General features: G+C 55.0%; 13 protein-coding genes across 13 annotated transcripts; 7 read left to right on the forward strand and 6 right to left on the reverse strand.

Annotated features, from left to right (window-relative positions):
• Positions 1–538: 538 nt before the first annotated feature.
• Positions 539–4,693, forward strand: EsH8_V_000715 (uncharacterized protein; the record flags this gene model as incomplete). The annotated part of the gene is made up of 2 exons (XM_083273231.1): positions 539–3,614; positions 3,666–4,693. The coding sequence occupies 2 exons, from the start codon at positions 539–541 to the stop codon at positions 4,691–4,693; spliced, it is 4,104 nt and encodes a 1,367-aa protein (XP_083125946.1).
• A 1,274-nt stretch (positions 4,694–5,967) lies between these two features.
• On the forward strand, positions 5,968–6,915 carry EsH8_V_000716 (deubiquitinase OTU2; the record flags this gene model as incomplete). The annotated part of the gene is made up of 1 exon (XM_083273232.1): positions 5,968–6,915. One exon carries the CDS (start codon positions 5,968–5,970, stop codon positions 6,913–6,915), a length of 948 nt encoding a protein of 315 aa, XP_083125947.1.
• A 144-nt stretch (positions 6,916–7,059) lies between these two features.
• On the reverse strand, positions 7,060–8,034 carry EsH8_V_000717 (S-adenosyl-L-methionine-dependent methyltransferase; the record flags this gene model as incomplete). Its single annotated transcript, XM_083273233.1, has 2 exons — positions 7,060–7,419; positions 7,507–8,034. 2 exons carry the CDS (start codon positions 8,032–8,034, stop codon positions 7,060–7,062), a joined length of 888 nt encoding a protein of 295 aa, XP_083125948.1.
• A 2,218-nt stretch (positions 8,035–10,252) lies between these two features.
• Positions 10,253–11,415, reverse strand: EsH8_V_000718 (uncharacterized protein; the record flags this gene model as incomplete). Its single annotated transcript, XM_083273234.1, has 2 exons — positions 10,253–10,658; positions 10,718–11,415. 2 exons carry the CDS (start codon positions 11,413–11,415, stop codon positions 10,253–10,255), a joined length of 1,104 nt encoding a protein of 367 aa, XP_083125949.1.
• Positions 11,416–11,879: 464 nt separating this feature from the next.
• EsH8_V_000719 (ankyrin repeat domain-containing protein) lies at positions 11,880–15,055 on the forward strand (the record flags this gene model as incomplete). Its single annotated transcript, XM_083273235.1, has 3 exons — positions 11,880–11,917; positions 11,980–13,616; positions 13,671–15,055. The coding sequence occupies 3 exons, from the start codon at positions 11,880–11,882 to the stop codon at positions 15,053–15,055; spliced, it is 3,060 nt and encodes a 1,019-aa protein (XP_083125950.1).
• Positions 15,056–16,180: 1,125 nt separating this feature from the next.
• On the reverse strand, positions 16,181–17,380 carry EsH8_V_000720 (uncharacterized protein; the record flags this gene model as incomplete). Its single annotated transcript, XM_083273236.1, has 2 exons — positions 16,181–16,805; positions 16,956–17,380. 2 exons carry the CDS (start codon positions 17,378–17,380, stop codon positions 16,181–16,183), a joined length of 1,050 nt encoding a protein of 349 aa, XP_083125951.1.
• A 1,961-nt stretch (positions 17,381–19,341) lies between these two features.
• EsH8_V_000721 (uncharacterized protein) lies at positions 19,342–20,304 on the forward strand (the record flags this gene model as incomplete). The annotated part of the gene is made up of 1 exon (XM_083273237.1): positions 19,342–20,304. One exon carries the CDS (start codon positions 19,342–19,344, stop codon positions 20,302–20,304), a length of 963 nt encoding a protein of 320 aa, XP_083125952.1.
• Positions 20,305–21,198: 894 nt separating this feature from the next.
• EsH8_V_000722 (uncharacterized protein) lies at positions 21,199–22,798 on the reverse strand (the record flags this gene model as incomplete). Its single annotated transcript, XM_083273238.1, has 4 exons — positions 21,199–21,216; positions 21,397–22,021; positions 22,084–22,459; positions 22,588–22,798. 4 exons carry the CDS (start codon positions 22,796–22,798, stop codon positions 21,199–21,201), a joined length of 1,230 nt encoding a protein of 409 aa, XP_083125953.1.
• A 2,912-nt stretch (positions 22,799–25,710) lies between these two features.
• On the forward strand, positions 25,711–26,985 carry EsH8_V_000723 (tryptophan synthase beta subunit-like PLP-dependent enzyme; the record flags this gene model as incomplete). The annotated part of the gene is made up of 2 exons (XM_083273239.1): positions 25,711–26,050; positions 26,144–26,985. The coding sequence occupies 2 exons, from the start codon at positions 25,711–25,713 to the stop codon at positions 26,983–26,985; spliced, it is 1,182 nt and encodes a 393-aa protein (XP_083125954.1).
• A 1,027-nt stretch (positions 26,986–28,012) lies between these two features.
• On the forward strand, positions 28,013–29,140 carry EsH8_V_000724 (2-nitropropane dioxygenase; the record flags this gene model as incomplete). The annotated part of the gene is made up of 2 exons (XM_083273240.1): positions 28,013–28,136; positions 28,203–29,140. The coding sequence occupies 2 exons, from the start codon at positions 28,013–28,015 to the stop codon at positions 29,138–29,140; spliced, it is 1,062 nt and encodes a 353-aa protein (XP_083125955.1).
• Positions 29,141–29,512: 372 nt separating this feature from the next.
• On the reverse strand, positions 29,513–31,006 carry EsH8_V_000725 (tRNA (uracil) methyltransferase; the record flags this gene model as incomplete). The annotated part of the gene is made up of 1 exon (XM_083273241.1): positions 29,513–31,006. One exon carries the CDS (start codon positions 31,004–31,006, stop codon positions 29,513–29,515), a length of 1,494 nt encoding a protein of 497 aa, XP_083125956.1.
• A 507-nt stretch (positions 31,007–31,513) lies between these two features.
• On the forward strand, positions 31,514–34,063 carry EsH8_V_000726 (ADIP-domain containing protein; the record flags this gene model as incomplete). The annotated part of the gene is made up of 2 exons (XM_083273242.1): positions 31,514–31,696; positions 31,778–34,063. The coding sequence occupies 2 exons, from the start codon at positions 31,514–31,516 to the stop codon at positions 34,061–34,063; spliced, it is 2,469 nt and encodes an 822-aa protein (XP_083125957.1).
• A 776-nt stretch (positions 34,064–34,839) lies between these two features.
• EsH8_V_000727 (uncharacterized protein) lies at positions 34,840–37,397 on the reverse strand (the record flags this gene model as incomplete). Its single annotated transcript, XM_083273243.1, has 5 exons — positions 34,840–35,727; positions 35,813–36,386; positions 36,472–36,587; positions 36,645–36,767; positions 36,882–37,397. 5 exons carry the CDS (start codon positions 37,395–37,397, stop codon positions 34,840–34,842), a joined length of 2,217 nt encoding a protein of 738 aa, XP_083125958.1.
• Positions 37,398–52,308: the final 14,911 nt, after the last annotated feature.

Raw genomic sequence — 52,308 nt, forward strand, 5'->3', positions numbered from 1 at the left:
ACGGCCGCTTGAATAAGCCTCTTCTTTCCCCCCCACTCACCTTGTTTTATTCGGGCCATTGCCCATCATTTCTCACCTCTCACCTCTCACCCATTTCGCAGTTGCTGCTGCGCCCGCGACGCAGCATCGGCACCATCATCACGTCGTAAGTTTCACATTCGCTAAACTTCGTTCATGCATGTTCCTTGACATATATTCATGATTCGATCTACTTCTCCCGCTGCGCCGCCGAGCACTAATCAAGTCCAGTGGGGGTTGAACAACGTCAATGCGCTCGTGATTGCGCGGTCAGACTGTGCCCCTGACGCCTGTCATTTCCACGACAGCAAGGATCCCTAGAACTCTGCAGTGTGCTTTGATCCCTACATACAGTTGGTTTGCCCGAAACGGGTGGTGATCCAAGCACCTTTACGCGCGCTGTAAGCCGATCGACCAGAACCTGGATGATTTGGTCTCTCGCCTGAGGGGTTCAATTGAGGACCACCGCGCCCTTCGACCCTCATTGTGAGCCTTCCAGTGCCTCTTTCATTCAGTCGAGATGGCTGTCTGGGAGACCGAAGAAGGGCCACGCGGCCACGCCGTCGCGACTGCGTTACCCGCCCCCAAGGATACACCATACAGGACACCATCACGAAGCTCGAGAAAATCCCGACGCTCAATCACCCCTCCGAACGGCAAGAGCCCTTCGCCCCCTCCCGTTCTGCCCAACGAAAAGAGCTCCAAACGCTCTTCTAGAAACATGACCAACGACGACGGCATCAGCGTCCTCGACCCCCGTCGTTTCACACCGACCTTGCACGCCAACCTTGTCGCCGAGATCCTCAACCTGAGGCGGGACCAGGAAGACAAGACAAAGCTCATTGAGAACCTGGAAGCATCTTTGCACGCCGCCCGCGAGGAGCAAGAGTCGCTTCGAGAGTCTGCGGCCACCACGACCAAGGAAAGTCGTTCCTTGCAACGCCAATTGGCCTTGCTCGAGGGCGGTTCGTCCTCGGCACTGGGTGAATTAGCCCGCGAGAGAGACGAGGCCGTCGAATCCATCTCGGAAACCAAAAAGAGACTCGAAATCGCCCAAAGAAGGATTCGAAGCCAGGAGGAGGATTCGCAAAGGGTTCATACTCTCTGGGACCAAGACAAGGACTCCTGGGAGGAAGAGAAGCGCAAGTATGAGCGTAAACTTCATGTTGCCGAGAGCCGGTTGAGGGTGGTCTTGGACGAAGTCGCCGCCTACCAGGCCGCTCAGGTCAACGACAACGGGATCGACAGCGATTTGGAGGAGCACAAAGACAACGACGCCGCGAGTGTCCGTACCATGAGCATGACCAACAGCGTCCGATTCTCCATGCAGCAAAGCCCCGGTAGGGTTGTTAATGGCAACTCCCTCGCCGATGAGCTCAACCTCGACGGCGACGACGACTGGCAGACCGATGACGGCGGACGCGAGAGCGCCATGTCCATCCATCGCCATACCCGTAACTTCAGCCGTGAGAGCGTCTTGTCGAGGATCCATCGACGAAATCAAAGCCTCGAAAGCCCACAGCGTCCTGGAAGCGTCACTCGGGGCAGGCTCTGGTTGAATCAGCCAGTCTTGGAGGCCCTGGAAGATGGGATTCAAGAAGATGACGAAGATTTGATGTCACCTCCACCCCCGCCAGCTCCGAAGGTCAGCTACACAGACACAGGCATCCAGTTCTCCCCTCCTCCATCGCCGAAGCTGGAGCCTACCAAGCCGCCAACACCTGAACCTCCCGCCAAGGTCGAAAAGCCAACCGAGCCCGAGGCCTCTGTTAGAGGTGAATGGGAAATCGAAGCAAACCAGCGGCGAAAGCGAGTCTATCTTGGCCGACCGCTGTCCATCGAACCGCGTCCTTTCAACCCTATGGTATCGGCTGGCTCACAGACCGCCGAGGAGCCTTTGAGCCCCCCCAAGACACCCAAGTCGCCGTTCAGATCTTCAACACCGCCTCCCGAAACCCCAGCCTTTGTCATGGTGTCGTCCTCGACGCAGACTGACGAGCTCGAGGAGAAGCCCCAGCTGCTCCCAGAAGCGCAACCCGTGCACCAGTTGACCATTCCGAGTATCAGCATTATCCCGCCGACAAGCCGCCCCTCGACACCGCGGGAGCCCCGACTTCCGCAGTACTCCAAGGACTTTGGCTGCCAGGTGTCCATTGTCGCTTCAGCGCCAATGAAGTCCACCGCGGTTCAGACCGAAGAAATCCTCTCGGACAAGCGGTTGGCCAATCTCCCCGTACACTTGCGCCCTTCGGAGATTACGTCCAGGCCCTCGTCGCCCAATATTGCTGCCGCCATTACAACCGACGATCCCCGTCATTTCACGCCAGTGCCTGGAAACCTGCCGCCAAGGAACCCGAGAAGACTCACTAGCAAGCGGAGCCTCTCGGACTTGCCCTCCTCCCCGCCGGTCTCGCCTGTCTTCGGAGACCAAACCCGCGATGCGTACCCTGGCAACAATGACGACGGGCCTCTGTCGGGCCAATCGGCACCTATGCGGCGGCCGCATCGCTTCAGCAGCCTCTTTGCCGGCTTTCAAGATGCCCAGAGTTCCGATGAACAGGATGAGTTTGATGCCGATGTGAGCGACTCCGAGTACCGAACCGCCCTTTCTGCACCTGGGATGAGGATGACGGACTCCAGGGCGTCCAACCGGACGTCTGTAAGCACTTTTGCGGCATCACCGGAACAAACGAAGAAGGCCGCACTTGCCAAAAGTCCTATGCGCCCTGTCGTAGTCGAAGACTACAACCATGGGTTGGAGAGCAGGGATACTGCCGCCAGGAAGCAGCCGGCGAAGCCTACGGCACGGGGATACGAAAAGTCGACGGGCGGTTCTTCAAACAGACCCAGCGTTATGCGAAAGGCAGCCATGATCCAGAGCGGAATCGCCAGCCACCAAGGCCGTCCCAGGAGCCCCAGTCTCGTGGAACCTCGCGATCCTCCCTTTCCCATACCGACGCGGGCCAGCTCTCGGCGACCGCCGTTCAGTGCCAGCGCCCCGAGCGATGGCCAGCGGAGCCCCACAAAGATGGATGCACCATGGCACCGCCGGGGCTTTGGTCGCAGCCATTACCGCGCCGGCAGTATCCACCGCACCAACAGCATCCGCAAGGTCCGGTCGGCGGCCGCCCTTCCTCGGAACCAGAAATCCCGGAGACACGGTAGCAGGTCGCCGCCGCCCTTTTCCGAAACAACCGAGGGGCCGGAGAGCCCGAGCCTGCCTCCTCTTCCGTACAACGACATTACCAGCCCCAAATACGAGACGAGTTCCAACTACAGGTCGCACAAGTCCAGGCTGTCGACCACAACGGCCCAGACCGCGACCACGGACCTCAACTCTGTCAGCGGCGCCTCGAATGGCGCCTCTCAGGCCACGGGGGTCGTCGACGCCATTGCGCAAACCATGGTTGGCGAATGGATGTTCAAGTACGTGAGGAGGCGCAAATCCTTCGGAGTGCCCGATAACGGCAAGGACGACTCCAGCAACGACCGTCACAAGCGATGGGTCTGGCTGGCCCCCTACGAGAGGGCTATCCTCTGGAGTAGCAAGCAGCCCTCGTCCGGCAGTGCATTGATGGGCAAGACGGGTCGGAAACGTAAGTGATGCCCCCCCAAATCGGCTCAAGCAGCCAACTAACGTGATGCAGTAACCATCCAGTCCGTGCTCGATGTCAAGGATGACAACCCCGCTCCCCGGGGCCAGGGTGCCGTATTCAACCGCTCGATCCTCATCTTGACACCGCAAAGAGCATTGAAGTTCACCGCTACTTCTTCCGAGCGACACTACGTATGGCTGACTGCGCTCTCGTTCCTCGCGCACTCGACGCAGGCCATCCCAGAGATCATCGCTGCTCCTCAGCCAATAAAGGAAACAACGGTACCGGACTTTGAGGCTCCTCGGCAAACCAGGCGACCTGGCATTCGCGATTCCATTCGACTGACAAAGAGCAAGACCCCTTCGGCTAGGAATGCGGCACCGCCGGGTGTTCCAAGTATTCCCGGCATCCCCAGCGTGCCCTCGTCGCGGACGGGTGACGTCGCCGGCTACAGACAGACGGACCCATTCCCACCCATGCCTAGCAACAACCACCAGCGCGAGCGATCCGGGGACGCAGCGGAACCGCCACTCATCCCCCGGTTCACTGAGCGCTCAGCCCAAGGAACGGTCCACGGGCGAAAACGAAGCAACACCGGCGGCCACGTGCCGCCACCACTATCCTTCCGCGGCTTCTCCGGACCGGGCAGCGTCGGACAGCACAGCTACACCAACAGCAACGCCGGCAACAGCGTCGGCACAGCAGGGTCATCCGATATCTATCAGTCCCAGGCATCGAGCGGACAAAGCTGGGTCATGAGCACGGCCGGCTCGCAGCGCACGTCGGAGGCGTCTTCACGACCCGGCGGCAACTTCTTCGACGCCATCGGCACTGTGCGAATGGAGGCCTTCATCAGCCCCCTGTCGTACTCGGGCTTCGACAGAGACCCCGACGAGCACGAGGAATACAGGTACCGTGCTCGGAGACGGAGTAAGGAGCTCCGACGACGGCAGAGCCGCAGCCGGCACCGCGACAGCCAAAGCTCTCGTGGCACGCGCGGAACAGACGGCAACTACGGGAGTAGCCGGATAACCGGAGAGGAAGACTACTTCAGGGACGACCCGTTCAAGGGCTTCTAGTTGCAAAAGCGTTCAGTTAGTTGCATTTTTCCCCACTGCGAAAGGTATGATGGACCGGAACGCGTGGGACCGCATTCATTCGATACCCATTGTGTATAATTTCTTTCTCTTTTCTTGTGTAAGGTACGGGAGGGGGAATGGTTAAAAGGGAAAAGGCCTCAGGGCTACCTTTGTACTTGGAGTTGCGGAGGCGGAGGGGATAAGGGAAGGCGGATGGGATGGCTACCGACATGTGTCGGGAACCCACTTTCTACGTCGGGCCGGGCCACTGAGCCGCAGGCCTCGATGGGGCATCATGGGAGGGATGCCGAGGTTTGGATTTGTAAGATGTGGTCGGTCCAGACGGACCGACGTTGCCTTCGTTACCGTATATAGGTCCTCAGGGACAAATATTTTTATCAATCAAATACAGTTAAAGCTTAACATATTATTCTTCGTTGCCAGTTGTGATGGTTTGACAGGGCCTTGGCAGCATGCTGGGATGGTGTTGCGGGGGAGGGCACAAGCAACGATCCTCGCATGGTCCAGGATTCCTACTCGAAGTTGGGAGAAGCCAAGCCGGAGGGAGTCCCTTTTGCTCCTGTTAGCTGTAGGGGGGAGACCAGAGACAGCGGGGCAGTCAGTCGCGGTTCTGAATGTTTGATACCTCAAAGGGGACGAAGACAAACTAGGAGAACGACCGATCCAGCGTCACCGCGCGCGGCGGCGGCGCTCGGGCGAAGTCAAAGTGTGGGGCCGCCCGCCGGTGCACCCCGCACCGAACCACCCACACCCACACACCACCAGCACCACCACCCCCACCAAGAAATTTGACCCCTCCACGCTCGCTCGCTGTGTGTCCCCTTCTCCCCAAAGCAAGCTTCCCCGACCTCGCCTACCTTGCCACCGCACAACACGACCCGTCCCGACGCCCAAAGACCTCGCAGCTCAACATCCCCCAAGGTTGAAAGCACCAGAGCCCTAGTCCCAAGATTCTCCCGGTCGGCCGACGTATTTTCCCTGTACGCTGCGAAACAGTACGCTGAGAAACCGTCCATCGTAGAGCTCAATCGGCGACATTTTATTTTTGGGAGCACCGACCTCATTCCTCACGGCCGACGTTCTTGACGACGGTCCTCTCTCCTTGACCCTCCCACCGACCCCGACGAAAATCGAACTTCCTCCTTCCCCACTTCCCTCTTCAATACTCGAGGAAGGGATCCCCATCCGCCCTCCTCCCCCTGTCGAAAAACCCCGTCTCGAAGCTACAGGGGAAAAGCAAAAGCCCGCGCAGCATGGAGAACGAGACGCTGGAGCAGATGCAGGCGCGGCACCGCAAGGAGCAGCGCGACCTGGTGGGGCGGGTCACGAGCAAGAAGAAGAACGCGACCAAGAAGACGCGCAAGGGCGTCAACGAGGAGTGCGCCGAGATGGAGCGCAGGCTGAAGGAGACGCAGGAGGGGGAGATTGCCGCCCTGGTCGGCGGCGGCGGCGCCGACGCTGAGGTCGAGGAGGAGGAGGACGACGACGACGACGCCGCGGCTGAGGTCGCGGAGAAGCTCCAGGAGGCCACCATCTCGGAGCCCGCGCAGCCGGCGGCGGCGCCGGTGCAGGAGCAGGCGCAAGGCGACGGGCAGGGCAAGAAGCGGAACAGGCAAAAGGAGCGGATGGCGCGGCGGGCGGCCGAGGTCGAGGCGGCGGCCGTCAAGGCGGAGGAGGACGCTAAGAACATGACGGACCACCGCGGGCTCGAGAGGACGTACATGCTCAAGGAGTTCAAGACGCACTCGCTCGCGGAGAAGGAGATCGCGCCCGACGGGCACTGCCTGTTCTCGGCGGTGGCGGACCAGCTCCAGCAGAAGGGCATCCCGCTGGCGCCCGGCGCCGAGGCCGGCGCCGCGCCGTACAAGGTCGTGCGGAGGGCGGCGGCGGAGTGGATGACGGCGCACCCGGACGACTTCGCGCCGTTCCTGGAGGAGGACCTGGAGGGGTACGTGGGCAAGATCCGGGACACGGCGGAGTGGGGCGGGCAGCTCGAGCTCGCGGCGCTGGCCAACGTCTACGGGGTCGACATCAGGGTCGTGCAGGACGGGAGGACGGAGAAGATCGGGCCGACGAGCGAGGACGTTGCCGGCGCCGCCAGCGAGGGGGAGGGCAAGGGGGAGAAGGAGATTTGGCTGGCGTACTACCGGCACGGGTACGGGCTGGGCGAGCACTACAACTCGCTGAGGAAGACGGCATGAGGAGCGGAGCATAGACGACCGAATATGAACTGGGGACAAAACTACGGAGATGACGACTTTTTATGTACAGCATATATGCAGAGGAGCGTTACATGGCGTATTAGACAGCATCGGAGGGCAGCAAAAGCACTCGAAATACGAGCATCAGTGACTCCAGACGTGGATCCAGTCGCGGACGGTGCCGTCCTCGTTCGTGCCCGCCCGGTGCGTCCTGGCGGGCTTGATGAGCTCCAGGCGCCTCAGGCCGTCTTCGCGGAAGGGGGGAACGACGACGACGTCGGTCTCGTCGCCTGCTTCCGTCGAGCGGGAGAACTCGAGCGGCTCGCCGGGCCGCGCGAGGAGGGCGAGGTAGACTTCCGGGAGCAGGCCCCACGGCGGTCCCGGGGAGGACAGCGGCTTGCCGGAGGGGAACTCGAGGCAGACTAGGCGGCCTTGGGGGCCGAGGAGGGAGGTCGTGCGGGTCGCCCAGAGGGGTCGGGCGGTCGGGGGGAGGGCGCAGAGGAACTGCCGAATGTCATGTTAGATGGTTGCTATCCCGGCATCCGAAACCCTGCGCAGGCCCTTTGGTTCGAGGGTCATGGGTAGACTTACGGTGTAGTCAAAGATGAGGTCGAACGTCGCCCCGCGGCCCCAGTCTTGGAGCCACGAGTCGGAGAAGAAATCGCCCGAGAGCCACGTCACGGACCCTGGCTCGGCGCCGTTGGGGTGCCTGACAGCGTGGGTGCCGAGGTCTTCCCCGTCCGCCGCTCCAGCAGCTCCGGCCTTGGCGACAACGGCTTTCTGGTTCTCGATTGCCTCTGCAATGGCCGTCGGGGAGAAGTCGAGGGCGAGGACGTCGTAGCCCAGGCTTGCCAGGAGAAGGGCATCATGGCCTTTCCCGCAGCCCGGGACGAGGGCCGTCGGCTTTCTGCCGTTGGGTAGTGCCTGCCCCGCCGCCGGAGAAGGCGGAGGTGGCACAAGGTCTGGGCGGGTGGTGAGGACGTCGAATAGGGCGAGGGAAGGGCCGCCGCGGTCCCAGGGTGTGTACTTTTCCTCCCAAAAGGCGGACCATTTGGAGCCGTGATTTGAGAGCGGGGTGTCGGCGAAGGCCGTGGAGAGCTTGTCGGGTTCTTCTATCATTGTCTCTCACGGTCGTTGTGTGGGGTTTGCCGGATCACGGGTAGATGGTAGCTTAGATGGCGGAATTGGCCGTGGTGGGGGGTCGATAGGTTGCTTGATGAATGGTAGAGTATGTAAAAGTCAAAGACGGCTTCGGTCGAAAGTGGAAGAGAAAAAGAAAACTCGATCCGAAGTTTCCACTCAAACGAGTGGGTTGGGAAACTGAATCGAGAGGAAAGTCACGATCTAAACAAGCACCCGGGGGCCCCCCATCGTCATCATCTTAGTCCCCAGACGTGGGGCAATTCTCACCGCGGGGTCCGAGAGGGACGGCGATAAACAACCCCTGTCAGTGTCACGTACTACCGGTGCCTTCCAGCTTCGGCTAGAGCGATTACCCCGGACTGCAAGGCGACGTTCAAATGCTGTGCTCCCGCCGGGCTGGGCGCGCTCGCCTTACCGTCACCCCCATGTTCTTGTTTTGCGTAAATGGCGTTTGGGTGCAGGCTGCAAGGTACCGCCGCCTCAACGGCAGCTGCGGCAGCTCCCGACCAATTTTCCTCGGTGCTGAAGGCGTTTTCTGCGGTGCCCCTCTCAAAGTGCGTCATCATTCGGGTGCTTATCGACGTTGAGAGTGGGTTTTTTGATTGGCCGGGATGCAAGATTCGGCTATTGCCAGTTGGGTTGCTGCAATATTGCGACGGCCAACACTTGGAGCTGGCTGCCTCAAAGGATACTGTGGAGAAGAATTCATTGGTGAAGTGTTGGGTACAGGTTCTAACCCATCATATGAGTTATGACTTTGACTGGAAAGCCCACTGAACTATAGAGTTTGGCTCTTTCGTTCTGTGCAGTACGTGCCTATTTTTCGGCCTGGGAAGACCGGAAAAGCCCGGGAGGCTCCACTTCGTGGTGCAAAGATACCTACCTTGCCCACGTGCTTGCCTGTGATAGGACTGCAAGCGACTAATATAAGCATGCCGTAGTTAACGGGAAGCTCAATACCAAACAGAAAAATACAGGATATATTATGCAGAGGCTACATGCTAGAATTTGATTCTACGGCATTGGGAATCGTGAGCAGGGCATCAGCCCTTTTATACACCCCCGACAGCGCGGCATTGGGCTCTTCAAAACTTCTGATTTTGGAAACCATAATGAAAAGGGGACGATGTCCGAGTCAGCGAGAAATGGCGGTGACTTGGTAAACGCGGAGTAAAAGTTGGGGGCGAGTTCCAAGAGTGTATACCCGAAGACGAAACAGTAGGTGGGCGTTTAGTTGAAATTGCCAGTGGAGGATTCTCTTTTTACATTGGAGCATATCATTGATTACTCAATCAAGGCATATGTTGCTAGTTAACTTGGTACTTTTATTTGTTTCTTTGTTTGTTTTTATTTTATTTCCGCATTTCGCTGAGGAGAGCAAAACTGTATGTTCCTAAAGTGTCTACCCATCTGAGGATGTTGGTATATGTTGGTATCACAGGATACCGTACGGGTGGTAATTCAAGCGTAAGCAACGAAAGGTCAAAACTGGTACTGTATTCTGTTGTGTGTATATAAGAAAGTAGGTAGGTTGGCAACAGCAGCAGTAGTGAAGAAGATATCGCTGTTGGCTGCCCGGAGGTTGAATCTCCGGGTTCCGCGGCCGGCTGCTGCTGCTGGCCGGCTCCCTGTATTCTGGCTGAATAATTCAACAGCACCATAGAATGCCCGTACGGGTGATAAATCAAAAGGTAAACTGGTTGTATTCCGCTGTGGAGAAGGAAGAAAGTAGATAGGTTAGGCAGCAGAAGCAGTAGTGAATATATACTGTTGGCAGCCTGGAGGTTGGATCTCCGGGTTGCGCTGCCGCTGCCGCTGCCGCGGCTGCCCGTATTCTGGCCAGGTAATCCGACAGAGGACGCAACTCCCCCTTGCAAGCTAACACTGAAGGAAGCGCCTGCCTTGAGTACTGCCGGCTTCAAATTTTATGACGCTTATTTGGGGTGTAAAAACACTTAACTGTCCAGAAGAGGTCTTGATACAATGCCTGGCAAGAATACAACCCTTTGGCTCTCCTCCATAGCCATTTAGGTGGAACTTGGTGTAGCTCTAACGCCTTTGTTCATAGCGAAAGTGGGGCTTCCGTATATAATATGGGTATGATGCTAGGTATTGGTCGATTGGTTTGAAGAATATAATGCTTTGTAAGCCCATTCGCCATCAAAAAGGGAAAATAGAGAGGATGCATTAGTCCTTAGTTCGGATGCTTCCATGCCACCCATGCTAGTATCAACTGAAGCAAGCCTACGACGAATGAAAGAAACCCGAACAGAGCCGCTAAGAACAGTCCAAGTATGGCCGCAGTCAAAGCGTTACGCTCCGAAGTGTGTCTCTCGAACCAAGAAACTATCGGATTCGTTGGTGGCGGACGTTTTACGGTATCGTAGAGTTTCGTCAGACGATCGCCCCAGTACTCGAAAACCATGTCCGACGGCACGGGCCGGACGAAGCTGATTATCTCGGTTTCTGGGTCAAAGTTGTATTTCTTGATCATCCTTTTTAACGACGAATGAGACTTTTTATCCCCAACAGTTTTTATTGGGAAGAGGACGTGGAAAGTAAGTAGTGTTTCAAGCAGTAACTTCGGTGGCAGTGTCCCGCTATGTGGCTCGTCAACACCAATCTGAAGGTTCGCGGAAATTGCTTTGGAATCACTTACAGTTTCAAGCTGTCCTCGAAACCAAGATCCAGGGGGCTGTCTTTGGTGAGTTCCAGCTGTGTTCTCAAGAAGAAGTGTTGATGGAAAACCTTGAGAATCCTGGTGCTCGGATCATAGGACAGATGCTCCAGCAAGTTATCGGTCGGTCTGATCGTGATGCCGTATCTTCTCTTGAGCTTCCAGGCTTTTAGATGCTTTTTATTTCTGATAGTATCTGCGTTCTTGTATTTCTGCTCTTCTGTGGTAACAAGCTGTCTCGTGAAGGCTTCTTTTGTAAAGTCCGTGAAACGGACGTTCTTCTCCCACTTCACCCAGCCGAGATCGTGGCCCTTGAGCCCGACTGAATGATAGTCTTTCAGATAGCATTTGAACATGAATTTGATATCGACGGTAAGGTCTGCGATGTATTCTTTTTCTTTGCTGTTGACTTGTTCAGAGCCCGTTGCTTTTACGACGAATTCATCGAAAGAAAGAAACGGGTCCTGGCGGAGAACATCGACACATCTGGTGACATCTGTATGGCCCCTGAGTGCCGGAATCTCGATATTAATAACGGCGTCTCCAGGAGTCTCCGGACAGAGTATAGAAAAATAATGATCAAAGTACGCTTTGGTCGCAATGTCATCCCAGCGATTATCATCGCCAAAGATCGCACGCGCTATTTGTTTGCGTTCGCTATTGTTCGGGCGGGGAAACATCGAATTTTGTTTAGTAGCTCAGCAGCTGTTGTCTATCTAGGCATTTCTTGCGGATGGAAGTGGTAGAGCCATTTAAGACGGCCATGACCAGACTGGTTCACGAAGCCTGTCAGACCAGACCTGAGTAAAGCAGGCTGAGCAATAACGTGGCATGCTCACTTGCAGCGTTTTGCATAGTTACGGCACTGCCATTGGCTGCGATTTCTCACTGCCACCGCAATCCACCATAAAGACCTGCATTACAGTCTGCCTCGGCGCCAAAAGAGAGCTGATGATTCGCCTACCACCCATGGTGAGCCTCCATTTCCTGCAAGCTTAAGGCATCCACTTGAAAAACCTGACATAGCCATCAACTCTGCCCCGTTTCAGTTCCCCTTCCACTTTATCCAGACGCTGGAGATAACGAACGACCTTCCATAGCATTAAAACCTGCCAGACGTCGCGTCAACTATAGTCGCTGAAATATGGACAGCCCGTTCGCTGGTAGAGGAGTAGGAGAGAGGTACGTATGCAGTTTCCATGAAAAATTTAAGGATTATGAAGGATTGACCATCGTAACTGTAGCGCACATCAATTCTACCGTCAGATGCAAAGCGAAACGACCACAGTCGCACCCAGCGCTTTGCGACAGAAGTTCCGGACCGAGTCCTTTTCTGGCGGGTGTGATGGGATACTGACGGCAATTCCAACAACCCCGCCAGCTAAACACCGGATGCCAAACCATGATGTTCTTCACCATGAAATATCTTTGGAGGTTGAAGGCGCGACACTTTGCGGAGCCGCGTCTGTCAATTCTGGTACTGCTGGGTCGTCCTCTAGTGTGAAGCTAGAGACCTTCTCATCGGAACCTCAACACGGAGATAACGCATCAGCCGCGGCTGAGAGTAATAACAATCCTTATCGTGATCCTAAGGAGATTCCTAAGCGTCAGCCACCAACTTTTGTCTACCCCCACAGCGGTGACATCATCCCACTTGCATTCCACGATAGATTTTGTGAAGTGGTCGACATCTTCAAGCACAACACCGAAGTCCATGCTCAGTTGAGAGAGTATGTGCACTTTATTGACTACACGCTCAAGTTGTGCGGTCGGTCACCAATGGACTCGCGCCCATCTATTGTCATTTTCTGTCGACAAAGTGAATTCAAGCACCTTAAGCCCCTGCTTGAAAGCAAGCCGCTCCGGCATCAATACTCCCATAGGCGGTCTAATCAGCAATATCCTTGGAGTAAATGGTTGAACTCACAGAAAGCAGTCGTCGAAGAAAGCCATAGGCCACTGTTTGACCTCTACTTTTGGCGCACTCGGCGGCCACGAGAACTTCTCTGGGGAATACAATCAAGAGCATCCATCGATCGATTCCCAGCATCTACAATTACAAACAATTTGACGATGTGTGGCTCCGTTCTAAGACCCTTGGTATATGATTACCGATGCTCTACTTTGGGCTACGTGGTACAGGTGGGCTTGGATTTCTATGGTGTAACAGCATCGCATACGTTTAGAGATGTCCGAAACGAAGAAGGTAACTTAGAGCCTTCAGAGACATCTCAGAGCTACGATACGTTAATGAGACCAAAAAAAGACACTCCACTTATCTCAATATCCGAGTCATCAAAAGGCATTGATATTCTGAGCGAGAAGCGTATGGACGACCTGAATACTGGAATATTTGAAGATGATGTGGAGAATTTCACAGACGACGGTGAGTATTTCACTGACGACGGGGAATACTTCACCGACGACGGGGAGTACCTCACAGATGACGGAGAGTTCGAGAGCTTCAGCAACGATAATTGTATCGCTGACGATTCTATTGATTACAATAACAACCAAGTTATTGCAAAAGGTAAAGAAGTCTCTTCATCGAACGTCGACAAGGGCCAAGAAGCCACGATACTGTTCCCAAAACTTTCAGAACATGACCTGCTCAATGAACTCGACCTAGACTGGGCCTTAGTAAAGTTGGAAAATCCAAGTCATTGGAGGCCAAACGTATGCATCGACCATAACCAAACTAAGGTTATTTTCATGACAAAAAACATTGTGGGATTTCCAGGAGTAGAAACTCCGGTTCTTGTCATTACCGCTCTCGGCTTGTCAATCAGTGGAATACTCCACGCGACGCCGACATTATTGGGTGGCATAAACGGAAAAGCTCCATCCTTAGTTCGGAGCATATCTCTTTCCGAAAGCAAGAGTAAGTATGTCCAACTCGAACCAAGCAATGCACAAGACCTAAAAAATTATCTAGGTCTCAGAAGAGGCGACTCTGGTTCGATGGTTGTCAATGCTTTGACTTACGACATATACGGCCATGTGGTTGCTTCGAATCCTCTGGGAGAAGTCTACGTCAGTCTTTTCAAGGGGCTCCTGAGCCAAGTGCAGGCTCGTTTCCCCCACACCAGCATAAGTCTACCGCGACCACAGGCAACTCTGCAGAATCTGATTTCATTTCACTCTCGGCACGGCCATGTCGATATCGTATCCAGCCTGACGGAACACCTGGAGCTTCAAAGTCTCACAGAAGAGTATCCGCAACCAGCTGATATGGCCGGCAGTATTGATGACTTCAATACACTACCGGTCCTTAGCCTGGATAAACAAGGAGAGACGCTAGTGATACCTACTACCGTGAAACCCCTTCCTACTATTTCCACATCCGAGATGGGTGCTGATGTTGACTCAAAGGATGAGTTAGACTGCAGGCCGCTGTTATTTGCTGCTGAGAAAGGCCGTAAGGCTGTTGTACGATTGCTGCTTGAAAATGGTGCTGATATTGAGTCAAAAGATGGATTAGGCCGAACGCCGCTACTGGTTGCTGCTGAGGGAGGGCATAGGGCTGTTATACAACTGCTGCTTGAGAAGGGTGCTGATATTGAGTCAAAGGACGAATTACGCTGGAAGCCGCTATTAGTTGCTGCTATAGGAGGGCATGAGACTGTTGTACGATTGCTGCTTGAAAAGGGTGCTGATATTGAGTCAAAAGATGGATTAGGCCGAACGCCGCTATTGGTTGCTGCTGAGGGAGGGCATAGGGCTATTATACAACTGCTGCTTGAGAAGGGTGCTGATGCTAAGTTAAAGGATAAATGGGGCCGGACACCGCTACTAGTTTCTGCTAAGGAAGGGCATGAGGATGTCGTGCGACTGCTGCTTGAAAAAGGTGCTGAAATTGAGTCAGATGAATTAGGCCAGACGCCACTATTAGTTGCTGCTAAGGGAGGGCATGGGACTGTTATGCAACTGCTGCTTGAGAAGGATGACAATGTTGAACCAAAGGATAGATGGGGCCGGACGCCGCTATTAGTTGCTGCTGAGGGAGGGTATATGGCCGTTATACAACTGCTGCTTGAGAGGGGTGCTAATATTAAGTTAGAAGATGAATTAGGCCGGACGCCTCTGTTAGTTGCTGCTGAGGAAGGGCATGGGGCCGTTATACAATTGCTGCTTGAGAAGGGTGCGGAGGGAGGGCAAGAGGCAGTTATGAAACAGCTGCTTAAGGTTGATGATGATGTTAAGTCAAAGTATAGATGGGGCCAGATACTGCTTTCACTTGCTGCTGAGGTAGGACGTGTTAGAGACCCAGGACTAAAACACCAGGATCAGCTGGATAGTAGCGTACATGCAGACACCTAGACAAGGGATATGGGGTTCAAGACATAGCAAGACGGGTATAAGAAGATCGGGATACTCCGACTTAACAAGGAGAGGCAGATTACAGCAATAGTCCTATACGATACCTACTTCTGAGAACGAGGCTACTGCGCCCTTCATCCAGCTTATATCCGCCTCTGAAAGGAAGTAACACTGTTGTTGGACTAGTGGAATTATTTTTAACTTGATTCTTTTAGTTATACTCTCCTACACATAACCTTTCAGGCAACATATCATTACCTGTCACAAAAATTACGCCGTTGATTGCTGCCCGCAATTAACGTCTTATATCCCTCATGACATTTGTAACAGTGGCTGACAGTGACCAGCTGTGGCAATATATCAAAAGATCCGCCAGTGCAAGCAACCATGCTTGCGCTGCTGTTAACACTGCTTAAGAAGGACCACAAGGATTGCGCTCCGCGACTTACGCCAATTGTACGGCTGTGCCGTTACAACATTACCTAATAAAGAAATCACTTCTTGGGGTGAATGAGTAATCTAAGTGTTTGTTCATATTGTAACAGAACTGAACGATATAAACACCGCCAACAGCCAAGCGGGATGTATGCATCATAAAAAACTGAAACTTCTAAACAGTAATTACTTCTGTTCCCTGTTTGCATGTAGTCGTTTACAATCACTGTTACTAAAACTCACTTTGAGTTTGCCTGCAGTAACCTAGTTTCATACAAAGCCAACTTCTACACAAAAGAAGGCCGTAAATATACCATATTGATATTAAGCGAGTTTCTACTTGTACGGGTACCCTGAGATTCCAACAATAATGCAGGTGGGGAAGTCTTTTGTTAAAGCGAGCCAGATCTTGGTCTAGGTTGTATTTAATCTCCAACCACTCATATTTTCAAACAACGCTCCGCTGGTTTCAGCTCGACGTCTCCAGGGATGAAAGAAGCACATGATTCTATTTATTTGTATACTTTTTGGTCTATCTGACAGTAGCCAATGTATATCGTTGACAAATGTTAACCGCAGAAGCGATCATAAGTGTGTGTTAAATTGGGTGCGACGGTTTAAGTAGTACAATTCGCGAGTAAATCAACCCCTTTGAATCAAGAGTTTCTTTGCGCAGACTTCGTCGTCTATTTACTTGTCTCCCCAGAGCAGAACATTGTCGAAGCTCATGTCAGGAACATCGCCAATCCTAGCCCCTGCATTCCCCTTCGCAACAACCTTATTCTCCTCCTCGGACCAGCAGGCGCCGCCCTCAATATCATCGCAGAACGGGTAAATTGTCTTGGTCGGCATGTAGCAGAACTGGCGCTCTTCGTAGGACACAAAGCTGGGCCCCACAGACTTGCCCCCGCCACAAAGACCCGAAGCCGTGTGCGCCGGCAGCTTACTCTTCACGAGACGCGTGTCCTTCGAGAAACGTTGGGCTAGGCGGTCGTGTTGCTCATCCACAACCTGACGCTGCTGTTTGTCGGTCGCTGTTGAAGAGGACGCTGCGGAGACGGACGGGTCGCGGGAAAAGATGTTTCGTCGGCGGGTCCAGAATATGACGTCCGAAGGGTCAGACTCCGTAGTGAACCTGAGGGGGGGATCGTTGTTGCAGTAATAGGCGAGGTCGTTGGCGCCATTCTCGGATGCGTATTCAGGCCAGTGAAGCTGGATACCCGTGGTCCCAACGTCGCCGTTCTTGTCGACCCAGGCGCAGAAGACGGTCTCATCACCGCCGCTTTCCCTGGGGACATAGATGTCAGAGTAGTACCTGTGCTTGTAAGTTATCATTCAGAACACTAAAAATCTCTGTTCGTCCTCAGATTATGTTGAACCCTTGAGAGTGCTACGCTCGGCGATCGCGGACGCCCCGCCGATGCACACGGTCATGAGAAATGGCCCTTGATGCAGCCTCACTTACCAGTTGCCACCGTTGCCGTAAGCATCATCGCAGCTCTGTGCCCAATTCCCGATGGTAGTGGCGTATTTCTGACCGCCAGGGAACGTCACAGAAGCCCAAGCCAGGCAAATAGCGTCATCGTTGCCGGTGAAGAGAGTGTAGGTCGGCTGCTGGACAACATTGGAGACGGTGCTCTCGCAAAGGTCGGCGCCGTTCTCGCAACTGTTGCCGTCATTGACCTCGATGCCGAGGAAGCCGCCTTGTTCGTTCCAGCAGCGGATATCGGGCTTCTCGCCGCCGGCGTTGCTCAGAGGCGGGTCGCCGGCACCGTCGAGGCCGACCTTGAACGCAAACTTGGCGCTTGGGTTTTCTGGGGCTGGGAACATGTCATTGAAGAAGGAAAAGATTGTGATGACGCCCGAGACAACTCCGATAGCGGTGGCCATGTTGGGCGAGGATGAAACAAACGGGTGTTGTCGTTGAGGTTCGAAGAGACGGAAACAGGCTCAGAATGAACTGTGCTGAATGCTGCGAATGGCTTGAACTACACTGATGATTGATGACAACTGAGGATGACACGTCGGGCTCTTTATACTTCCAACTAATGGCCACACCCTCATTCTTGTATCCCGATGAAGTTGTCCATTAATCACGCTACAGTAGCAACTTGCTTGCTTGGTATGGATCCCTATAGGTCAGACTTTGGAATGATTCCTGATTGATGCTTTCGTCTCGAGTACTTCTGCCGCTCCTCGGAACGGACATGATGGCCTGACTCCCTCCTATGCTCTCTAACCCCAGTGTCTATACTTTCAACGCCAAGTATGGAGGATTTTATCCCCTGCAGATGTTTGAAGTTTCATGACGTGAACTCGCATATTCTTCATCTTGAATCTCGCATCAAAACTTTTTGGAATTTTTTGGCAGCTAATCTCGACGTCCCATACTCTCACAAAAGAGGAAAGTCAGAAGGGTCGTGAGCTGAAAATTCTTGCCATTCTATGTATGCCAATCCAACAAAACACGACTTTTTTCAGGCTCCCACGAAGGAACTGCTGCATTGGGAGGCTATTGCATTGAGGAGAGGGGCACTTGGGTTGCGAGAAGGACTTGGTGTGGATTTTTGAGACGTCATGTTGAATGGGCACACCGAGGCGTCTTGTTGGTTTCCAGTTGACAGGAGCATTGGACTCGAGCTGCGGTTGCAAGAGAAGACAAGGATTGAAAGGTCGACATTAGTATAGAGTAGGACCGGACAAATCCCGAGTTTGAAATCCTACCAACTTGGCACACCACATAGATGGGTTAAGAAAGGGCCTTTTGGAGTATTACTAAAGCTAAATCATCCTGGAGCCTCTGCAGAACCGGGCAAAACGGAATTTCGCCTACCTGAGACTTGCAGACAGATACAAACAACTCCACCGTCTTTGCCGCCAGAGTAAGGAAGGTGTGGTGGAACCGGGCGGGACGGTAGCTAGGATGCGGGCGGGCAAGGTTATCGGCCGAAAACTCCGGATAAGCGCCGTATCCACTCATTGATCGCAGGCTACATAATTGACGTATTTTTTCCTAACTTATGCAAGAATCAGCTGCTATTAATCGGTTTAAATCATTTTGTGAAGCTAACAATGTACTGACTTGAAGGAGGCGACTTGGAAACCACGTGCCTGATCTGTGAATGCATTTATAAGAGAGCGGACTACAATGTATTGGAGACCCATGGATGGCATTTTATTTCAAAAATACCACATCATCAATAATAGCTACCTAGGGAGATCAGGTTAATGTAGAAGCAAGGAGTTCAGATGGTTGAGAGTCAGCCAAGCCGTCCGCCCCAGTTCCAAGAGCCAAGAGAAGCTGGAGCCAGGGGGAATCACGGGCAAGACAAAGCAATAGCCAGACCGACAGAAAAACTACACCATTTAGGCTGCTCTATTAAGGCACGATGTCAGTTTGATCCAGCCAAGAATGTCAGCGAACCAGCCTATTTGGTTCGGGCTCCCAGATTCCCCATATGTTTGCCCAAGCGAAAAAGGAAGTGATGTTCCCTGCGAGTACCCATATTAAATAGGACCCTATGGTTGCAGCTATGAACATTCGGCCAAGAACTTCGCCAAGAGAAAGCCGCCCGATCCAACAAGTTTTCTTAAACGGCTCGGAGAATACAGGTGACATCACCAAGATAGTCCTTCGGGCTCATGTGCTACTATCCGTAAGATTTAGTCACTACAAAAGTACCATGGCAGTCCAGCCTCCCCAATGTTGCAATCATATCAGTCTCGCTCTCTATCCCCTATCCTAAACGAGATTCTGGTAGGTCTTCCAAATATCTTCAAACTTTGGGAGTCAAAGATTCAGAATTTTATGCCAACTTTTTCATCTTTCACCTTTCTCCTCCAAAATCATCATGAAAACGGGATATCTCGCCATCTTTGCTCTCGCTGCCTCAGCTGTAGGCCAACAAGAGGGAACAATCTCACCATGCAACGCCCTATCCTGCATCAACCCTGAAAGTCAAGGCGTTTGCGCAATAAGCAACTCTCCACGTGTTGTCGGCGTGGGAATGGCTCCTGATGCTGTCAACGTCTCCTCCTCTAGTCTGTCATTTACACTCGTCGATGGCAGCCCCGACGGCATCCTTGCGTCTGAGCCGGGGTACGAATTCTCAACACAGACGCTATATGTCGGCGTACCCTCCGAATTGGAGACGGGCAATCAGGCCACAGGCTGTGCCCTAATGATGCAATACCAGGCACAGACATTCAATGCGACTGAGGCGCGGAACACGACCTCTTGCGAGAGCACTCTTCCAGACAGCTGCCGGGAGAATCTCGCCGATGTGGTCCGCCAGTTCGAGTACCCGGCGGGCGGCGGCCAGAACAGCACGGCCAACTCATCACTGTCACGATGCGAGTCTCTGACGCAGTTTGTAAACGCCAACATCCGCCGCCAGCTCTCCTTTTGCGGATTCTACTCCGGCTTCGTCAATGTCACAGGGGGGACTATACTTGGACCCGACCTGTCTTCCGCCCCGGTCCAACTCCAGAATGATGGGTGCCAGCCCGTCATACCCCAGGAGTACGAGCTCCACCAGGTAGCTGAGATGCGGCAGATTCTTCCTACTGGCGGAAACGGCCAAGAGCCCGCGGGCGGGCGCTCGGGAGTCACTCCCGTGCTAAGCGTGCTCTACGACGCCGACGGTGAGGACCCAGATGTACAACTGGTCTGCCTGAGAAACTACGCCTCGGATGGAGAGGAAATGCCCGACACCCTGAACAAAGATGAAGAGAGTAGTGCCGTGACTACGGCACCGCAGATGGCGGGCGCTGCTATTGCAGGTCTATTGGGCCTTGCGACGTTCATGATCTAGTTTGGCGTGGTACGATTCCAACATTGTAAACATTAACTACAACAAACCTTTATACTATTGTGTTGTTAAGATCAACTATAAGTACCTAGGTATGATCTACATTAAGATATGAAGGAAACCAAGTAATAGCCGCAAATTTTCAAAAAAGCCGTAACTAGTGATAACGATCTTGTTGCGGGCATATCCAAAAGGCCCAGTTCGGAAACAGCCCGAACACGACCCCAAACCGCATCCAGTATGTCTCTTTCCATTCTTAAACTGGGCGGTTGCTGCTTTGGCCTGAAAATGTATGAGCTAGTGGGAATTCTTGACCGTTAACTTTTACGCCAAGGCATTTACCCGATATCAAAGGAGCAAACTCAGACAGCATTGCAGGCTTGCAGCCGTTTTGACAGCATTTTACGTTTTGCTCTTACGACCAGGCCTGGTGAGGGCATGTTTGAGGCCGGACACTGCAGAACCATGCTCGACATGGACAGAACCCCCCCCCAAAGAGCAACCAACCTGCATTACAAGACGTCAACACGAGCTCCCACCACCAGCTAACTCCGTTAGTGACGCGACTCCACCTAACGTTCGGCCATACAAAGCGTGCATGGCAACAAGAAAAGCAAATAGAGAATGAAAATAGAGTGAGAAGAATAAGGCGCATGCTTGCGTTCTTGCTTAATTTCATGCGAGCACAGTGGACGTTTCAGTTGACAAGCACCACGACTTCGACTTCCACAATGTGAAAAAACAATTGCAGAGAGTATTGCCGTGCAATTACAAGAGACCCTTAAACACCCTCGCGTAATAGCAAGCATTTCGAGTCTCACATATATCAATTGTATCGCAAACCAAGTGCATTGGGTGGTTATTCAGAAGGCTCGCGTATTCAAAGTTCGTAAGTTATTAAATGGCCTGAGCCGTCTAGTAGTGAATTATGTACAAATTTCATGAGGCAACCTTTTGTGCAAGTTGAGACTCTCAAATGATGCGAGTCAAATCCCATCCGCTTGCTATCCCCCTTGAGCAGGCAATCATAATACTGCCCAAGGCAAGACATGTTCCAGACCATATCCAAGCGCTAGAGTATCCGACTGAACGCACAAAAGCGCCACCAATCGGGGAACCAAGCAGGAGAGCAATAGACATGACTGAGTAGGCCATACCGAGTCTGGTGCCAATATAAGCACGGTTCGCTGTCAGCCGCCCAAAGGTTGTCGGTTGCAGGGAGAAGAAGCTTCCGCTGCTAAACCCGTAGAAGATGACAACCATAACCAAACCGGCTGTGTTTCTAACCGTCATGAGGAAGTACGCCGCGATTGATTGGATAAGCACAGCGAATACAAGCATATTCATCCCTCCAACCTGCTGCGCGAACAGATTTGGGATAATACGGCCAAAGATAGACGAGCCGTTCATGAGTGAAAGCAGATACGTAGCGACCTGCGGGCTTGCGATGCTGTTGTCCAGCGTATAGTCTTGGATGTAGACGAATGGGGTATAGATTCCCAAGAAGACGAGGCAGCAGGCGCCGACGAAGATCAAATACTTGGGGTCTCGGAAAGCAGATCGGTCGATCCACGCCCGCCTCTGTGGCGAAGCTTTGGGAGTGTGTATGCATGCGACGGACACACCCAGAGTTATTAACACGAGTAGCGAGATGGCGCGTATGGTCCAGCCAAAGCCGATTATGGGTCGAAGCGATCTGAACATGATCGGATATATCAAGCTGTAAAGGAAGAATTAGACCCGACGTGCTCAACGATACCAGAATCTAGATTTTTGACTTACCCGCCAACGCCACTTCCCGCTGCGGCGATGCCATTGGCCACGGGGAGCTTTGTAGACCACCACAAAGATAGAATTGCAACTCCCAAAACGGCCAGGCAGCCCATTCCGACACCAACGCAGAGGCCTTCAGCAAGGAGCAGCTGCCAGAGGTTGGTGCTAAAGCTCTGGGCGACTGTTCCGAGGACAATCAGTGTGGGCCCGGCCCAGATGAGTTGGCGCGCATAACCCAAGTCGAAGATGGGACCTGCAAAGCAACCCAGGAAGACCATCAAGAAACTCTGTAGAGAGCCGACCGAGGAAATCGCGAAGGGGCTGTAATCCTTGAGCAATTCATCTTCGTAGTAAGCCTGGAAGCTTCCGAAACTCGCGACGAGGCCTAGAACATTATCTGTTAGACCTGTATCCACTGCTTTGTTTGTCTTCTGGTCATTCGTAGGCTGCGGTATGTTCGAACCGACCTCACCTTGAACCTCGTTCGACTGAGTGGATGGAATCAAGACTTACCCCATGTATTAAAGTATATGAAAAACGAGCCAAGAACCTGGAGCCACGCTTTCAAGCCACCATCTGGGGGATCTGATGGCTTAGAAGAAGGGCTATCTTTTGTTGATTGGTCGTCTGTGATATTTCCATCGTCACTGCTGGATGGGAATGATCGATCATCAAGTTCAAGGTCATGCTCAGCATCCTTTTCCTTGCGAGACGAATACTCCATACTTTAGTCGGAATAGAATAATATGCTGCACCAAATTCGGTTGGTGCAATGCCTGATATGGTATATCGTGTTCTCTCGAGTTAATCGGGTGGGATTCGTGATTTGGTATCAAAAGCGGCCGAACAGAAAAGAACGTATTCGTTGTTTAATGCAGCAAAAAGAAGTACAATCGCAGGTCTCAGATGTGAGTTGGCAGAGCGTCACAAGCAGGCGTCTCGAACAAAATGAAGCATCTACTAAGAAGCAAGAGAACGCAGGGAGAAATCTAGTATTAACGTGATTGAAATCTACCTTATCCCATCTTCTGGTTGTGGGTAATCCAAACCTCCTTCAGTCGCAGAGGCCAGTCTGCTACAGTCCCACTGTTATCAAAGGTATGGAAAACGGGACAGAACACAAACAAAGCCTCTGCGATAGGTGTATTTAGGTGTGAAGAATAATCAGACGGACAGAGCCCATCGGAGCTCCGTCTCCGACGCTTCAGCGCGGTTATGCGACTGATGTGCGACGAAGGCACGGATGTGCCTGACACAGAGTCCACCATGTGCATGCTCAATAAGGCAATTCCATTCGCGTTTCAGGCCGGCAGCCCTCAGGTGGAGGTGGCGATGGAGGAAACATTACACCGTAAAGTCCTCTAAAGTGCCATTGGAATGAGGCATTCGATCGATGTCAAAGTTTGGAATAACGAAGTGGTTGAGGTATTTCGGCTAGATCTAATGATTGCCTTGTGCCGTGAATGAGGATCTTGGCCTTTTGACCCCTTTCTGTATGGTTTTGTGCATCAACAGAAATCTGAACAAAGCTTTTTCTTCACGTTTCCATTCGTCTGATGGCAAGTTTCTCTATTACTGGGCTATTCCCTTCCTCACTCATAACACGATACCGGGACCCTGCATACCAAGGTATCCAAAAACTGGAGACTTTCTATCTTGCCAGGGTTCCTTGGGTATGATTACGGATCAACCCGCGGAAGATCTCTGTTTGATGACGTCCAACCCTGTCTGGTTCGCCCTCCATTCCTGCCGTTGACTCTGCTGCAGCACCGAAACGTGGAGATCTCGGGCGCCGGGTTGAGGCGCGCGGCACGATGATCTGCCCCAGGTCGCGACTTTCGGCAGAACCGGATTAAAGTTTGCACATTTTCTGCAGTCAGAAACAGACTGACAGGCTATCATAACTGCTGTCATATATATCTTTGCTCTCCCGACGGCAAACCGGTCGATCTCCTCTTGGTTGATTCTGACGAAAAGGCCCCTCCTGATAAACTACAGTGCCACAAAAATATAGTAGGGTAGCGATTTACTCTAAACCAGAGCCCACCATAAGTTTCTCCGTTTGGACTGTTCCCGTTAAGGGCTAAAACAGCGCGGGGCACATACTGACTACAGAATCATCTGTTATTTGGCTGCTTTGATCTAACGAGCAGGGCAGCGTGTTGCATACCATAAATAGATGAGGCCGTTGGGCTTTATTAAGGCGGATCGAATTGTTCGCTTTGAAACCTGGGCGGCACTGGCGGCTTACGTCGATTGGTGACGTCTCTTGAGGTTTCGGGAAGGGATGAGAAACACGTCTACCCTCGCCCTCTTTCCCAATTCCGACGACAGTCGAGTCGCCGCTCCTACCGGGAACTTCGATGCCCGTCCCGAGTTTGCGCAGTGCGAGAAATCTGTCGGAGGCTTGGCGACCAGCTCGGTGAACAGATGAAAAATGACCAAGTCCAGTAGTTCGCCAGAGACGGGTCATGGTAAGTTGTCAGCAGGCGAATTGTTGCTACACATTCGGATCATGGTTGGTTCTGGTCTGATGAATTTGACACTCACATGACAACAGCCTTGGTAGACCGTCATAGAATGGTGCACTTTAATAATGCAAGCCAACCCTGGCTATCAAGATCCTGTTGGCGAAACCCGAAGAGGCCGCTTACCAATTTTCTTGAGACACGCTGTCCCCGGATGTCTCTTTAACTCTACTGATCCGAGGAGTTCCACCGGTTCCGACCGTGTGACAGTATTTGAAGGTGGCGCAACTTACCAGAGAATATATTGGCGAGAGAGAATATACCAGGCACATGTCACGCTGCAGATGGACGACCAAGATGTTCTTCAGACATCATCCTGGACCATGTTTTTTTAGTCTGGATACAATAGTCGACTTATCTGATTCCTGTCGTAAGGCCATTTCGATTGCTGATCTTCTTCCCACAAGGTGCTTCGCTCATCCGGTGCTGAATAGTCAATTGAAACCCATGTGACTATTGACTTAACGAAGCGATGATCCTACGATACGTGTTGTTAGAAACCTATGCGCCCGAACTGACGATCGTTGCACAGTTTTGTGTTGAATTCTTTTTTATATATATAATCTTTTATAGTTTTTTCGCTCCTATCAGGTATTGTTGAATCGCGATTTAAGAATAGTCTTGGTGAAGACAAGACGTTTTTATCTTTGTGGAACGCATAATTACGGAACATTTGTGCTGGCCTTGCATATTATATGTGTTGCTGTATGGAGTTCGGTAGAAGTAGATGAGCTTTTGCTTTGAACCACGTATTGATAGTACGTGGTTTTGTTGTTTAACCCCAATTTTCGGGCGGCGGCACCTTCGGGAACAAAACCGTGAGTCAACGACAATGCGGGGTTGTCCCGCCCGGAGGGCGTGAGGCAACCATACTAGTTTCCCGATCCCGGCATCGGCACTCTTTCCTGCCCCGCTTACTACCACGTCTCAATCTCACCTTCGCTGATAAGACCTCAAAAGTTTTCACAAGCAACCCGGTGAATTCTGTCCCATAAACACAGCTGAGAACAGCTCAAAACAGGTTCATAAAAGCTTCTGCGTCTTATCCCGCCCAGTTGCCGCGGAATACCTCGCGCCCAAGCCAAGACTCACAAACCATCCACTGAACATGGCCGACCTCTCAACTTGCCTGCCCTTGACCCGGGCATCGGTAGTCGAGGCCCACAAGCTCGTCAAGCCGCACGTCCACTACACTCCCGTCCTCACCAACAAGACACTCACGGCACTTGCGTCGACGCCCCGGAGCCCGGAAGAGCTGAAGGGCACCAAGTGGGACGGACGGACGCCGGCAAACCCCACGCTTCGGCTATGGTTCAAGTGCGAGAATCTGCAGCGCATTGGTGCCTTCAAGGTCCGCGGCGCGTTTCACGCTGTCGAGAGGTTGAAGCAGGAGCCGGGGTGGCTTGAGGGTGGCGGAAGAGAGAAAGGTGTCGTAACGCATAGCTCAGGTATGGCGATGTTCTTCTCCTTAATTCAGGACATGGCAAGGGAAAGAGGTCAATCAGATTTGGAAAATATATGTTTCTGACATGGGCTTCAAGGAAACCACGCCCAAGCCCTCGCCCTCGCAGCCAGGGAAAGCGGCATTCCCGCGCACATCGTCATGCCAGACATCTCCCCGCCCAACAAGATCGCTGCCACGCGTGGCTACGGTGCCAACGTCGTCTTCAGCGGAAGCACAAGCGTTGAGCGTGAGGCTGTCGCCAATCGCATCATTTCTGAGACGGGAGCCCGCCTTGTCCCACCCTATGACCACCCGGACATCATGCTGGGGCAGGGCACCATGGGCCTCGAACTACAGGAGCAGGTGCGCGACCTCATAGCCGCGGGTCACTCTGCGGAGAACCCAACATTCAACTCGACCGGTCTGCCTTCGTCCGATGGTACGTCCGGGACCAAGGGCCTGGATGCCATCATGACTCCCTGCGGAGGTGGCGGCATGCTCTCAGGTGTAGCGCTCAGCTGTGAGGGTACCGGGATAAGAGTCTTTGGCTCGGAGCCCGAGTTCCAGGGCGCGGATGACTGCAAACGTGGATTCGAGGCCGGGAAGAGGATAGAGACCGTCAAGACACTGACAATCGCCGACGGCCTGAGAACACCCGTTGGCAAACACCCATGGGGCGTCATCTACGAACGCCGCCTCGTAGAGAACATGTTCAGCGTGTCTGAGGATGAGATCAAGGCCGCCGCCAAGCTGGTGTTTGAGCGGTTCAAGCTGGTTGTAGAGCCTAGCGGTGCTGTCCCGCTTGCGGTGGCGCTGTTCAACGAGGACTTTAGAGCCATGGTGGAAAAGGAGGCTGGAGAGAAGGGGTGGGATTTGGGGCTGGTATTTAGTGGTGGTAATGTTGCTATTGAAGGGCTTGTGAAGTTGTTTGCTACTTAAGAATTTGTTTTGCGACTTACATATACAAGATACAGGATTATAGAGTTTGTTTTTAGACATCCTACGACCAGATTAAGACCGGTATGGTAGTTTGGGTAGATCTAATAGACACTTACGGCTCAATCGCAAAAGACGAAGAGGAGTACCATTCAAGGCAACCCTTATTCTTCTCCCCTGAAAATGTCCCGACCCCTGTTTGGGAAGATCCCATTATTCACCGAAGTTCCTCTGTTGGAGACACATACGCTGTCTTGGCGGATGCTCTGCTCGGACTAGTCGCCGGGAGTGAAATATGTCGCCCATTGGATTGTCGAGCCATCGTGTTTGACTATGACATGAGGTTACTGTCTGGGGTCTTCCCTGCTGGCCTGATGAAAGCCAAATGGGTTGAGGTCATACGGATGAGTACACACATACACAGCCTATTTGAACTTTTCCCGGTTGACGTACTTGGTGGATCGTGAGGATACCTTCGCCTACGCCCACCGGCTTGAAGCTGCCTGGAAGTATATTGCTTGACATATAGACTCCGCCAATCATCCTTGGTAGTTATCTGGCCTGTAGATCATACTAGGCTTTGACCCACGCTCGGGCAGTCTTTACTTCCGATGTGCGGAATAGTGGGGACACCGCCGCCATTCAGGGGCCCGGCGGCTGCAGCAAGCGGTTCGGCCCCGCACCTCCGCGGAGTTGCTTGAACCAGTACCCACAAGTACCCGAGGTTTTGCTGACGGGAAGAAGAGGGAGTGGGCGGATTCAACGATGATTATCGTGGGGCCGGAGCCACGGCGATCTTCCAGGCTGACGTTGCGTCAGCGGGAGCAGGGGCCATGTCTGATGTCTTACCAATCCCACCCATCTTTCGCACTCACTTTCGATTTTTTTGGATTCACCTCAAACGAGAAAGACTATTTAGTCCCCTGCTCCATTGGCACCGAGATCTCGAACAGCATTGTCTCACCGAAAAACAAAAAAGTCAAGACATTGGAAAAGCAGCAAGACGAAGAAGAGGAAGAAAAAAGCAACAATGGCACTCTCGAGGCTGGTTTCCTGGTTTCCCCACGTCAAGGCGCCCGTCATCATCAATGCGCCGATGCTCGGCTCCGCCGGCGCCGCCATGGCAACCGAAGTCCACAAGGCTGGCGGTTTTGGTGAGAGCTCTCCCTTCAGGGCGGCAGAAACAATTGTCTCTGGCCAAAACTGACAAATAATTCGAGGTTTCATCGCCGCGGGCTTCGACTTCTCCGACTCATCGTCCCAGCTCATAGACCTAGACAAGGCGCTGACCCAGGCCCGCGCCCTCCTCTCGTCCGCCGACAATGGCCTCCCGCTGGGAGTCGGCTTCATCACATCGCACGAGACGGCCTCCCAATTCACCGCCAACGTCCTGCCAATCCTCCTCCGCCACCGTGTCGCGGCGGCCTGGCTTTTTGCCCCGCACTCGGAGATCAAGCCCCACAGCAAGATCATCCCCGCCCTCCGCGAGAAGGGGACGAAGGTGTTCGTCCAGGTCGGCAACGTCGCCGCTGCAAGGGAGGCAGCGACGGACGGCGCCGACGTCATTGTCGCGCAGGGCGTCGATGCGGGAGGACACCAGTTCTCGCGCGGCTGCGGCGTGGTTGCCCTCGTGCCTGAGATCAAGGCGATGCTGGCTGCTGAATTCCCTGACCGCGAAGTCGTGGTCGTGGCGGCGGGAGGCATCGTGGAGGGAAGCGGCGTCGCGGCCGCGTTGGCGCTTGGCGCCGAGGGCGTGGTCATGGGCACGCGGTTCGTTGCCACCAAGGAGGCCGGAAGCGCGCAGCTGCACAAGGAGATTATCGTGCGCACGCGGGACGGCGGCGTAAGTACGTGGAAGTCTGAATTCCACGACAAGCTCGTGGACAACAAGCTGTGGAAGCCCGGATATGATGGGCGGGCGATCGTGGGGGATATCCACCGCGAGTACCATGCACTTGGGGGCAGCACGGCGACGGTCGCGGAGAGCCGGGAGAGGTTGCGGACAGGGTGGAGCGAGGAGGAGGGAAAAAAGATGATCAGCAAGTGGGCAGGTGCCGGAGTTGGGCTCATCAATGAGATAAAGCCGGCTGGGGAAGTAGTTGTCGAAGTGAGGGAGGCAGCGAGGAAGAGAATCCAGGAGCTGGCCGGGTCGATTTGAACAACGGCCATGATGGCTGCAGCTCTGAACAGGAGTATTTGTCATGCCCAATCTTCATTTCTCCAATATTTAATGCAGACATTTGGGACACTCTACCTCGCTTCTGCTTTTTGGAACCTCCCAGGGGATGAGGCGCAAATTCGATGATGAAAAGGATGGCATTCTCAGAACCCCCTTGAGTTACTGGCGTGTCAAAATCACCAGCCAACCAGAATTGTTGGTAGAGCTATAATACGGGCTTTTGCTCACGTCTTGGGTGTCAGCTTCCTTATAATTGCTACTGGGAGGCGTCCTGAGCAAGAGCGAAATTGGTGGCGTAAATGGGTATCGTTGCTCTACGCCCAACACCTCAGTCTAGAAAGTCAGGACACTCTAGTGTCCCTTTTCAGTCTTGGTTAACTTTGCCGCACTCTCAAAGTATCCATCTGTGCCGCCGTATTTTGCCAAAACCCCATCTATATCCACCTCTTCGACATCCCGCGTTCGCTTCCGCCCCAGCACAGCCGTGTTCCGGGTGCTTGGGATGCGCAACATTTCTGTCTCCACGACCCAACCACAGTCCTCGGCAATCTGCGACGCCCAGTCGACGAGGGAAGAATACGTCGACTGTGACTTGGTCTTGTCACGCGGCGGCGGCGGGCGGTACTTCTGCCCGCCCAGCGCATGGCTGCAGCAGGGGATCATGATATAAGGGCTCTCCGAGAGAGTGGCCAGGATCGGCGTCCAGGGGGTCAGCTCGTCGGCATGGTTGGAGACGATGAACGTGCCCTTGGGGAAAGTACCGTTGTGCACCTTTGTCAAGTCCATGACGGGCTCGTCTCCGTCAGCGTACGACGGTCTGGAGACAAGGTCAGGGAGAAGGACCAGCGCCTGGAGAGAGTCTTGCCCATCTTTGACGGAGTTGTACTTTGTCCATGATTTTCTCCCCCTAGCATCGAACCCCCAGCCAGAATAGCCCTCTTGAATCAGTATATAGACTAACAAGCCGTTGCCGCAGCCGATGTCCACGAACCCGGGGAATGGCTGGTCTTTGTACATCTCTGCCCACAACTCGATCAGAAAGGCAGCAATGCCCAAGTCTTCGAAGACATGCTTTGAAGGGTCCGTCGTCTCAGCCCAAGTCTCGACCAGGTCCTTGGCGTACTTGAGCTTGAGCTCAGCGTAACGGTTCTGGAACTGCGCTTGCGGGATCACGACGTCATGGTGCACTCGCTTAGTGTAACCGCGAACGCGTCCCTGGCCATGCTTGTACAGCACTGAGAGCAGCATACGGGCGGTCCGCACCAGCTTCTCAACGGCGAAGTCGGCCTCGTCGAAGAACAAGTAGTGGATAGAGACGGAGCCCACGGCGCGCGCAGCGTCCCACTCGTGAAGATGCGCGACACCCCGGACCTTGGGGTGGTAGAAAGGGAGGGCGTCGGGCGAGGACGCGTGGGGAAGATAAACGACCAGGGACCTGGTCTTTGTGGAATCCGGGGTGCAGGATGCGAAGACGCATGTCTGGTCCAGGGGGTCGTCCCGGCGAGTGTTGCGGGGGATCAGCCTGCGCACAAAGACGCGGTCGTTGTGGAAATCCTTGAAGGCAACGGGGACGGGCTGCTGCACAGCTTGTGCGGCGCCCTCCTCGGCATCAGAAGTGGGGGGAGGGGGAGGTGTCCAGGCTGGGTCGGAGTCATGGAGGATATCTGCGCGGAAGAGCCATGACGAGTTGATGTTTGGGTTCTTGATCAGGTTCATCATAACATCCTCGAAGATGTCGGGCCCAAAGTCGCATTCCTGCTGGAACAAGGGATGCCATATTTCGCCCGAAACATCGTGGACCAAAGGCTCTGTTGATTGCCCAAGTGCCGTCGGGTCGAAGGCCATGGCGAGGCGGGGTTGTTTTTGTTTTCCAGGCTGCGGGCTGAGAAGAAGGAATATGTAATGAGACTTTTCAGTGAGATCGATGTGCGCAATTATGACTCGGGCAGATATGGCATGAATTGTAAGAAGCGCGCTAGGCGGGTCTCGGTTAGCCCCACATGGTTGAGCCAGGCCCCTTGCAACGCTGGTGCGTTGGCTAGTTTTTGTTTACTTTGCGAGGTGGGGGGTGACATGGCAACGAGCCAAAATACACAGCTGGTTCCATCCGAAAACTCGCCCTTGCAGACCACGCAGAAAAGGGTGCTGGTCCGTCCTGCATAAGCTCCGAAAGCTGGCATACACCAAGGCAATCGCTCCTCATTGATGACACATTCTGCATTATTTTGACCTTCAATTAAAGCTTCCGAACAATTTCAACCACGGCTCTCCTCCGCATATGTTGACCAGCACGAGAGAAACCAACAAGCACATCCGCAGTGGTCGTCTCACCGCGTAGACACGTCCACCAAGATGGCGGACAACGAGAACCTGCGTACAGCATCTCTGTACATCAACAACCAACTGCTCTCAAGAGGGCTTGTCTGCGATGGCCAGACAATTAACTTCGCCGACCCGGAGGACAATCCGGGCGGTACGGAGGCCACCATGGGCAGGATCATGAGCATCGTCAATGACCTGATCTTGCGCCGAGACGTGCGTGTGCCCTTGTTCCCTTGAAAAATATCCTTTGAAGAAGAAACCATCATACTGAGACGATGTTGTCCCCCCCTGAAGCGCGATGCCGAGCACCGCGAGAACCTCTCCACGACCCTACGCACCGTCCGCGCCGAGAACCTTCGATACACGAACGATATCGCGCGCCTCTCGGAAAAGCATACCGAAGCACAGCGTAAGCTCGACATCAGCGAGGCCACCGAGAACACTCTTCGCAACCAGCTGAAATCGGCCGATGCTTCTGTCCGCGGACTCAAGGAAGAGGTGGCCCGCGCCAAGACCATGGTTGCCCAGACGCGTGCCTCTTGCGCGACGGAGGTCCGACGTCGCGACCGCCAGATCGACGGTCTCAAGAAACAACTTGGTGATGCTGGCCGTCCCCGCGGCGCAGCGAAGAGCTCTGCGGTGACCGTGATCAGCGTCGTCGCTGGCGAGGGCGAGCAGAAGGTGTCACCAAGGCGCGCGGGCAAGAATGCAGCGAGCACTGATGATTCCAACTACGACTTGCGAAGCGAGACGAACGAGTTCTTGACGGACTTGGCACGGAACCTCAGCGATGAGAACGAGACCCTTCTGGGTCTGGTACGACGAACCACTAAACGCCTGCGGGAGATGAGCGGCTGTGACACCCGGACGAACCAAGGCGACGGGCACGCCGTGCCGCTGCCCACAGCAGAGGAGATGGCCTCGGAACTTGACGCTATCCTCGAACACCTACGCTCCATCCTGACGAACCCATCTTTTGCTCCCATTGAGGAAGTAGAGGTCCGCGAGGAGGAGATCGCCCGCCTGCGTGCCGGTTGGGTCAAGATGGAGAACCGTTGGCAAGAGGCCGTCCACCTCATCGACGGCTGGCGCCGACGCATGGTAGCGGATGGCAAATCAGTCAACATGGAGGAGCTCAAGATGGGTCTTCGTCTTAGCCCCGTGCGCGTCCGCGATGTTGAGGAGACGCAACAGGGCGGCATAGACATGCATGAACTTTCCTGCGTGCGGGAAGAATGTTCTGCCGACCTTGAAGAAGAGGGAGAAGAAGAGGAGGAGGAAGAGGACGAGGACGAGGAAGATGTGGCCATGCCCGAGTCTCCTTGCCCTGCCCCTCATCGAGTCGAGTCCCTCCACCTCGTTCCTGCACCAGGCCAGCACAATTACGTCGCTCCAGAAGAAGAATACGAGGGCGAGGAGGAGGTCCAGAGCGGCTACGAGTCCAGCATCTTTGAAGACGTCGACGCCGAAGAAATCGATGTCGAGGAGCCCAACGTCCAGATCCTTCAACAATCCGCAGCTTTCCTCAGCTCTCCCCCTCTCCCTCCCCCTCCTCAACTAAGCCCGCTCCGCGAAACATCCTCCGCTGCCAACCGCGACCCGAGACCGCACCGTGAGAAGCACGGAGAATTTACCACAACTTCTGAGGAAAAGCTCCGGACTATTCGCACCGTCGAGGCTTCCCCCAGGCCGTCACCGCACCTCGTTCAGCTCCCGCGGTCCCCGCAGAAGTCATCATCCTACCAGGTCGATGACCGCGCCCGCACGACCTCAGCGGCGTCCATTGCCTCCGACTCAACCCACAATGGTGCACCCCTCATAACGCCATCTGGAACCCCTCCACCTGAAATGAACCAAACACCAACAGCTCGGAGGCTTCACAAGGCACCATCACGCATGGCAATGGCCGCACCACCATCACCAGCAGTACCCGTGCCTAGGGAAGCTTCTTCTCCAGTCAAAGCCACCCGCTCAGTCTCTCGAGAAAGCCAGCAGAGCCAGACGAGCCAGGAGAGCAACGACACCGCGCAGGCCGCCAATACCAGCCAATCCAACGGGAGCAAAGTCGCGACACCGCACCGTACTCCCCTGCGCCGCGTTCCCTCACGCCTACCCCTCCCGCGTCCTTCGGACCCGCCACCACAGCAGAGCCCCTTGACAATGGCAACCATCGCAGCCAAGCTCGCCGCCTCGGAACGCGAAGCCGACGCGGCCCGCGTCCGCGCAAAGCTCAAGGCTGCGCGTGGCGGCGCGATTGGCAAGACGATCGCACCTCAACAACAGCAACCCATGCCTCAGCCCCCGCCGCCAGAGACCATCGTCGCCGTGCCGCCGGAGCCCCAGCAGCCAAACGGGTCACCTGCAAAGGCGGCAGCAGACCAAGACCTGGATCCCGTCAAGCGTGATCCCCCGCAGGACGAGGACCAACAAAGTCCGCTTCAGTTCCAGCCCACCAAGCGCAAGCGCGACAGGCGTATGAGCAAAGTGGCGTCGAGGAGGAGGAGCACGCTCAGCCCATGGGAGATGGAGAGTCTCATCTCGGGCAACGTGGCCGTGCCGCCCTCGCCGGCGCGGGGATAACTGCAATTCTTTTTCATATTTGAGCGACACGGGCTTTGAGAAACCTTTATTTTCTCCCTTCCTCACAAAATTACTATAATAGTTCCACTCTTTTTTTTTTCTTTGGGAGGAAACAGACTGTCTTTAAAGAAGGGGATATCCAACGGCGTTAGGAGAGAAAAGGAAGGCGGGAAAGCGACTGGGCTAAGGGTATTGCCGCGCGCACGTAGAGGTGGAAAGACAAGGGGAGGAGGAGCAAGGACCGAGCTGGGCTAGGAACGGGACGAATTGAAGAATGCGGCCCCGTTTATCGACGAAGGACTCCCACCCCCTTTTATTGTTTTGGCGTGTCAACGTCATCGTCAGCACCGCGATTTTCCTTCCACGGCAGCAGCAGCAGCAGCACAGAACGAGAATATCTTGCGTGTGCGTGTGCGCGTGTGTATGTGTGTGTGTTGTTTCTTTTTATTTAGTAGCGAAGAAAACCGGAACTACCTCCTTAATTGAAACTTTGTCTCGATCACCTCTATCCAACCAAACTCCTGACCAGCGGTGCTTCAACGTCTTGTCTGCGGGTGGATTCCATTCTCCATTCCATTCTAAGTAGGGGGCAAGTGATTTCATACGTATTCTCAAGGGAAGAAGAGGAAGAGGAAGAAGACAAAAGAGTGAAACCCAAAGACAAGGAAAGGCCCCTAAGAGGAAACAACAATAAAAATAAAAACGCCCAGCTCCGTCGCACCAAGTGCTGCAGCAAAAACGAACACCGCCAAAAACCCGCACCGTCGTTCATCGTCTCAGGTATCATTCAACGCCAACATGTCCGACATCATGGCCTCGACGGGCTCGACGGGCGCCAGCGGCTCGAGCGGCGCGGGGAACGCGGCCTCCCAGCTCCCGTAGACCACCTCGACGCCGTGGGCCCCGCAGAGGGCCCGGAGCTGGTCCATCGGCACGCCCGTCAGCGCGCGCTGGTACACCCGCCTCAGCCGGCCCAGCTTCGCGACGCGCTCGACGACGGCGCCGATGCGGCGCGGGTCGCAGAGCTCCGAGTGCAGCTCCAGGACCTCGAGGTTCGGGAACGACTCGAGGAAGGCGAAGAGCAGGTCGATCGGGTCGAGGCCGCGCAGCGCCGGGTCCCGGGTCAGCGCCTCGTGCGACTCGAAGTCGAAGTTGAAGAAGCCGAAGGTGCGGACCGACTCGGCGCCCCGGAGCCAGTCCAGCGCGCCGGGGAAGAACTGGCCCGGCTCCTGGCGCCAGCAGAGGCCCAGCTCCCTCAGCCGGCCGGACCGGATCGCGGGCTCGAGGAGGACGGTCGCGAGGTCGACGCTCAGGGGCAGCTTGGGCATCCACAGCCTCTCCAGGTTCGGGTACGTCACGAGGGACTCGGCGGCCTCGTAGCCCGAGTAGTCCAGGGGCAGCTGCTGCGGGAGCCAGTCGCCGTGGTTGCCCTGGTGCGCGGCGCGGGCGTCGAGGATGCGGAAGGACGAGGGGTGGAGGGGGGGGAAGTGGCGCTTGTCGCCCATTGATAGCGCGCCGCAGGCCTTGCCTAGCTTGACGACCTGCAGGTGCTTCCAGAGGTCCCAGCAGTCGTCCGGGGGCGCGAGGGAGTCGACGCCGGTGAAGAAGCCGAAGTTGTCCATGTAGAGCTGCTCCAGGTTCGGGGTGGCTCTAGCGAGGACAAACTGCAAGGATCCGGTGTTAGCCCAGCTCTAGCTCGCCGAGGGCGACGCACGCCCCCCGTCTCCTTCGTGGGGGGTCAAGACTTACAGGGTCGATCCGGCGCTCCGGTGTCAGTTGGTTCAACGTTGAGTTGAGCGGGCCGGTAAGCTGAAGCACCTTGAGGCGGGGCAGCTCCGGCCAGTTCAGGTCGTTCAGGTACATGCTGACGAGGGATATGCTCTCAATGTTCTCCCGGGCACGTTCGACAAACTGTCTGACAAATGGCTGGGCACCGCCCCGGCCGCGATACTCCGGCCTGGTGATTTCGTGGAAACTCAGCCGCAAGTGGGCGAGGCCCTGGAAGAAGGCCGGCTTCGGCGGCAATTTGAACCCCCAATCTCCTTCGAGGTTGCGCTTGATGAAGCCTATTTCTAAGCGGTTCGTCATGAGTGGGTTCGTGGTTTGAATAAGCGACAGCCACTTGCTCTCGCTCAGCTGGAAGGTGTGTGCGTTTGGAATGACGAGGCTGCGGGCGCCCCCGCCGGTCCGCTTTCTCAGCGTCTTCAGGAACGAGACTTTTGGCGGCTTCTGGGGATTTAGCGTGGGGAAATGGACTTCCCTCCAGATGAAGGGGTGGGTGTCTAGGAATTGGTCCCATCGTTTGCAGACACCTGATACTCGGCTGGGCAGTGGTGTCAGTAAGCAAGTTGGAAATGAATAAGCACCTGGCAAGGTAAGGTGGCTAGGCAAGTCGAGGAAGAACCCACCATAACTCGTAAAATTCGAAATAGGAAAATATTTTTTCAATCAGCTCAATTGGCAGATCAACCGGGTCCCTCCGACAAAAATGCTTGTGCAGCGGTTCCCGGATCTTGCGCAGTTGCTTGGGGCACGCCCGTCAGCTTGGAGTCCAACGACAATCTCAACTCGGACAGCATACCTCGTACTTGGGCGTCCCGACGAGCCCCTCCTTCTGCCCAACCTCCACGCCGGCACTCCACGCCGCCCACGCCAACTCAGGCTTCTTCTCCAGCCTGTAAATCTTCCCCAACCTCATGTACCCCTGGTTGCTAGTCAGCCAGACTTGCCTTTTTTTTAAGAGAAGAGGGGGAAGGGGGGGTTGGAGGAGTGCAATGATGAAGGGTGTGAATACAAACAAAACCAAATGGGATCATACCTCCAGCCTCCGCGGCGCAATCTCTAGCAACCATTCCGAGTCCCGGCGCGCCATATCCAGCTTTCCCATCTTCTCAAAGCACGCAGCCCGGTAGTCGAGCGCCTGAACGTGGCCCTCGCGGTGGCACCGCCCCCACGTCTTCTCGGCGCCGCATTTGCACTCCTTGGTCGCCTCCGCGTAGACGCTGCCCCTCTCGCGGCGGTGCCGGGCCGCGGCTTGACCAAAGTCGCGGCAGGTGCACCTCTCCCGCCGCCGGCGCTGCTGGTGCTCAGCACCCGCACCTCCACCACCTCCGCCCCCGACCCCTTGGCCACCTCCAGAACCACGACTAGCGGGACCTGCTGGGCCAGAGGCTGGTGCTGCAGCTCCTGCGGGAGATGAACAGGGGCAGTTCCCGGCGACGAGGGTGAAGTGCTCGAGGGCGACGCGGAAGCGCTGGTCCGCGTAGGCTGCGCGGCCCTTCTCGATTGACGCCTCCGCCGAGCGGACGCGAGGGAGCTGTCCAGGCGGCGCCATGCCTTTTTGATGATGTGAATGTAAAAGGTTGAGGTCTGGGCGAAGGGATCCATTGAGACGACTGGTCAGTTTTGATGACAAAATTGTAATGGCAGGGGGGGGGAGGGGTAGTAGGGTTATTTTTTTTCGGGTTGCAAAATTGAGCAAAATAAAATCAGAGTCTAATTGTAGAAGACCAAAGCTTCTGGCTATGATGTTTGTCCCTGGGGGGATCACGTAGTGTTGTTGGCGATATCTGACACTCACTGGGTAAAGAGAACTGAATGAGGCAATTGCTCGTCTGATGAGAACAAAAAACGGGGAGAGAGGGAAAGCCAGCTAGTGCGGGGAAGCAGAGAAGGTGAGCATCTCGTCCCTTGGGCTAGTCGTTCTTGCAGATAAATGAAGTCTTAATGAGAAAACTGGCTCATTAGCGAGCGGACGATTCGACGATGGCTGGCCGTGGTGGAGGTCGAGATCTCCGAGGTTCGAAAGTGAGGTTACGGGACGAGGGCGCGACGCGACGCGACCGGATGTCCTCCGTAATGGGACCCACTGTGGCCCGTGGAGGGCTGGCCACCGGGACTTGCCGCCGGAAGGGTCCCCTGATATAACGGGCAGTTTCAGCGCCTTCGTCCCCCATGGAGCGGGAACAGCTGGCGCGCCGCCGGACCGTAACGTTCTTTTGTCCCAACTCTCGTTTTCCTGATCGCCGCCATGTTTCTCAGCGGCAGATCGCAGCGCGTGTGCATTGGGCCCCGAGCCAGCCGAGGTACTTCACGATGCATATCCAAACTTCCTTTGTGCGGGCAAGTCTCTACGTCGGGCTCCTTGCGGCTGCTCCTCCGCGATCTCCATCACCAGCGTCCCAGGTGACCTCATCTCGCAGCAAACCATCAGCCGTTGTCCCTGATCGCCCTCGTTCTAGGTCCAAGGCCCCGGGCGCCCCCAAAATCCTACCGAATCCCACCGCCACCGCCCCGCGAGACAACGGCAGAGCCTCCTAAGCCCTCCGGTCGGCATCCGCCACAGCCTGTGGCGCCTCCGTTGGTTGTTTCCTCACCCCCCTCCCCTTGTTCGCCGTACACCCCCGGCACCTCTCATGGATGAGACCCAAATTGCATCGACCATTGAATACTGAGCCTCAGTCTCACTTAACCACGCCCACCACCCGCCTCACCACGCAGCCACAGCTTACCTCGCAACCAACCCAAAACTCCCCCCCAAAGAAAAACCCCGCGCTCCATTCAATCAATATCCCCCATTCCTTCTCGCAGCGACAAGCCGGGAACGGTTCATAAGCTCGGCCAAGCACAGCACCAGGGGCGCAATGTCGTCCCACCCAGCCGGTGTAACGTCGATGCCAGCGACGATCCCCAGTTCGTGTCCCACCTCTTCCAGGCAGCGACCGGCAGGTACCTGTCCTATCCAATTTACCCAATCTTACCGGTTGAGGGCAAAAATCTTCAGGAACACCGCCCCTCGGCCCTCGGCAGCCCCCAGATAGGAATAACCAATGCAGCGGGAGAATCGCGATGGGTGTGTGTGTGTGTGTGCGTGTATGTGTGTGCATCACGTCCATCTCTCGTCCCCCCCAAAAAGTGCCGGTTGTCCAATTCGAGGTCTCATACAAGCGCTGAAGACGATTATGTGCATCTCCAGCGCACCGATTTAGAAAATCGACGCATATCAGCAGAAGCAACGTTCGTCTCTTCGAGAGTCCCCACCTCTCGCTTGACATATCCCTTTTTAAAAATATGTGATGGGTGTCCAGGACGTGAGACAAGAGGTGCCATACGCTGGTATTCGTCCTTTCCCCCCGGAGGCAAGTCCACCCGCACAAGTGCCTTGCCTTGCATGCATGCATTACAGCGTACATACATGCCATGCCATCATCCAAGAACCGGGTCCTTGCACACCGAGCCCGGCCTGGAAACCCGCGGGCAACTCTGCATATCCCGCTTGGCACCTGCATCCAACCTGTCCCCCCCCTCCCCTCCTCCCCTCCCCAACACGAACACCAACAAACCCAACAACCAACCGACCCTCTTTCCCCCTTGCATCCTCATTTCTCTCCTAGGAAGGTCTACCGTGTCTTGGGGGCCCAAAATTAGAATCCTTTCAATAGTGCTCTTCCTCCCCATGCATCATCCCACCCAGGGAATTTTACGGCGCGGTGGTCGGAAGGGGGGGGGGGGGGCGCAAAATGGTCCGCACGACGACTTCTTGTCCGGAGGGTGGGACGGATACACAAGGGCGAGCAGGTCCCAAGCCGAGGCGGCCCAGGGACGACGGGAGAGAGGGGCCAAGCGTCGATTTCGCCCGACAGGATTCCGGCTCCTGCCCGCCGGACCTGCACATCGGTCCCCGTAAAACATTCCTTGCTTTCGTGGCTTCCCGCGTGTGTTGTTTGCGTGCCTTTGCCTTGCCGTGCCTTGCCTCGCCTTTGACGTGCCTTGCCCTGCCTCCTCATTGCTCGTCTCGGAATCCCTCGACCGAATCCTTTTTTTTGCATTCCAACACCCTCGCGGCCAAGCTAGCTAGCCATGGATGGCCCCTCATTCTGGGTCCCTCCCCCCGGGCGGCGCGCCGGACCCCGGACCCAGCCCGCGATACGTACCCGAGCTCGAACCTCATTCCATCAATCCGCATTTCCCAGAAGCCGATCTCTCGATCTCTTCCTGAATCCCTCTGCGTCGGGCGGCTTCCTCCTTCTCATTTCGCGCCGCGGCCCATTTCCACCACCCCCCCTTGGCCCCTGCCGAACCCCCTCCCGGTCACACATGCCGAAAATCCCACAGGAAAACGGGAATCCTTGCCGGGACTTGACCCCTTACCCACCACATACCGCGGAAGAAAAGCAAACGTGTTGTTCCACCAACCCAAATCGTGGGTCTTAAAACCTCAGCTATGGCATCGTGAGAGAGAACAGGCCGTCTTGGGATGGCAGGCCAGGCCGGCCAGGGCCAGGGTCAAGGGGGGGTGTTTCGTTAGCGTCGAGTATGTAATACGACCATGTCTAATTACCACCAGGCTTTTCTTTCCCTTTCTTTTTCCTTTTGCTAAAAATTGCACGATTGATCTGCATAGTGGCAGCTGTCATGTCTCAAAGCTCGGCATCCTTTCTTCACCTCGCCTTCTGGTGTGTCCGTAGCCCTCTCTCTCTCTGTGTGTGTGTCTCTGTCTCTCGCTCTCTGCATGTCGCCGTCTTTTGGTTCCACGCTTGTCCACATACGCCCGACCGCCGCACCCAGTCCCAGCTGGGAAAATAAGAAATGTGACGCAGCCCAAACTTGACGAGCGAATCAACCCGCTCGCCCTAGCGTCAAGCCCGCCTAAATGCTCACGCCCTGTGACACCACACCAAAAGCGCTTGCGCTTGAGTCTGCGTCTCTCTGGCTTGCGCCTCCCCGCGTCTGTCGTCTAAGCATCTCTTCAGAATCTCGCCCGACCCTACCCCCCCTCTCGCGGCGTGTATGTGTGTGTGTGTGTGTATGGTGTGTAATCCTTGGCACCCACTCACTCGCGTCAACCACCCACCCACACACACACACACATATGCACACACTTTCCCCGATGACTGCGCACTATTCACAACATAATTGGCATCTGACTGTACCCCAAGCGCGACAGCGGTAGGTAAGCTAAGGTAAGATACCACCATCCACCGTCAATTTCCCCATTCCCCTCTCCCTCCCTCTCCCCCCCCTGGACGATGACGAGAAAGAAACCCACCTTTTTTGCTGTAGAAAGCCAAGGGAAGAAGCAAAGCACTATGCAGACATCCCGAGGAGCAAGGCTATCAAAAAAGAAACCCGTTGCAACCCACCCTCGAAAATGTTTCATTTTTAGACCCCAACCCGTTCCCCCCCCCAATCCAGCTTCTCGCACGAGCCAACCTCACCCCCGGTCACACTCACATAAACACATACACTAAACACATACACACACACACACTTACACAAACACACACAGAGAGCCCGACTGCGGCTATTCCCCAAACATGCGCTCCTTCCCGGGCCCTGTCCCCCCCTCCCCTCCCTCGTCGCTTACGGCGCAGCTTCTCTGCCGCGATGGGCGCCGCCCGCGCGCGCAGCGGCCGCCTTGCGCTCCCTCACCCCACACCTCCCTGTTCGTCCGTCGTCCGGTACCACGCCGCCACACCTAAAAAACACAGGAATCTATTCTTAGCGTACGTACCCTCACCGCGCGCCCGCGACCAAAAGAACACCAAAAACCCGCCGCCCGGTATTGCAGCCAACCACACAACACCCCCTACCTACCTGCCTACACTACCTACCTACCTAAACCCAATCCATCGCGGTCGCCAAAAAAACCCTCGACATTCTTCCGCGTGTCGATATACCGGTACCCAAACTTCACTCGTACCTGGATCCCCCTACCTCCTTTCCCCCGGTCCCTCATGGCACTCCGAATCATCAGACAAACCCCCCAACCCCTGCCTGCTTCTCCTAGCCGAACGATGAGAGCACCCAACCACCATTCGGCCATGCTGCTGCACTCACTCCTCCCTAGTACGAGGCGTTCTTCCCCCCCCCCTTGGTAGCTTGTACCCGACCCCATCACCATTACCGCATCCTTGCTGCTAGTCATCTGCTTCCTTTCGGTTCCTCCAAAAAAAAAAAGACGTCAATCCACCGCATATGTCTCAGATTCCTCAACCCCCAGTGTGCTCTTTTTTCCTTTTGTGCATGCAAGGCCTCCCGCGGCATCCTTCGCCCGGCACGTCAGCACCTTGAACCTGCCCGTCTCATGCCACGCCGTATCATTCCATCTCATCATCTCATCTCGTCCCATCTCATCTCGTCCCATCTCATCCCATCCCATCTCCATCCGTCCACACACACACCCAATCCCCATCTCGAGGTCAAGGCTATGTCATTCCGACGAGGCTGTTCCGGCCCCCAAAATTAAAGGTCCAATGGCGTGTAAGAGATCATGCGACAGTGAGAGACACGGCGAGTGAGACAGGTGCTGCCTGCGCATGCAGTGCCACCCGTCGAAGCAACATAAAAAACAAAAAATACCACACACACACACACACACACACACACACACAACCCACACGGCCTGCCGCCCGCTGCAGCCAATGCCCGCGCGTGGCATCGAAATAAAGTTCCCCAATGATGCTATCTGACCCGATATTCCCGATCCTTCCATATTTACCCTCGAAAATTGCCTCCGGTTTCAGCAAAGTGCGAAGAAAACAACACCCCTCCCCCTTCCCCCCTCCCCATCGAGGGCTGGAGAGGTCACTTCTGGGTTGCGCCGGCCCTTCTCCTGGGCATCTCCCATTGGCCAACATGACCCCGAGTCTGCCTAACGGCGGGATTTTGATTCACATCCTCCAATTGGACGCTGTTTATTGCCACTCCGATGTTCAAAAATATGTTTGATATTGGACGTTTGTCCGGTATTTTCCTTAGATTGTAGCTGTCTATCCCCAAACCAAATCAAACCAGACCAGTAACGATAATGGTCCATCTCTAATACATGATTCCTCGTCTAACCCTAAGCCTGCCCCCCTTTGCGACCAGCTCAAATTCCTGCAGGGTTCGGTGCCATAACCGTCCATCAACACCCCTCCCGGTTCCTGCCAGTAGGGGTGGCAGTAAATGTCCTCCCTGGTTGAGATGCTAGGGTCTGGGTCTCGACGAAGTAGAAGTGATGGCTAGCATCGAAAAAAAAGAAAAGAAAAGAGAAGAGTTCAAGACAAAACATTTTGGTGGCTCCTATCCTTGGAGGGCATTCCAGTGCCTTCTGTTAACAGGTTTTCGCCCAACATCCGCCATTGCTGTCCCCGCTGCTCCCTGAGCAGCTCGTCTTTGATGGAGTGGTGGTACAGATCAAATGAAAGGAGAGGGCCAAAATTCTTGGTAGAAACGCAGAGATGAGAGACAGAGAAACATTTAGAGTATGCGGAAAATTGCAGAGAAAATGACAAAAAGGAAACAAGAAAAAGAACCGCAGCAAAAACCTCGCTCACCCTGATGTAACCGCCAGCCGTGACATGCGCATCCATGTCTCCATGCCTTCCCGAACCTGAACGCCTGGTATCCTCCCCCCTGCCCGCCCGCCGAATGCAGCGAAAGCCGTCCGTAAAATACAGAAGACGATAAGAAGCCCGTTGCCGAATACCTGTAGAATCGAACCATGCTGTCGCTCTTGAAACCTTGCCAGGTTGGAAGATGAAGAAAAGAAAAACAGAAAACTTGCCCTTGAAGGCAGAAAAAGTATGAGGGCCCGCCGATTAGAAGTTAATGGGCATATCTTGTATGCTCGTGTTCACCCCAACCGCCCAATGCAAACCCCAATGCCGATGCTATGCAAGCTCAATGTCGAAAAAGAAAGAAGCCGTGCCAGTAGTAAAAAAGAAGGAAGGTCAATTGAATAAGTCCCTCGGTGTGGGGGAGGGAAATTGAATGTTGAGGTTGAAGTTGATGAGCGAGACCGGGGGCGTGGGCGAGGTGGAAGATGCCGCCAGGTGTAGCGCGCTAATGATAACTGATATGCCGTAAACCGTTTCCGTAACGTTCGTGATCTCGTCTCTGTCTTCGATAACTTCGTTGCTGGACTTCATGGCAGGGCGTAATAGCGGAAGTAAGTCGAAATAAATGCAGATGGGGCGGAGTGGAAGGAGTCCGCGTAGGCCACCAACCGGATAGTCAACGTACTGCGGGGGGCGCAGACGAAGACATCAAGCGGTCGTGGCCGACGAAGAGTAAAGATAGCTGGGAGGGGATCAGCGCCTGGGAGGCCGACCTTCCTCTGAACGAGTAAAGGTAGGTGACCCAGTCGCCAAACTCGAAGGCCTTCAGCTTGGGGGAATGCCATGAACAGCAACCCATCACCGAAGACAAGACTTTTCATCGGTAGTGGCTGGAGTGACTAGAGTGATAGCCGGAGTCGGAGTACGTGTGTGGTGATGCGTATTGGCCATGTCCTTGAGAGTGGGCATGGCACGCGTAGCCGACCAAGATTGTTCGCTTCTGGATGCTGTGTCCTGGTCGTCCGTAGGCAGCGCACCTGTCAACGGCGTGCTGGTAGTAGAGGCAGCGGCAGGCGGAGTAGAGCTCAACGATTTCGTAGCACATTGTGAAGATTGGTTGATGCGAATTGGGATGACTTGAGTGTTGATCGATGTGAGTGATGGGTGAATTGGTTCTCGGGACGTTGTGTGAGATGTTCCCCAGACGAGTATGTCTCTTCAAGGAAAGGTGTCGTTGGTCTTTAATAGGGTATCGAGATGAGGGTGACCAGAAAGACCGAAGAAAACTGCCGAGTGTGCGAAGAAGCAGGGGGAATAAGGCAGAAAAGGAAACAGGAAAAGGAAACTCAAGTGAGCGTGCTCGTGATGACTGATACAGGAGTAGGCAAGAGACAGGGAGACGGAAACGAGCGAAGGCATCACGGCCTTATAGGCCTGGCAGCCTGGGAGTCGTCACACAGTCGACAATCTGCAAAGAAGCGTCTAAGGCAGCAGTGGACCTGGCAGTGGACGCTGGATGCCGTCTGAGTGAGACCAATGACTAAGGCTGCATCTTTGTGCATTAGAGCGATGTGCAGACAACGGTCCTGATGGCGCAGGGCAGGACCAGGAAAAGGTGCCTTGCACCTACGATCATGGCCTGGTAAGGCGCAGCAGGATAGGTGTGAGAAGAGAGAGGGAGAGAGAAAGTGAGAGAGGTGAGCAGGCGGAGAGGGCGTGAGCGGCCGAAAAACGGGCTGGGGTGGAGGGGGGTGGGTGGGTGGGTGTGTACAGGGCAACGAGTGTGGTGTGGGATGGGGGGGGGGGAGGGGTGTGATGGATGGAGATGGGATGGGTATGGGGACCTGTCGGTCAAAAGAGTCATCTTCATCCTTTCCCATTGAACAATCTCAAAATGGACACTGCCGATGTGTCCCCATACTTTGGGTTGATGAGGTGCAGCAGGGCTGATGCGCGATGGGATGGGATGGGATGGGATGGGTGGATGGTTGTACGAAACGGAAAAGAATCGACGAAACTCAATTGGCTCTGTGCTTTCGTGCTCTGGAAGAATGGGGGATGGGTGTGGTAGTGGTGGTTTACGACGGAAGCAGAATGCGTCCGTCGTGCTGCCGATTGGGGGCACCACTGCCAGGTACTGCCGCTGCCGCGCTGTGCTGTGGTTGCGCTTGGAATGACGAAACAGAGTCGCCCAAATGTCTATTATCGGCTGGTTGTACTTGACAGCAGCAGGCAGCGTACTGTACAAGACCCAAGATAGCTCTCTGTAAGCTGTGTCTTGGACGACAGGGCTGATTCTGCACCAATGCACCAGGTTCTTGCGCTCAGCCATGTCTGGTACATGGTACGGCCATCGCCCTATGTCGCCCGGTGGCCCGGTGCAGCCGCCAAGGAAACCCTTCGATTGGGAGCATTAACCTGTGGTTCTCCGTCCAGCGTGGCCCCGACCGAGTTTGAGTTGGGTTTCCTAATCCATCGGGCAATCATGAAGTTGGCGTTGAGCGCCCACAGTGTCTTCAGAAGTTATCTGGCATACCCACAAACAAGGGACGGGCGCCATGCAGTTGAGGCAGGGCTAGCGTACGGCTGGAATTGCTAAATGAGGAACATGCTGGTCAGAAGCTCGCGAACTGCTCCATAGAGTACGTGCATTTTCGGAGAACTGAGACTGCGGGGCCCTTGTCAACTGATGAGAAGCGCCATTTCCCGGGCATCTCCCAACGTTGTCGAGACCGTCATGGGTGCCTTTGAGAGATTGACACGGGACTCGGTTGTTGATCCTCGCCCGGCAACTTCGGTCAGATTTGGACTCCTGCGATGCGCATCGTCGAAATTGAGCAAAGAGATTGAATTTGGCGCGACCCATATCAGTCGATTCCTTTCCTCTTACGGCATGCCATGCCAGGGACTAGATCTGCGCGTCCGGATTTGATGGGTGTCGCACAAAGCTTTCGCTGTGATGGGCTGGCATGCGAGCGACCGTTTTGGATGCCCATGGTCGAGAGGCCGATCAACGTGGTGCCAAGAACCAAACACTGGATTCTCAGTGGACAATAACCGCGACCCAGAGCGGGCAGGCTGGGGCAGATTGATCGGAGGTAGTTGTCCCCATCCATATGCTCAATATAGCCCGACAGTCACATCTGCAAGTCGCTTGTTCCTTTCCGCGACTGGGGAAGCTGGTAGACCGGACGAGGGTTCAACTTGGTGCTGACAGTAGCAGAGAAGAATAGCCGTCAGTTGAGGCTAGGCAAAATGCCGTCCTCGTCCAGCATGTAGCATCTCTGCCAACGTAGGCCCAGAGGTACAAGGTTGCCGGGGTAAGGCTGTGCAGGTCACCAAGTTGGGGTTCCACCACCAGAATGGTGGCTGTCTTCACGGCGCCCATTGGCCGCAGTACGTGCCCGATCGGTGTTGGTGCTGACAACGGCCGGGAGCTTCTGCATGCGAAGGTTCCATGCTCTTCCCAGTTATCGGGAGGATGGTCAGATCAAACGCGCTTAGCAGCATGTCGTCATTGGAGGCCATATCGAGATGAGACCCGGGCACCTGGTGAGAGAGAGACGGGCAGCCTTCTCGGATCGCTGGCCCCCCTGGACATGTTTGAAGATGAGATGCAATGACATGCCCTGCCAGGGGCAGCAGGGTCCCAAGCACTCGCGGAGGGGAAAGGTCAGTTCTGACGAGTTGGACATGGTGAGCATTTCCGGGTCCCGCAGAAGGGGGGGGGGGATGCGAACCATGTCTTGGATGTCAGTCCACGTAAACCAGCCAATGCAGGTCTCATGGGGACCGAGGGCTCTTATTCGACCGATGCAAACGCACGTTTGAGACCTTGATCGACGGGTCCTTCCCTCCAAGCCCAGGGTTCCGGTATTGGTACAGCGTGCTGTCAAAGATACGGCTGGTAAGGACATAGGAAAGCGTTCGAGTCGTCAAACACATCAACCTCCCTAACCCCCCCCTGCTGACGATGATACTTTGGCTCGATGCCCTGGCTATTATCGGGCAGGTTGTTGGTTTCTAATTGCGCAAGGCCAAACACAACACCACCCAGCAGCAGCATCGTCATGCAGCAATTCACGGAGTTCTGCTGCAACCTTGGAGGCCCTCATCGTCTTATGTGTGCATACCATACTTGCCGTCTTACATCCGAAGTTGTTATAAGCACATGCAAAACTGACACTTGACTGACGCGCGGTCCAAATTAAGCGCGGCAGATTGAGGGAGCCCGGAGCAACTGTAACGAATGGCCGAGGATACTGACGCAACCAGAGGGCAAAGCTTGCATGAGGACTCTCGGTCAACGCAGGCACCAGGACGCAAGTCAGCGGCCGGATTTGGAATCATCGTGGTAGTGGTGGTGGTGGTGGTGGTGGTGGTGGTGGTGTTTGGTGGTTGACACAGGAGGCAGATCCGGTGAGAGTGCAGCGTCGAGTGTCAGTACCAGCGACGAGGAAACAGCGTATGAAATGGAGGCCAAAGTAGAGTAAAGCCGATGTGAGAAAGACGCATGGGGGCGGGCTGGGTCTGGGTCTGGGCCTCGAAATCGCATGGGACATCCTTGGCTCCCACGTCCAGGTTCTGGGAAAGACGTGAAGGGGTGACAGACAACCGGGGGGGGAGAGAGAAAAGTGACAGGAGAGAGAGGGTGTGTGCTGCCTGGGATGCCTGGACGGGCAGCCATGTAAAGCCCAAAACGGACAAATGCGTGTGCTGGATTACGAAAGCTTGCGGCCGCCAAGCTCTTCAATTGGATGGTTTTACAGGCACGGGCAGGCATGGCCCTCACGTGCTCTCCCCCACTGCCTCGCGACCCGTCCAGGTGACAGACCGCTCAAGTGGAGGGCGACGATGTTGCGTTGTAGGGATTCGCAGTCTCAACGTCTCAACACCCGTGCTTTGTACACCACCGATTATGCAGTATCACCCTGCAATTGCCCTGCGATTCGTCCATGGCTGCGCCGGCCGGGGTTGCGTCGCTGGCGATTCCGAAGAAATGCGTCACAGTTCCATCTCGACAACTAGACTCGACTATGGCTTCATTATGATGCAGGCCTCAATCCGCCCGCCAGCTTGCCAATCACGCCCCAGTCATCCTTTGCCCTGTTCACTCCCCCCTCTTCCTCGTGTCGGTCTTGCAGAACGCATGTTGGAGGACGCAGCATGGTCAATCTACAACCCCCCACCGTCGACGATATCTAGGGTCCGGCCGTGTCGAGCTAGCATATCCCTACCAGGCCAACCCAGCTTCCGATGAACTGCTGGCCGCAGCTGGACGGGCCTTACTAACTTACTGTTGAATAAGGCGCGCCAGGGACAAACTCAGGAACCCGTGCCGACGAGGGTAAAGTGGGTTCGACAGAGCCTCGTTGACGGTCCGGCCAGAAACAAACAAATGCCTCGCATTCGCGGCACTGCGCTGCTTTGATGCAAGGCCAGCGCAGGCTCCCCACTGTTAGTTTCTCTGGGGCCGATGCATCATCTGGTGCAAGTCGGGCCCGATACAAGACCTGCGTCGCGTCCTGCGCCGAGGTCTGTGGTGCAGAGATTGCCGCAACTCCCCAAAACCATGACACCCGCAGACGCTGCACGTCCTCCGTGTAACCCCAACCCTCGACCCCCGAGGACCACCAAGACTACGATGACCCCTTTGGCAGCCTGCACTCACCGAAGCCACAACGCCTACCAAGACATTTCTGCGCCCGATATAGAGTCATAATCCGGGCAGCATGACCTCGACTGTCGAGTTGCCGCGTATCCGTGTTTGCGCGTCTTCCAGTTCTTGACGGCAGCTGCTTTGGATACCACCAGCCAGTATCGTGTACACCATCCATGTCCCGTACCCCACGGCGACGACTGTCCACCGGGGCACCATATGCGGGACCGACCGCGCAGGTGGACGTTGCAGAGTGAGTTCCGCCGGATGTGGACACGACCTAGACTGGAGACGGCATTTTTCCATTTTGCATTCCACCCTCTGCTGCATCCACGACAGGACCCAATCGCGGGACATTATTGCTCCAAAGGAACAGTGCCCCGGGCGGCACCCTCGCAGGCGATGACCACTGCAACGCGCCTCTAAATCCGGACCTGCATGACGTTTGGCTGAACCATTGGTGCTCTTGTTCCTCTGCAGAATCGTTAAGCAGGACCAGGAGATTTGAAACCGAAAATCAGGTCATCGCCATGCACCGTCAATGACTTCATCTCGTTCCTGTTGCTGCAATGGGACATCAGCCTCGTCAAGTCAATTGATTCCTCACTTTGCGGGGGATTGTCACTGGGAGCAAGGGTTGGCTGTCTTGCAAGGAGCGCAAGCGATTGGATAACGACCGAAAGCAAAGACATGCCACCCGGCCTGTTACTGGACGTCATCCAGGCATCTCACTCTCGCTGTCGTCGCAGTGGATGAGACGAGGCCCCTGTATCCTTAGCTTCAGCACAGCCTCGCAGTCAGCAAGCCACCGAAGACTGAACCACAGCACGGAGACCAGGGCCAGCAGGGACTCTTCCCATCACGGTGGGATCAAGAGTCCTAGATCCACTTTTGTCCACCGCTCAACGCCGCGACCCCGTCTCTTTCACCATGTCTTGGCCGGAGTCGCCGTCGGTCTCGTGTGGGCCTCACTGCTCGACATTCCCACACTTCGACGTCCGCAACTGCCGCTGTGCCGCTCAAACATACTCGAACACCGTCATTTCCTCCTGCCACTGTCATCCTCAGGCACAACTAGGCATTCGTGTCCCCGGATGCCTGTCTAGTCGGTCAGAAGCCACTCCGCTCACCATCCACCACAACCGCGCTCTATGTACGTCTTCATCTTACGAGATGCTGCACAGTCCTCGCCTGTCCCATCCGCCATCAGCAGCATCGGATGTGTCAACAAACCCGCACCTTCACCATGAGCCCCGGTCCCGATAGATGTCCTGTATTCCTTTGCACATTGCGGAGCGCCTCCCGTCGTCGTTTCTCTCGCTCGCTCTACCCTGTGCCGTGTTTCCAATGGTCCCAAAGCTTCACCCCTCCCCCTGTTCCTTCACCCTTCCTTCACTGGTCCCTGATCGTCGCCCGCCGTTGTTGAAACTTGGGGCCAATTGCGGCTAGTGCCGACTTGTGCTGAACCACAATCAGGCTTGGCCCACGGTCCCAGCCACGCCCCGCTTCCAAATCCGTACTCGGCCGATGCTCCCTTCAACGGTTCCTCACTATACTCTGCTTCCTGTCAGGCTGACCATGCGACCGACCACACGGCGCCCACGATCGCTTGGGAGTAATACCTCACAAGGCTCCCGTCGAAAAGTTCCCGAAATATGCCGCATGTTGGTCTCAGCTCCGCCGGTGGCCTCCTCCCGCGGCCGCAAGCCCATGCTTTTGCTGTGGGATGCCACGGGTTGGTCACTTGCCTCTTGTGCTACCGACCGGCCAATTTTATCTCCCTCACTGCAGCTGCAGCTGCAGCACCCGCAGCGGAACCAACTCTGACTCCTTTGTCTTGGATGTTACTTTGAAACGAAACATGACACTCTGGTGGCAAATCTGAGGCTCAATTGGCTTCCACCTCCCCAAACCACGCCTTCCGCCCAGCTCCGCCGAATTCCGGGTCCCGCTCGGCGTCTAACAAACGTCCCCTTCGTGGATGTCAACCCACGGACTCCTGGAACAGCTGCCTCTACTTTGTTCAATATCTGTCGTATCCCCAAGCGCTCACTTTGCTGATCATGACATCCGCGCGGATCCATGGGGCTAGATGGAGGTGAATCCTACAAGGCGTCTTGCGCTTCGGATATCCCTTCACCGTTGAAGCGGCTGCCTTGCTTTGCCGCGAGAACACTTCCTCTCCGCCGGTGCAGCCAGCCCGACCCGGACTTTTTTTTTTACAAGTCCCATCAGGGAAACATTCCTTTCTGCTGCACGTCTCCATTGCCCTTCCACTTCCTCTTCTTATTTTTCTCCCGTGTTCGAGTAATATGCAAGGCCAAAGTAAAGGAAGGGTCTCCTGTCAAACACCCGCCCGAAAGCAGTCTGCAAGCGCGTATTTGCTCCACATCCAGGGGTGTCGTTCAGCTTCGCTAGGATCTGCCCTTGACGCCTGTCCCCTACTTCTCAACGTGTCATGTCTCTGCCGCCTGCGGCTGTTTGACGGACGCATAGTGAAGGACCCGCGATACGTGCCCGGGAAGGGGCACGGAACCTGGACCATGGGACCTTGAATGTGCACACATCCTTCTCGCCTCTCTAGCCTCTTGAGGTAAGGAGGGGGGTTCCCCTTTCTCGACAGCCAGTGGTCCGTCACTGATCGCAACCACCCCCCACCCCCGGTCTATCGCGTCCCCAAGTCAAGCAGGCAAAGGGGGAGAAAAAAGAGTCACACAGGAACCTACCCGGCTCCTTCCTACACGGTAGTGATCCATCTGGCACTACCGAAGGTCCCGGCGAACTGATGGAGTCCTCTTTGGGTTTCGAAACATTGCCCCCCCCTACTTCTTCAGCTTCCACACTCTCTCTTCCACCAATGATCTCACCAAACTCTACAGTGTCCCGTCTTACAAAGAATACACCCGAACTAAATAAATAAATAAATAAATAAATAAAGGACCAAAACCTGGAAGGGAAAGGAGCAGAAAGGCAGAAAAAGCAAAAACAAAACTCCACCACCCCCCGTGGGGGCCGTAAAATACGCCATACGCTCCCGGCCCCCAAAGTCCGGTCCGGGCCTGGCCCCAAGGGCAAAAAAAAGGGTTCTCGACCGCACACGCACACCACCCAGAGACTGACCACTCACCGTTTCGATTGACTGGCCGGCTCATCGGGAGATCCGGGGCTCCGGCCGTCCTTCACCCCTCCCACTCCCCCCCCTCTCGCCACCTGATATCTGACATCACACATCGCGACGACGGCAGAGAGGCTGTTGCCTGGTA

This window comes from Colletotrichum jinshuiense, chromosome 5 (genome assembly GCF_051148585.1).
Source record: "Colletotrichum jinshuiense chromosome 5, complete sequence".
Lineage (NCBI taxonomy): Eukaryota > Fungi > Ascomycota > Sordariomycetes > Glomerellales > Glomerellaceae > Colletotrichum > Colletotrichum jinshuiense.